The sequence below is a fragment of the Dioscorea cayenensis genome, unplaced genomic scaffold (assembly GCF_009730915.1).
Source record: "Dioscorea cayenensis subsp. rotundata cultivar TDr96_F1 unplaced genomic scaffold, TDr96_F1_v2_PseudoChromosome.rev07_lg8_w22 25.fasta BLBR01001023.1, whole genome shotgun sequence".
Classification (NCBI taxonomy): Eukaryota; Viridiplantae; Streptophyta; class Magnoliopsida; order Dioscoreales; family Dioscoreaceae; genus Dioscorea; species Dioscorea cayenensis.
The window spans coordinates 34,179-106,267 of NW_024087414.1; the positions used below are offsets into that span (position 1 = coordinate 34,179).

Sequence of the window (72,089 nt, forward strand, 5' to 3'; positions counted from 1 at the left end):
CATATAACTTTAGAAGGGTTGAAAATATGACTCTTGCCATAGAGGACCCAATGAATAAATATTATAGTACAATATTTTTATAGTTTTATAGGATGAATTTCTCAATTGGAACCAATCTTGATGAAAATAATAAAAAGTCTTTGAGAGTCAAAAATTAAGAATGTGATAGATATATAAAAAAGCGGTCCAGGTACTTGGGTTATTCCAGCCCTCTCTCTTTTGTACCATATATTGCATCATGTCCCTTGTCATTTTTTTTCTCCACATGCATGCCAATATATGTGGGTATGTATGATATTTCTTTTGAGATGCTTGTTTTTCTTAGTGATCATGGCCACACAATGAGTCCAAGGGTTCACATGTTTTGTTTGTTTCACTGTGCATTTATGTGAGTGTTGTTTCTTGAATTTCATGCGAGCAAAGTTGTGGACAAGGGACTACTTAAGTTGTGGTCAAGAAAAATTCACCGTAGAGAATATTTAAGTAAAGACAAACAGGTACTGAGCCATGAAAATTTATTTCGAGGATCAAACAATAAATTATTACAAATATATTTTTAAAAAATATATATTATTTATAAAAAAAAATAGGGCTAAACTATAGATTTTTATAAATATTGTCTTAAAAATATAAATTTTTTTATATTGTATATATTAATTTGCAAAAAAATCAAGGCCACCACGTACTTTTGCCATCTAGCTTCGTAGATGAAGACAATTTACGCAATTTAAGTAGCGCCTTGGGTTTTAAAATCTTTTAAAAAAGAGTTCACATCTTCCATTGACGTCTATGGGGTTATTAGATTAACGCTCACCTCTCTGCACTGCAGTTATCTTTTTTCTAAAACTTAATCCCACTCGCCTCTCTCAAACTCTCTCTTGTTATTTATCATTTATGGGCGTCCGTAGATGATGTTTAAGATTTAAAAAATATTAATAAGAAGATGAAAGGTATTGGGTTAATCTAAAAGATGTGCTTATAGATTTTCTTTTTTATATAAATCCTTATTGTTTTGACATCTACATTCATTTCTATTGTTTTTTTTCTCTAATATTATTGGAAGCATTTTTTTTCCTACACACTCATTCAATTTTTGGACCGGTGTAAATTTTGTAGTAAGATTTTTTCCTCTTTTACATACACGATATCAAAATTTTATAAGTCAAAGACAGTATATAATAAGTGTTTTTTTTTTTCTTTTTTTAAGTAGAAAACAATTCTTGCTCATGGATGAATTTGCATAGCTTATCCCTTAAACGAGGGCACTTGTCTCCTATTTGTAAAAGAAAAATAAAAATTGAGAAGCTTACTGTACTTGGCATTAAGTTGGTCAATTAGAAGGATGCCCTAACCATTAGGGCATATCACCTGTGCATGTAGCACTTGCCAGACTTGCGCTTATTGGAGCTATCTTGTGCTTCACTGTCAACTCTTTTATGTCTTTTGTTTGCAAATGAGGGTTTTTTTTTTTTATAAAATTTGCAAATGAGTTGTAAATTAATATCTATGTATTGTGATTTGTTATGTACTAATGTCATGAAAAACTTGTTATCTTCTGTGTGTGTATATATATATATATATATGAGAGCCTATCATCTAGGGATGTCCACAGTAATTTAAAGTTGTATCTAACAGATATGATCCATTTATGCACAGTGTCAGTGTAAATAATGCTACACAATGATTAACTCTATACAATATCTACATAAATAATAGCCGTTAGTTGATAATCCAACCGTTATCAACAACATCCCTAGTAAGTAGTGCATCAGCAAACGTCCCTAGATGACTTATATATATATATATATCCGAATGTGTGTATCAGATGAAGTACGGTATATTTTACCATTAGAGAAACTAAACATGTCTGCCAGAATATTTACCAAAATATAAAAATATGCAATATAAAGAAAATAAAAAAAATCGTATGATATTAGTAAAATTAATAATCTCCTGTTGATAGTAGATTAAATGCGTACTAAGTACTTCCATGTGGACTCATATTTTTATTGAAGTATTTACTTGAACAATAATGTCAAACAAGCAATCCTTTAATTTGGAAATATATATCTAAGATATCTCATATCATTGATTATATTGTCTTCCAAATATGGAGATGATATACTTCATCCATCCATGTGACATTTTGTGCTCAAATTCTTATCTCTTTGGTTTCATATGTAACTTGTCTAGATTTATCTAGCACATCCATGTCAACCGTAACATCACATTTCAATTTATGTTAAATGGTGTCATCATAAAGATATAAAATCAACAAATCTTATAACAGGTAAAAAAACATAAAAATAATAATAATAATAATAATAATAATAATAATAATAATACACATATATATAATAAGAGTTGAATTCAACCCTGAATTCTAATCATGCAATAGCAAGTTAGCAGAAAATAAATGCCTCAACATAATGAACTCCATTATGAGAAAAAAAAAAGTGTTTTAATTTGATTGCAACAACTATGAACTGATAAAATGATGCACAATGTCATATGTCAAAATCTGGCAATTTGAGTATTCTAATCCCTTGGCAAATTACAAAGAATAATGATACAGTAATACTAAGCAAATAACAAGATTTCAACAAGTTCAGAACACATGGATGATACAAGTAAGATTCAGGAGAGCTTTTGCTTATGTGTAAACCAGATGAGACGAGTTATCATACCTTTTTCTGAAAAATATACAAGAAATTTGATGATTCATATTTCTGAAGATCTGACTCGAGGCATGGATCATTACAAGGAAAATCCTTCAAATGCCGGAAAAGTCTTCATTCTGTGTAGTTTTGAACCATTCGGAATCTCTTCCTTCTCAAACCTATAAGGTGAATATAACAACATGTCAACCATCATTCTCAGATTGCATGGCATCATTCAAAATTCTCTTGGGTTTAATGAGTGCTGTAAAACTCTTTAATGAAGTGAGTTTATTACCAGGCCTTTCCTTCGGCAAAGTAATTCTTCCTTCCATTGATAATTTGTGCAAGACTGGAACTAAGCACGGGGGATAATGCAAATTTGTTTGCATACCATATGTAGGTTCCCAGAATAAAATTGTGGCTTCTGAGATGGGCAAATGTGGGTGATCAAAAGCAGCTTCAAGGAGAGATGCATGGACCCTAAGAAGACGAGAATCAAAGATGATATGTGGCCAGCTGTTCTGGAGAGTATCTAGTATCTGCTCCCAGAGACATTGAAGTGAAGGGATGATGCTTCCTTTGAGCATATGATCATGTGTTGAAGCACATAAAGACAACCACTGAAGCAATGGATCAGAAATTATCTGCAAAAATAACATATGATGGATTAGAACATATTTCATGAATTTAAGGGTAACAGATTTACTTGCAGCATCATTTGATGATAGTCCTTATGCTCATAAATGAATTACTAGCATCAGGAAGACTTTTCTTTAAACATCATAAACAGATAGGGCCATTTACCCCCATAAGTAGAATGATATCTTGCTTCAAGAAAACTCGGTTTACTAGAGTAGCCATAGCAGAAAAGATCCTGCAGCTCATAAGAAAGTAAGTAATCATTGTTAGAAATTTAATCCCTTATAATGGCTTGCTGAGTGTGAACTGGTGTAAATGATGAAGATTTTATATGGAAATTACCTGCTGAAAATCTTATGATCACTCCCTGCATTCACTTCGACAATTGTAAGAGCCAAGCCAAGTATTCTGCATGTTAGTTCCAACACAAACATTAATAAGTTGTTTGTGCAAGAGAAACTTCGAGTAAATTTTAGAAAGCTAAAATTATAATTTAAAAGACAGCCTTCTGAATAATACAAGGCACTCAACATTCTAGCTTTAAACTATCCTCACAAATACCTGGCGACAAACCCAAGAGTGTTCGCTATTGGACTACAACAGCCATCCTCTTTGCTGTCAGCTGTTGATTTCGGAAGCACACAATCCAAAAGCTGAACATGTTCCATTAGACAGATTGCAACTTCACCAAACAATTTGAAGATACAAATGTTCTCAGGTTTCTCCTTTAACAAATCAATGTTCTGCAAAATGCTGTCATTCTCATCAAGCAGACCATTTAATAGAGTAGAAAGGCCTTCCACAAAACTATTCCCATAAGAATGCCCACAATTTGAATAGCAATTCAAAGAATTAAAAAGAGATTTCCATGCTTCAATCACAAATTCCAATTCTAGATTTCCATGTGCTGAAGCCTCATCCAACAATGAAAAATTGGTACCCTCCTTCGAAGAAAAGCACACGAAAAATGGATAGCACAGCAACCAATATACAATTCTATGTCCTTTGTTATCACACTCAGTTTTTGAATTTAAATAAGCAACGATATCAATATTCTCCTCCAGGCCATTTGAGATGACTCTCCATACTGTCAACCAGCGTAATTGACATTGTGCAAGCGTTCCTATGTGCATATATAGAAAACAGATGGCAGCATGCAAATTTACAAAAGGTTCGTGTGAGAATATTAAATGGAGAGATCTCTGCATTGCAATTGAAATATCATCTGTTCTGGGCAGATTAAGGGCAGAATGAGTGGCCAAAGAGAGATGCAATAATGTGGTGTAAACCATTGGTGAAACCATATCCATGTAAGCAAAAATCCCAGATCCTAAACATTTTAAATATTTGATTTCCTCAAAAGACTGCAGGTCTTTGATATAATTAAAATCTAAAGCAATCTGATATAATGTTGAAGACAGTAACGAAGGATCTAACACATCTCTGATAGTTTCGACAAACTGTAGAGCGAAACTTAAAGTGTCATTGCAGCAACTGGCAATTTGCTTAGAAATCATATCTTCACAGACTTCCTTTGTGAACTTGAGTATAGTGTCAATGCAGAATTTCATTCTATCATTATGAGTGAATGCTGCACTAAATTCAACTTGAATACCCTGCAAAAGTGACCTGAATATCCTCAATGCGCTATTAAGAATTAAGACTCTATTTTCAGAAGACACACTCGTCATCAAACCTTGAATTACTACAGTGCCAACCATCTTCAGGTAGAATTCCAAGTTATTAATTTCCCAAGGCGACCAGCTGATAGAATGAACCTTTATTGATTCCTTACAATCAAAAGAGGATCCTGCAGAGATCATTTTATTTTCTGTAGCAAGTGAGGGCCTATCTGTGTCCAATTCCTTCTGCTGGTCCTTAGCTTTTGTCAAAATGAACTCATCAAGGAAATCAATACATGCGGTCCACAGGAAGATATTCTCAGGACCCCTAGACAATATCAATTCCAGAATAACCCAATATGCAGCGGTGGCAATTGCAGGATGATTAACTGACCAACCAAGTTTATGAAGAAGAAAGTGCCATGTCTTCAAGCAGGATAAGTGGACAGAAGTGTCACATTTCTTTGATACAATTCTTTTTAGGGGCATCATTATAACCTTTATATGTTTCAAGAGAACAGCAATTTGATGCTCACCAACCCTTTTGTCATATAAAGATGGCGCAGATTTAATCTGTTGAGCCACATTCCCTCCAGTGATTTCTGTCTTGACATCAAGTGTTGGAGAAGAGAAGAATAAATCAACCAAACTTTCCCAGGCCACCTACACACTATAAGCCATAGTCATCGTTTAATGCAACAGTAAATTGATACGTTTTAATGTGGAATATAATTTATATTTGTCCAATTGAAGAAAAGGTAACTTCATTACCAGTGACGCAATCTGAATTTGGGGATCTTGACAAGAAAACGTCATTTCAGGAACTTTCAGCAAGCTATTTATCAACTTTCTTTTATTCATTGTATCATAACCAAGTAAACAGACGTACCAACCCCATGCTCGAACGGCGAGGATCTTCTGGGCAGGAACATGCACCATTTCAATCATTTTCTGAAGTAAATTTTGGTCAAGATCCCTGGCAATTGCCTATTAAAAATAATGCAATGATGTTTAGTTCATCCATAGCCTGAAAGTTTAAGGAACAAAAATTAACACAGTGAGAAATGCAAAATAAGACAAATGAGTAAAATATTATAGAGATTCTTTGTAATGCCAAACTAGTGAACCATAAATACAGGTTACCTCTTTAAGCGAATCACTAAAACACAATTAAATGAGTACATCCTTATTAGGGGCCTACCATCTTGTTTAGTGCTAAGAAGACTACCCTTTCAGCCCTCCGGCGTTTCACCTTTCCAACCTTCCACCACTTCCATCTCTTAGCCTAACTTCTTGTCCCCTGACCATGGCAAGTGAGGGTAGAGCCCCTTCCCATATTCCACAAAAATATCATAGATAAATTGAAACCTTCTGTCCATGAAATTGTTTGTGCTGACTGGGATTTCGCTTTAAAACTCATGAAATAATGCAAACCTTCTTATTTGGTAAGTTTTTTGGCAAAGCCTTGCTGTTGGACCAAGTGAAACTCACCCTCACTGATCTTTGGAAGAACTATGGAGCATTCTCAGTTGCAGACATGCTAAATGGGTTTTACTTTATACGGTGCCAAGCCTCCAAAATGCTATGCAAACTTCTTTGGGAGCGGCCTTGGACTATAAGAGAAATGGTCCTCCAACTTGCACAAATTTCCAACCAACTTTTGAAAATCTAGATATGGTTGCTGCTTGAATCCAACTTTATTACCATCTGATCAAGTTTTGGAGTGGGGCGTTGCTTAAAGCTATTGGTGTGTGCTTGGACGATTCTTGAAGATTGATGACCACACTACTAATCTCACAAAGGCTAAATTTGCTAGAATGTGTGCAAATTGATTTGGCAAAATCTCTATATTGGGGATTGTGGATTGGCAATAAAAAAAAGATAGTTATGGTGGTTGTTCTTTACAAGACATTACAAGTATTTGGTTTCAATTATGGCCACATTTGGCACTAAACAACAAGCTATATTCATGAGCCCAACAGTCAATTGAATGGAAACACGAGCTATGGTGGTTAGATGCTCTATGGCCGGCACCTGGCAGTGCATGCCATGCAAATAGATGAGGCAAGGCAAGGAATCACCAGTTCATCCCTTACCGTCCATGTTTTGCCCCACCGCCTAAGCCAGAGAAGAAGCAAGTACCAACTAAAGACTTCAAGCCTTGGATGATGATTCACCATCATTAAGATCGAGGATGAGATTAAGGCCCGAGCACCATCCCTCAACACAGTGATGGTGCAGCAGATGGTGACACATGGCCTCTCCCATCACTTGTGTCTAGACGAGAAGCACCCACTGGTGTAGAACTTCTGACACATTGAGTGGGAGGATTGCAGTGAAGAAGAAAGGATGGTTTCTTTAGTGATCGAATCAAAACCATCCCAATGATCACAATCCTAGTGGCATATCACAATGTCGGACGATGATTGACAGGATGAGTATTACCCCTCAACATGAATTGATTGCCCCCATATTCTAAAAAGTCCACTCACCTTTTTCTCCAAGGAACGTGCGCTTTGTATAAGCGTGTACTTACCATCTTTCAAATCTTCTCCATTCTATTTGATTATGCAGTATAGGATTCATGCTTTAATGCAGAACCAAGGACTACATCGGGCAAGGCTTGTATCCCAGCAAGCTGCATTCGGAAATCAACTCAAGCTACCCAGTTTAGCAACTTCATTATGGGTTAATTGGTAGTGAAAAAAATGTGCATGTAATTAATATATATGGGCGTGATTTGCATGGGTGTGAGTGTGGGATATCTAGGCTGTTACTGGGTGTTCGAGAAACCATGTTAGTAGTGAAGGGGATAATGTTACACTAGAGAGTAGTAGCCTATAGTCAAGTGGCACATGTCGCAATGGAGCAGAGTCTGTTACTATATTGATGAATCAATGAAAATAGTGGGGGGCAATGAAATAATCTCCTAGCTTTTGTTTCCTCTCTCTCTTTCCTCTCTTTCCCAGTCTCCTTCTGGTTCTCTCTATCTCTCTCGAATTCTTCTAATTCACTCTCTCACCTCCTTACAAAACCCTAATGGCATGCATCATTTGGTGCTTTCATCGAAAGACGGCCACCCATGACGGAAGGCATGACGACGCACGCTCAATCATTGGAGAAGCAACTGATGGCAATAGGTGAACAGTTGGCCCGCCACGAATTGATTCTTTCCAAGCTTGACTCGTTTTGTGCAATGGTGCAGCAACACTCGTCTTTGATGCAACAACATTCCAATAGCTCGGGATGGTACAAAAATCCTTGTCCTCGTAGCAAGGCGTCATCACTGAAATAATAATTAAGCTCGCTAGAACTGAAAAGGCTCCGACATCTCCGTCCTTGCTTCCACTTCCATTGTCACCAACATCAGCTTCTCCACCTCAACTGCTCATGAGACCGCCCAACCCTTCGTAATCACTGGCGATAGCTCCAACTCAACTACCGAAGCTTAAGGTTTCTCTGTTCACTGAAGAGAATGTTCTCAGCTGGGTGTTCCAGATAGAACACTTCTTCAACTATCACCAGATTGTCAGAGATCAACAGCTACCGGTCACAACTTTCTACATGAATGGGCCTGCACTCCAATGGTATCATTGGATGCATTCAACGGCACAATTGACCACTTAAGAGGAGTTTGCTCGACAAGAAGAGCTGAGGTTTGGACCATCTTCTTTCGTGAACCATGAAGCCTAGCTATACAAGTTGAAATAGCGTTCAACGGTCGACGTTGATTTGGCCGAGTTTAAATGCTTCTTCATCAGGACATCTAGCTTGAATCAAGGTAATTGACACGGGGTTATCTTTCAGAATTCTAACCCGTGCGGCACTTGCTCGACGCAAGTCAGCCTTCACTCAATATCTCCCAAGGAAAAGCTAAGAAGAGAAGAAAGAACAAAGAGGAGACCGAATGTAAGAGAGAAAAAGGGGAAACTCTCTATTAGTTTGAAAGAGTGTTTTCCATCTATATTTTTCCCTTTTTTCCCTGAATCCTTTCAAGCAATTATGTCAAAAGATGCTGAAACCAGTTCTGATTCGGATGCTCCTGAAGTAGAGAGTCCAGTTGTTGCTTCAACATGAGATTTGCGGAACATCCAAGCGGCATATCGGTTGAATGGAAAGAATTATTTGAAGTGGTCACAACTGGTCCGCACATTCTTGCAAAGTAGAGGAAAATTGAGTCATCTATTAGGAAAGGGTCCTTCAAAAGAAAAATCCTAGATTTGAAGCATGGGATGAGCAAGATTCGATGATGATGTCATGGTTGTGGAGTTCAATGCTTCTAGAGATAAGTGATACTTGTATGTTTCTTGGTAGTGCTAAGGAGATTTGGGATGCCATTAAACAGACATATTCTAAAGTACATGACACTGCTCAAATTTACCAAATTAAAACAAAAAATTCAGCAACCAAGCAAGGGAATCAATCTGTCACAGAATACTCTAACTACTTGCAAGATTTATGGAAGGAGATGGATCATTATCAATGCATTCAAATGAGTTGTAGTCAGGATGCTGCAGTTCTTACACAATTCATACAAAAGGAGCGCATTTATAATTTTTTAGCCGACCTCAATGTAGACTTTGACACTGCGCGAGTGCAGATTTTGGGGAAGGGAGACTTGCCCTCATTGAATGAGACTATATCTATCATTCGGGCTGAAGAAGGCTGCAGAAGTGTTGTGCTTGAAGCTCAAATGGGAGATGGCTCTGCACTCATGACTAAAATGGCAGGACCTAAGGAGTCAAATCTATCACAGCCTACCAGATGTGTTAAAAACTGAGAAACCACCTTCAACAAGTACATGCTCACTAGCCTTTTCAAGTATATTTTCCTCTTCTTGTTTTGTTATTGCCTCATTCTTCAACAATGTGGGTAATTGATTCTGGAGCCACAGATCACATGACATGCTCTTCCAAAGATTTCACTTCTTATACTCCTTTTCTAGCCATAGGAAGATAACCATAGCTGATGGGTCTATTACCACTGTAGTAGGCCAAGGAGACATTCAGTTAAGCAATTCCATTATTCTTAAAATGTCCTTCATGTTCCAAAACTATTTGCAAACCTTATTTCTGTGCAAAAGCTTACTAAAGATTCTAATTGTCAAGTTATGTTTTCTCCTTCACATTGTGTGTTTCGGGAACAGGGCACGAAGAGGATGATTGGACTTGCTAGTGAGAGAGGTCTTTATTACCTGAAAAATCAAAGTGGAAAAGTTAGAGTTGAGAATTCCCGGCCTGCATCATTCCTTTCTGAGTCTGTCATGTCTAATAAAGATAAAGTTTGGCTTTATCATCATCATTTAGGTCACCCGTCTTTTAAGGTCCTTAAGTTAATGTTTCCTTCCATGTTTAAAGGGTTGGTAATTGAGTCTTTTCATTGCAATGCTTGTGAACTTGCAAAACACAAACGTGTTTCCTTTCCATTAAGCAATGCCAAAACCAATATTCCTTTACATCCCATTCATAGTGATATTTGGGGACCCTCTACAACTTCAAATATTTCTGGTGCTAGGTGGTTTGTAACTTTGTATCATTTATTGATGATTGTACCAGAGTAATGTGGATTTATCTTTTGAAATATAAATCAGAAGTCAACACTGTTTTCCCAAATTCTATAACATGATTAAAACTCAATTTGATGTGAAAATTAAGAGATTTCGTTCAGACAATGCCAAAGAATATTTTAATCAAATGCTTTCTCCATTCTTTGCTAAAGAAGGGATCATCCATGAATCCTCTTGTGTTAGCACACCTCAACAAAATAGTGTGGCAGAATGTAAAAATGGTCACCTTCTTGATACTACAAGAGCATTGTTGTTTCATTTTCCTCGACAATATTGGGGAGAAGCCATCTTAACCGCTGCCCATCTAATTAATAGGCTTCCAACAAGGGTTCTTGATTTCAAAAGTCCAATAGATGTTCTCATAAAAAAATTTTCAAACTTTAGTGCCTCCAAAAATCTTATTCCTAGAATCTTTGGAAGTGTTGCTTTTGTTAATGTTCACTCACAAAACATGGGAAAACTTGATCCATGAGCTCTTCGATGTGTTTTTGTTGGGTATTCTTCCACACAAAAAGGATATAAATGCTTTCATCCACCTACAAAAAAGTTTTTTGTTTCAGCTGATGTTACTTTTGTCGAAACAGTCTTTTTTTCAGCATTCCTATCTTCAGGGAGAGACCACAAGTAAAGATAGAACAATGGACTTATTCTCCCTTGACTTTCCTGGCCAACATAGCTTTCTTGATTTTCCTTGTCAACATATCTCAGCTGGAGATTGTCAAATTCCTATTTCTATTGAGCCAACTCCTGCTTAAGTTGAACCAGAGCCTGTTCATATTGAGTCCACACCTCTAAATGAGTCTCCTAGATCTAGTAGACTAATGAAGGATACGGGAAAATAAGACAATACTAAACCACTGCAAGTATATTCTAGGAAGAAAAAACCTCTTTCTCAATCTGTGCAAGTGCAATTTCCTGTTCAAGCTGCTGTTCAACCACCTGAATAAGTTCCAAGCTTGAAATCATCATACCTCCAACTGACCCTTCTTAACCTGTTGATGAACCTGACCAACCAAGTAATGTTGATCTACCCATTGCACTTTGAAAAGGAACTAAGACCTGCACAAAACATCCATTATGGTTGTTCATGACTTATCAAAACCTATCCTAAAGTCATAGGGCCTTCCTTAGCAATCTTCATGCAATTCCCATTCCGAGAAATCTATTTGAGGCAATAGGAGACAGGAAATGGAACGATGCCATGAAAGTGGAGATGGAGGCTCTAGAAAAAAAAACATTGGAGTTGGTTAAATTACCAAGAGGAAAGAAGTTAGTTGGATGTAGATGAGTTTTCACAGTGAAATACAAGTGTGATGGTTCTATAGAGAGATACAAGGCAAGGTTGGTTGCAAAAGGGTATACTCAAACCTACGACATTGATTACCTTGAAACTTTTGCTCCAGTTTCAAAGATGAGTACGATACAAGTTCTATTATCATTGGTTGCCAATTTTGGGTGGAATCTACAACAATTTGATGTAGAAAAATGCTTTTCTTCATAGTGATTTACAAGAAGAAATTTATATGGAGATCCCTCTTGGTTTTGAATCAAAAAAAGGAATAGTATGTAAATTGAAGAAAGCTCTATATGGACTTAAATAATCACCAAGGGCCTGGTTTGGAAGGTTTACTAAGGTAATGATTACCTTAGGATATAAGCAGAGTCTAGGAGACCATACTTTGTTTGTGAGACACTCAAAGTCAGGGGCAGTGACAACATTATTGGTATATGTCGATGATATTATAGTTATAGGCAATGACACAGAAGAGATGAATAATTTAAGAAGGTGCTTGCTAAAGGAATTTGACATCAAAGAGCTTGGGAGGTTAAAATACTTTCTAGGTATTGAAGTGGTGTATTCAAAGGAAGGAATTTTTATTTCGCAGCAAAAATATGTGTTAGACATATTAAAGGATGTAGGGAAGTTGGGTTGTAAGCCAACTAACACACCCATTGAGTTCAACCATGGATTATGTGATTTTCCAGATCATTCCATGGTAGATAAAGGTTCTTATCAAAGACTTATTGGGAAGCTAATTTATTTAGCACATACAAGACCAGATATTGCATTTGTGGTGAATGTTGTTAGCCAATTTATGCACAATCCTAAAGAAATGCATCTTGAGGTAGTGCACAAAATTTTTTAGTATTTGAAGGGAAATCCTGGGAGAGGGGTCTTGTTCAAGAAAGGACAGAGCTTGACTTTAGAAGCCTACACTAATGCAGATTTTGCAGGTTCATTAGTTGACAGGAGATCAACTTCAGGTTATTGTACATTCTTGGGTGGTAATCTTGTGACATGGAGTAAAAAACAAAATGTAGTAGCAAGATCAAGTGCAAAATCTGAATTCATATCAATGGCGAGCTTCTATGGTTAAAAATGGTTCTTGGTGATTTGAAGATAAAATGGAAGGTCCAATGAGATTATACTGCGACAACAAATCAGCAATAAGTATCGCTCATAACCCCGTGCAACATGATCGAACAAAGCATGTTGAAGTCAATCGACATTTCATCAAAGAGAAACTTGATAGTGGCCTAATCTGCACTCAATTTGTTTCAACAAAGGACTAGTTGGCATATATACTCACAAAGGGTTTGCCAATCACTGTGTTTGAAGAGATTGTTTGCAAGCTTGGAATAGAGGACATCCATTCACCAGCTTAAGGGGAGTGTAGAAGAATCCCTGATTTTTACGAATTTGTTGACTGCTTTTCAGAGATAAGACAGCCATAAATTTTGCTTGTTTTTCAGGCACAAACATTGTTATAGGGATATGATTCTTTTATATTGATGTACAGTTGCAAATCTGTCTCTTATGGGGTGCAATGTGCCTACAAGAGAAGTGCATTTTTCTTCCAAGAGATATGATTGAAAGTATCCTTTTCTCACAGCTAACTCAACATTCTTGTACTTGATTGCAATTAGTATGCGTCTTTTTGAAACTTCTTGTATTTGTGCAGTCTAAGTTTGGGCATCATCTTGAGATCTTAAACATTGAATGCTTGTTTCAATAAAGATTGCTTGCCCTAATGTCCTATGGTTTTCCCTAGATTAGTAGGATTTTCACATCAATTGTTGGCGATTTATTAGTTGGTTGGTTTTAGTTCATACTAAAGTTGCTAGTTATCTCTTCTTATCCAAGAAATGTTAGAAATTACAACTAACCAAATGGAGTTCCCTCAACTACCATGTCTTAGTGAAGACCTAATGTTGCTTAAGAACCCCACAATAAGAAGAAAGAGCAAGAAGCAAAAAGATGAAATGGTTTTCAGTTTGCGGGTTTTGAGATGAGTAATGGCTGCAAGGTTTTGCAACAACTAAGTGATGAAGACGATAAAGAATGAACAAAAGGCCGATAAAGATAAATTCTCTACCAACGGCTAGATTTCTATCTGTAGTATATATGATCCAACAGCTAGAAATATGATTGTTGGGATGCAAAAGGAAAAGAAAATCAAGATTATCAAGCCAAGCCTAACCCGTACACACAATGCCTGGCTAATCCTGTTGCATGCATGGTTGTTGGCAATAAGTGTTTAATTATGGCATGCATCAACATTAATGAAGGCAATTAAATGTGAGTTGGAAGATCCAAGCCCGCGATTAGGCTAGCTAAGCATTGCCCTAAGAACAACTTTGCCTTTTTGTGCGAGGCTTGCCGACCTAATTCAAGTCATTAGGGTATGTTGATCAAGGTTGGTATAGGATCCTTGCATAGCACGTCTTGGCAAGGATCATGTGAGCCCCACACTGGTCAAAGCATGGTCAACCATGCTTTGTTTTTTATTTTCCTCCCTACCTTCCCCTATCTCCACTGTAGAAGAGCATCCTTCTCTTGCCCCATGACCTAGCCGAACTTCACCCTCCACAACCATGCTCTCCCTCTCATTGGCCACACCGGAAGCCACTCCTTGGCATGGAGATGTCAGTAGGCCCAAGCATCAAAAAGGCCAAGGTTTTTTTCTTCTTCTTCTTCTTCTTCTTCTTCTTCTTCTTCATCTTGCTACAACCTTGGAAAAGCTTGGTTAGTTAGAGGTTGGAGAGAAAGCTCAAGAGTGGAGTGGCTTAATCTCTACAGCTAATTGATAAGCAAGCTCTCACCTTACTTTCAGCTAAATCCTTGTCCCTCATGCTTTGATGAGTTGCTTTGAGATGATTGTCTTGGTTATGGATCTAGTGTGGTTATAGAAATGCTAGAGTTTAGAACTCCTTGCTTGTCCAAGATCTTTTCCTTAGTTGTTATTTGGAATGTTTGTATTATTCTTAGCATGGTTGTTGCCAAAGTGATGCTAACATTTAGTCTTTGATCATGCATACAAGATGCATGTTGAACTACCCTTGGAGACTTTGTTGCTAGGCATGCCTTGACTTTTGATGATCATGCTAGGTTTTCTTCATTGGCTTGTCAAGACTAATTGCTTTAAGATTTTGTGAACCTTAGATGCATATGCCTAGATGTATATTCAAGCATGAGTGTATCACTTCCTTGCTATGACAATGTCTTTCCTAGCCTAATGGTTACCTTGCTTTGAGTAAGCTATGCTTGGGAGCCTCTCATTAGTTCATGCCATTGTTGGTGTAGTCAAATGCTTAGTTAATTTTAATTTGGCATTAAGCAATTAGAATTGGTTATGCTGTTGATAGGGTTCTGAAGGAGGATTGTTTTAGCCTTTGGGAGTGAGTTGGAGTGGAGCTATTGTAAGTAATCCATATATATATCTAAATATATTTCAGCTATATCTCTGGTTATATATGTATAAATTTCAATTTTGTGTATTTTGTTATTTATCCACTTGTGTATAATTGTTGGGTACTTGAATACATAGTTACCAGAAACGCGAATACAAGTGGCGAGACGGGTGCGAATACAAGAAACAATGCTTGTATTGTATCCGATACGGTAGGGGGTAGGCTTAGTTGGTACGATTAATTCGATTCAAGATATGATTGAAAATTACCTCCGAATCAGTTATATAAAAAACATACAAAATTATAGAATTTTAATATCAATTCGAAATAAAAAGATGTTCTTAGATTACTAAATAGATTCAAAAGTGCATAAGCATAACATTTAATAAGAAAAGAACATCATGATTAAAGTTATAAAAGTAAATAAGCAAACTTTAAAGAACTAGTTTTAATGCAATTTTAAACTATATATAGATTATAATTTTATGCAATAAAATTTTATATTAGATAATAATTTAAAAACTTATACTAGATTTAAAAATAGATAACAATTTTATCTATAATTTTTAAAACCTAATAAATTGTAGTATCATCTATAACTATTTAAAAAAAAAACTAGTTAGATAGATTTTATAAAATCTATGAGTAATTAATTTTGATATGCCCTTTTCATCATCTCAGATTGCGTACCCAATCAATCTGGAACGAAACAAACTCCGATTAGGAACGAGCAATCTAGATCAAAGATCGGTGGGGGCTTAGCGAATGTGGTAACTACGCTTGAACATACATCGGTTGATGTTTTGACATTTGAATCGTGCAAACTTGTGGGGTTAGTTGTCATCCCCAAATGAGAGTTTGAAAACCCAACCTTTGAGTGTGATGCATTATTAAGTTGTGATTTGGAGACCTTGCAAAGTGGATATATATGTGTGTAAGTTAGCATTATGAGCTAAGATTCTAAAATCAATTTTGATCATCACCATTATTATCTTTTTCATTCCTATTGGTTCTCATGGATTATGACTATATATATATACACACATAAAGAGTGTTACTATTGAAGCTTTTCAGGTGGGGTTGTAAGTTTTAACTGAATGCTTCACTATAGAATTTGTGAATTGATTGTCACCCAAACTACTTCGTCAGCACTCTTGTTTTATAAAGTACAAGTTAATTTTGTATTAAAACATCAACTAATTGTTATCCTCTTAAACAATTTCAAAAACATTGGTTTGATTTATTTACTTAATTATTTATTTTCTATTCTCAGTTCTTATTGCTTCTATGAATAGTATATATATCTATAAGAGGGTGTTGCCTGCAGCTGATATATATCCTATAGAATGTAAAGCATTTACTGAATATTTTAAAGAAGTTAGTGAATTAATGGTTGAGTAAACTAAATTCTGTAGCAATTGTTTAATTGTTTATACATCAGCAGCATGATTTAGCTAATTGGTTATTTGTCATGATTTTAATAAATTGGTTAATTGTTAACTATTTCAAAAGCATGGTTTTAGTTAATTGGTTTTTTGTTAAACTATTTCAAACGCATGTTTTCAGCAAATTGTTTATTTGTTAAATTTTTCACAAACATGATTTTAGTTAATTGTTTATTTGTTAAACACTTAAACTAATTTAAGTGAGTGTATGTCTAATGTTACACAACGGTATTAGCATTGATCTGCTGTACAGTTTCTATGATTTATTATTTATTTATTTAATTATTTCAAAAATTTTGGTTTAATGCCTTGAAAAGTTTGATCTTGCAAAACTCTTGTTATGATTAGATTAGTCTACAATTAAGCTATGTTCTAACCCAGTCAATAGAGGTCAATATTGACCATGTGAACATGAACTCTATAACTAAGACTATAGTTTTGCTCCGCGGCGATGGCGAAATAATAGCAGTTTTAAATTTCTGACTCTAGCCATAGAGGTAAAAGAAATGGAGTCTGTTATTTCTGACTCGGGCCACCAAGATAAAACAAATGGTTCTGACATTTTGGCCCGGGTGCCGTCAAGGTAAACCAAATGGTTGTAGTAAATTGGAGACACTAAAATGATTGCAAAGCCACTTTGCTTTGTTTCTGTATTTTGTTAAATGTTTATGGATGCCAGTATTGGATTTTCTTGATGTTTTGGATTTGAGATTCAGTTTTCTATACCTGGTACAGGTTTTGCAAAATGACGTTATTTTAAATTTCTAAACTCTGTTAATCCGTATTTTGTTTTTAGTGAATTACTTACTGGGTTTTTTGAAGCTCATCAAGTTCTTGATTCACTCTTTCAGATCAGGAGTAAGGTCTTGCAAGGGTCAACTTAGCCAGGTCGTCAAGTAGCACGTGTCCCTTTTTGGATGTGAGGGTCTTAACACTTTTTGTAGTTTGTCTTTGTATTAGACACTGGCTTGTAACAAAACCCTAAACTCCTAGTTGTCAAGACTTTTCCACTTCCCTTGCATTGTAAGTCTTTTCCACTTCTTCCTACAAATAATATCAAAGCTAGTGGTCTGGAACTATGGTGCGGGGCGATTCTGCAAATACACAGATGGGAATTGTGATAAAATCACTGGTTTTGGCCCAAGCTAAACTGGTTAAGTGCTAGGCGCTAACTAATTACCCTGGTGGATCTTGCATCCTCAACTAACTCAGTTGAGAAGCTCAACAACAACAATGATGACACACGGAGCACTTGAATAAGGTATTATTTGCTCGGGCAAGATTTGTGGAGTCTTGTTAGTAGTGCAAGAACTATCCCACCAACTGATGAGGAAGAGAGAAAAATGAAAGAGAAGAGTTATGGAGTGTGTTCTTCCACTATGTGAGTTTGTGAATTTGTGCTGAGCTAAGAAAGTCCAATTAATCTCTACAAACATGTTTATCTAAGTGTGCATGTGGACTAAACATCTTAAGGCAAGGATGCTTTGTTTGGCTTATGGGTGTACACATGGGCTTGGTCTAAAGCCCAGTTCCACTAATATTTTCATAGTTCAAAACTTCTATTTGATACATGAATACAATACAAAATTATGTATCATGAGCATCGACAAATTAGATGATTAGAAGTTGAAGGTTGACATGTAAGGAAAAAATCTAAGTACCTTTGAAAGAATTGGTGGAGGGGGATATAGAACAAACTTTATCTTTTGGAGACACCTCTCTGCAACATCTCTTTCCCTTTTATCATCACTCATGAGCCTTCGATAAATAGGTGGAATGCATATGCTTGCCCTATCTCTCATTTCTTCACAAATGCAAGATGAAAATTGCACCACAACCTAAATAAAGAAAATTTTCAAAGAAAGCTTAGAATTACAATAATACACCTAGCTACCAACCAAGAGACCAAACTCAACTAAAGAGAAAAAGATGTTGCAAGATAAAAAGGATAAAAAAAAATATCCACAAAAGATGACTTAGCACATTCAACCACAACATTTAACGAGATGGGATGAATATAGAGAAATTTGAACAATTCACAAACCTGCATTGCCTCAAAAGTTATGGATTGTGAACCAAAAGGGTTGTCAAGTGCATGAACTACAGCCATCAACAACAATTCCACACTTGCCCGCAAGAAATCAGAACCAAATTGTTGAATAGAAAGACACCAAACTGCCAAATTACAAATTGCCTGCAATATCTAACAATTTCAGTACAGGCAAACACTTGAAAAAAATCCAACTGAAACACATATTATCAAGTGTTTGACCTTCATATCAGTTGCCATAATCAGCTTGGACAATGACTCCAAAACCAACTTAGCATCTCCATCTACAAAAACAAAGAACCATTAACATCCATCAAGAACTCATAACCATACACAACGAATTCAGAGAAAAACCTCACAACCTGAGAATGCACCAACAATGGAGGGGTGATAGATCATGAAGCCAAGGCATTTGAGCGCCAGTGCGGCACTGAAACATCCAAATACGACGCGAGACATCAAAACCAATCAAATCCATAGAAAATCAAAGAAAAAGGCATTAGGGATTTACATCTCTTCATCGGAACGGTGAATGTCAGAGAGAAGGAGGGCGATGAGGGCCGGGGAGGAGATGGCGAGGGCCTTTATCGAAGATGCGTCATCGGCGGAGCGACGCTGAAGGTGGAGAAGCGTGGCGTAGGCTTGAGCACGATCTGAAAGGCCCTTGATTGCTTCGATTTCGCCGCAGATGGCTTCGTCGGCCGCCGCCATGGGAAAAAAGGAAGAGCTTCGCGCCAAATTTTGGGAGGAAGTGTGCAGGGAAAGCTTCGCAGGGTGCCCAAATTTTATTTGGATATTCTTATAATATTTGCGTTTGTGCAATTATACCCACAATTATTGGTATATTTGGTTATGCCATATATATCTACATACATATGCAAAAATATGTGTAATAAAGGGAATATATATATATATACATTGGGTCGGTTCTTTTTTACTTATCTATTTTATCTAAATCACACGAATTAAATAAAAAAAAAGTTAATAAAAGTTAGTAATCTAAAATTTATAAAACTAAAATTGTCTTAAAAATGTGTAGTTGAATATAATTTATTGGAAGTTATATAAATAACATATAAATGGTAAATTTGAAAAATATTTCATACTTCATAAATTTTTTTAAACAGATAAATAAAAACCTTTAAAATTGAGCAAATAAAAAGGATCATAAAAACCTCTAAAATAAGACAAGTAAAAAGAACCAGAGGAATATAAATGGAGTACACATCGACTATTTAGTCTAATATTACTATTTTCAAATATTTGATGATAGCCATTAAATCATTATTTAATAGCTATTATTTAAACAGAGAATTATATAGAATTAATTTGTTTAATATCATTTATGAAATAACTATAGCAATTGGATTTAAGGTAGCTATTAAATATAAATCCAACGGCACCAAAGAACATCTTTAAACTTGAAAATTAGGAGGGTCTCTCTTGAGGAGATGCCCTTGTATGAAGATTTTTTTTTAAAAAAAAAAAGATATGCAAATATGAAATTTTATAAGGACCTATAGGTAAATATAATTTGTATCTTCACTAGTCTCCATCTTTTTATTCCTTCCGTCCTTGATCATCTCGGATTCCTCCATTCTTCAACCCTAGTCTCAAATCCCCTTCGATCTTGCCACAAAGCGTAACCCTAACCCTAATCTCTGCCAATGGGGAACACGGAGAAGCTCATGAACCAGATCATGGAGCTGAAATTCACCTCCAAGAGTCTCCAGCGCCAGGCACGCAAGTGCGAGAAGGAGGAGAAGTCCGAGAAGCTCAAGGTGAAGAAGGCCATTGAGAAGGGCAACATGGACGGCGCTCGTATCTACGCCGAGAACTCCATCCGCAAGCGCAACGAGCAGATGAACTACCTCCGCCTTGCCTCCCGCCTGGACGCCGTCGTTGCTCGCCTTGATACTCAGGCCAAGATGCAGACGATTGGCAAGTCCATGGGCTCCATCGTCAAGGCCCTTGAGTCCTCCCTCGCCACCGGAAACCTCCAGAAGATGTCTGAGACCATGGATCAGTTTGAGCGCCAGTTCGTCAACATGGAGGTCCAGGCTGAGTTCATGGAGGGATCCATGGCCGGATCCACCAGCCTTTCCACTCCTGAGGGCGAGGTCAACAGCCTTATGCAGCAGGTTGCTGATGATTATGGCCTTGAGGTCACTGTTGGGTTGCCGCAGGCTGCTGCGCATGCTATTCCTGCTAAGGAGAAGGAGAAGGTCGATGAGGATGATCTCTCGCGCCGCCTCGCCGAGCTCAAGGCCCGGGGTTAGGCTTGCCTTGCCTTGCCTTGCATACCAAGTAAGATATCTCTCTCTTTCTCTTTCTCTTTCTGTAATTATTTATCATGCCAAGATGGAAACTTTGAGAAAGAAGAGTGATTAATGATTTAGACATGTGTGTGTTCCTCTCTGGTTTATATTGTGTGAATTGGAATTTCAGGCTTTGATTATATATTAATGAAATGGATTTATGCTTATCTAATGCTAATCTTGCTCCTGAAACTTTGTGTTTGAACTTTGTGGGTGGTTGAGAATTGTTTGTTTCATGGATGATTTGCTGTTAATTTTTTCCCCTGTTTTATGTGAAGTTTTGACATCTATGTTGTCTGTGTTTAGAATCTTGCTTGAGATATTGAGTTTTGTGTGTGATGGAATATGAGGAAGGCTGCTTGGCCTATTCTTATAGAAAAAACAATGCTGTATCACTGTTTTTCCTTGTTAACAAATCTTTTTGCATGGCTTCATTTGTGGTACATATATTTGCTTATAAAGTGCTGCTTTTGCTTTGCGGAATCTTGAATTGAGGTTTAGATGTGGCAGGCTATTCTTGTCTTTGCTTGTTCACGGCAATTGTTCTTGTTGATGTGTCTAGTTAACTGATTTGTGGTATTGATGGAAGGAGAGTAGATTGTGTTTACGTTGTTCTTTAATATTATTTTTTATTGCCGTGTATGTGTTTAGGTTGTTGCCTAGGACATTGAGTTTGCAAACTATACTCATGAAATCATGAAGAATATTGAGTTACGAAACTTTGCATGCAAACAAATATTCGGACACCTAAGTGAGTTGTTTCAATGTTGAAAAAAATTGAGGCAATTTGTAGTTAATTTGGTTATTTGAAATAGGATTTGAGAAATCAAAGGAATCCATTTGATTTAAAAACATATTAGTGAAATTCATACTATTATTCAACAAAAACAGGTAGCTTTTAGTTCATCCTCTCTTTTGAAAGTCATCCACAAGCCAGTTAAACAGAACAATTAAATATAACTTCTTCATCAAATATTTCAGTCAATTACTGTTAAAAATATTGGCAGACTAGAAACTAATTATTTTTAATAAAAACTAGTCTTTCTCTATTACATTGGCATGCAACCTGTTCTCACTGTCCAATGACCTTTTGGAATAGAAAGAAACATGTGATCATTCTATGTTACAAAAATGACATTTAATAAAGCCAACATACGTACAACTGCCAGGTGTACTGCAGATAAATTCAAGATCTTTAGAGCTTTTATATTACTTAAATAGTTTATCTTTTTAAAGAAGAGATTCATTTGTAATGTTCACCTTCGATTGCTGGAACATTTTTATTCAGAAACTCTCCTTAATTAGAGGGAAAGGATCTCCAAGTTTAGTAGCTAGCAAAAGAGATTTAATTAATGGCTCTATGGTTCATGTCTTTTTCTAAATTTTATATGAAAACTTAACATTTACAAATTTAAATTAATGAAGATGGCTACTAAACTGGCTGTCTTCATTAATTTTTGGGCATTACGAATGGAATGCAATGCATTTTTGCTGAAATTTGCTCTTTCTGAACTTCAGATGGTTTTAAATAAAATCTTTGGACCGCATACATCCTTCAGCTAGTTTAAATTGATGCTGTTTTCATTGTATTTAAACCTTTAAATCATCATAGTAAACATTTACAAATTTTTCTTTCCATCAGCAAACAAAGTGGATAAGTAGTTTCTAGAATTTTTGTACACTAGGATTACGGGCAACAGTTATCTTGTCATTCCTTTTATTTGCTTTGCTTAACAATAACATCTTTAGCATAAGTTAAATCCATGACATCTTTACCTTTCTGGTTGATTTTTATTCCCTGGACTTGTCCAAATTGTTGGAACTTTCAATAATATTGACAGATCTTATGCTTGCAACAAAAACAAGAATTAGATGGTATCCTACCAAATTCTCTGATTTGGAAAGAACCACGTTGATCATATCTCCATAAGCAAGCAAAGAGAAGTTGATGGTAGATCTGCAAATAAACAGTTTCCCATAAATAGTATGTTAGTTAGAACCCCTCTATTTAATTTGCACTTATGGCATTGTATATTTGTATCACATTCCTTTATCCATTTTTATGCCCATAAAAGCTTTTTTTCATTTAGGCAGGTGTTTGAATTACAATTAGATATAATCATATAATCATGAATTCTCTTGGCAAGAATTCTAAGCATCAGAAAAGAAGCTTTTTTTTTTTTCAAACAAAAATTGGTGATGTTTGGAATGCTTATGGGCCTGAAGACTACATTGGCATGACCGCATAAGGTTGGAAACTCTTTCGATAAGTTTAATGAGAGTCTTGTTTCATACATTAGTTAAGATGCGTGTTTTATCCCTGTCCAATATATTCCTGTCATCGCATGAACTTGGATCCCTTTACACCATGGAAAATATGGATTTCTAGCTCTTGATTATAATGTTCATGCTTGACCTAAATGGTTATTTCTCATATTATCTTTGATAAGAACAACTCCTATGTAGCTTGCTCTGCATCCAATCACCTTTTATTGTATCATTGTAGGTAGCATCTTCCAGTATGTTTTATGAAAAGCAAAACAATGAAATGTTGTCCTTATGTGATGTTTTTATTAGCTGCAAAAACTGGTTTACTGCCATGTCATGCTACCACAATCAGACAACTAAATTTGTTGGTACTTAGGAAAACTTACCATCATCTTTATGTGTGTTCTCCGGAAAATTTAGCTTGAGAATGATCTCACCATGTATTCATGCCTTGTGAATTTTTGGTTTAAAATTGGATTTGAACCTAAGAATCTTCTCCTGGGTAATTTGTTATGGGTGTTAAAATTTATCACCGGTATCCTGTGTAATTTGTTATGGGTGTTAAAATTTATCACCGGTATTATGACACCCTTACCGGTTCAACCAGGAAAACTGAGAACTGGTCCGCCTTCTGGTCTGGTTCGCCCTTTGTCGACAGGCCATGGACCTGTTCAACTGGGAAAACTGGCAATGTGCCGTCTTCTGGTCCAGTTCACCTTGAACTTGACCACAACCAGTGGTTCGGGCAACCTGGTCCCTGTCTGAATATATTATAATGAGGCATATTGTCAATAATAAATAAATTCAAATTCAATGGAGTACTTAATCTTGCCAGATAGACTCTGAAGTAAAAATTCTAACTTAACATAAAACACTCAGGCTTGGGTAGAGACCAATACGTTCTCACGCTTTGCAGGAAAATGGTAGAATTTTTCTGCATAGAACCAGTAAATATGTGTCACTTGGTAGTGGAGTGATGCATCATTTATAATCAAGTGGTATATATTCATTGATTAATAATAATTTAGAAAAAAAATTTTGACTTATTAAATTTCCTAGGGACGTAGGCAGCTCTCTCTCTCTCTCTTCATTTTACTTTATAACTTTGCATGACTCATGATTTGAATAAGTGCATGATTTGAATAATTATTTAGGGCATGTTTGGATAGGCCAGAATTATAGCATAATTTGTACAATGTCATAATTTAATATTTTCTGAGAATTATGTCATATTAGCTGTTTGGATATTTATTTTTGAGTATAAAATTATGACATAATATAAGTATTATAGTATAAAAAAATATTCCACTCTTAGTGAAAGTATTTTTTCATTGTAAAAAGTTTCTTTTTTTATCTAGCCATTAGCCACCGGTCCACCGGTGGTCTGGCTGGCCTCCGGTGACCGGTCACAGGTCCGACTGGCAGTCCAGCCGACTTTTGGTGACCGGTCACCGGTCCACCGGCGGTCTGACCACCGATCCACTGGTCTCCAGTGACACGGCGGCAATCCACTGGTGGTCTGGCGAGTCTCTGGCGACCGGCCACCAGTCCGATCGGCTGTTTGGCCAGCCTCCGGCGACCAGTCATCAGTCCACTGGTGGTCCAACCACCAGTCCACCGGCCTCTGATGACACACCGGCGATCCACTGGTGGTCTGGTAGGCCTCCGACAATCGGTTACTAGTCTACCGGTGGTCCAGTCGCCAATCGACCGATCTCTGTAATTTTTTTTATTTTGTTAACCAAATACGCATTTTGTAGGAATAAAATATGTTATAATTTCTGTAATAATCATTTGCATTTTCTGCATAATAAAATTATGCTATATTTTTTTATTTTGCAGCTAAACAAGCCTTAATGAAATTGTTGTTGTTATTACAATTTCCATCATTTCTTCTCTAATCAAACATGAATCTTTCAATTCATTTGGCTGTGACCCTTAATTGTTTATTTTATAGGCACTGTCATATAATATAATGAGTTTGCCCTTTTTTTTTTGTTGAAACTTATAGAAGATCATAATAATAATAAATGTTTGATGAGATAAAAATTTATAATTTTAATTATTTTTATTTGATTTTTTATTTATTTTTAAATATAAATAAATTAAAATATATAACAATAAAAAAATCAGAACTCTTTAACTTCATCATGACCATAGATTCAAATAGCGAGTTCAGTGGTAGTTTGCTTTGATGATGACAAATCAATTTGGTGTATTTTGCATTTTCTTTCTTCTACAAAGCAAAAAAATAAATCACTACATACAAAGATGTATATAACATTTTCAAAATAGTATAGTTTAGTGGTAAGGTACTTTGGTAGCGAATGAGCATGTGCTGCGCAAAACTTCATGCGTGCTTATTATAAAAGTATTGTTCATTTATTGTAAGCTTAGACCCAGTGCTATAAAGTACTGTTTATTCTCTGTACACTGGATTTTAATATATATCATTTTGGGTTTATATGACATGTCTTCATTATCTTATTTGTTAACTTATTCTACATAATAAATCTTTAAGAAATCATTAAGTCAATGTAACTAGTGCACTTTTATTTGTTTGTCTTTTTAATACCCCTTAAGTTAGGGCTGTTTGTCATGATTTGTTAAAATAATCAATTTAAAAAAATCAAAAGAAAATAAAATTAAATATGAAAATAAAAAATTAACTTTAATTGTTTATAACAAATAAGCTAAACCGTCGAAACAATATTGTTTTTTATTTCTATTTTTCATGTCATTTTCAATGACATTTTTTAATAAGGGGTAAAGATGACTTTTTCTTATAGGGGATAAATTGCACAAGTTATTTAATTGAACAAATCAGTTGTTTTCTGAAGTAAGTTCATTGCCAAATAATTAAATGCCACATTTCAAAACACACGGTCGCAAATGGTATTTATATTTCTAAAACAAATTAAAATTTTGAAACATGATTAAAATAACCCAATCGTAATTAATCATTCATTGATTCAAGTGAATAATGAGATATGTTTTTATTAAATATTAATAATGTAGGTTAAAACCAAAACACATGCATGAGACATGTAACAAGTACAGATAAAACTTAGAAAGTAATTAAAATAAATTTAAGATTCTTCCCCATTAAAGTATATAGTAATTTTTCGCATATTTAAATCATTTATTTTTAGCATTATAAATTTATGACACTCAAAATTTAGTTAATTGAGATTCTTGCTTCCTAACCAGACGTTACTAAATTCTCTTTTTACTATTATAATTAATTTTATTGTCATCAATTGTCCTTATTTTTATTTAAATATTTGAATTTAAATTTTTTTTAACAAAATAAGTAAGCCACTCCACACACTAATACTCATACTTTGAAAGAGAGTCAAATAATTTACCACTCAACTATTGTGCTGATAGTTATTTGTTAACAAAATTTAAAATTGTTGATCTGGACCACATATAATTTGACTGATTTATTAATAATATTATATTCTTTAAAATTTAAAAATTAATTATTCAAAATTTAGGAGTTTTAATCACTTTTAATAAAAATAGAGAAATTTTTTTCATTGAAATATGGCATCCCTTTAATCTTTTATTAGCTACATTATTTATTTATCATAGATTTATTAAAATCTAAAAAAAAAAAACAGAGTCAGATATAGGTGCTTACGTTATTTTTCAAGTAGATTACAGATCTGCACCATGATATCCATAATTTGACTTGTTCATTTAGGCCTTGTTTGGGTTGGTTTCTAAAAAAAGCACTTTTTTTAAGTTTAATAGAAGTGCTTCGGAAAAAAAGTGCTTTTCAGGAGTAAGTTAAGACTATTTTTTATATTTTTGTGTTTTGTATTAGCTTTCTGTAAAAACGAAGCTGTAAAAATAGTTTAAAAAAAGCAGTTTTCGAGTTCGCTCATGACTAGCATCCCGAAAAGCTTTTTCGACTTTTTCTACCTTCTTGACAAAAGCTCAATATCAAATCATTTTTGAACCCGGAAGTGCTTAACTTATAAAAAAGCACTTCTGGGTTTTCCAAAAGCTCATCCAAATAAGCCTTTAATATACTTTTTTAAATTAAAAAATTAAATTTAGGAGTTTTAGTCACTTAAAAAAAATAGAGAGAATTTGTTTTATTGAAATATGGCAACTCCTTAATCTTTTATTAGCTACATTATTTATTTATTTATTTATCATACATTTATTAAAATTTAAAAAAAGACAGAGTCAAGTATGGGTGCTTATGTTATTTTCCAAAGGTGTTATTCTCCTTGACTTTTGCGGGGCCCATCAAATCCCAAACTCTAATATCAATTTTTGTGGGACCCATTTCCTAAATATTTGTCGCGGGACCCACTCACAACTAAAGAAACATATACCATATGAATTTGATATATATATATATATATATATATATAAGCTAATATAAAATGGAGAAGTCAACAAGGGCCCTCGAAGTTTTCTTGGATCTCTCATGGTCTTAACTCCCTTTTTTTTTTTTTCCTATTTAATTTTTTTTTAATATTGTCAAAATAATGTCTAAACCATTTTATTATCAAAATAATCTCTAAAGTCAATTTATTTGTCAAAAGCCCTAAAACCATTTTATTTGTCAAATAATCTAAGACTATCATATCAATACACAGTCGGCACGTGGAGTATTGACTAGGCTATTAGGTTTTTTAAAAAAATTATTGATTTTTTTACGTTTTACTCCCTCATATCTTTTATAATTATTAAATAGTTTATTTGTGGGTTTTTTTACTCAATTTTTTTTAAAAAAATTGTTATTAAAATAGAAAATATTATTTAAAATTAAAATTATTATTATTAACTTGAGAATTATTAAAATTAAAATTATTTTAAATTATTTTATTAATATTTTGATTATTATTAGAATGGCAATTATTATTTTTTTTAAAAGGAGAATGGCAATTATTGAAAGTAGGAATTATTTAAAATTATTTTTATTATCATTAATAAAATATTATCCTTATAATGGGAATTATTTTGAATTATTTTATTGATGAAATCACTTCCGGATACTGATTTTGATCGAGTAGCGGTGCCGATGGGGTCATCTCGGTGACGGTAGCATCCCAACCGGCACTCATGCCACATCACTTGGCATCACATAAAACCCTCTCAGTCAAGTTTCACTGATCCCAGCAAAACCAGACGGCTAAGGGATGGGCGGACGCGCTTTGGATATGCACGCCATGTCCCGAGCGATGGGGAACGCCACACACACGACCCCCCCCAAGCACCCAACTGAGAGGGACACCGACGCCCCACCATGTCCCACTATAATGATAATATTTTACCAATAATAATAAAAATAATTTTAAATAATTTCTAGCCTCTAATAATAATCAAAATATTAATAAAATAATTTAAAAATAATTCACATTTTAATAATTCAACGGTTAATAATAATAATTCTAATTTCAAATATTTTTTTCTATTTTAATAACAATTTTTTAAAAAAAAATTAAGTAAAAAAAATCATAAATAAGCTATTTAATAATTATAAAAGAGATGATGGACTAAAATGTAAAAACCCCAATAAAATTTGTTTAGGGAAAAAAAACCAGCATGAAAAAAAAAACCCAGTCAGTACATAGGTGCTAATTGGACATTGAAAGTAGTGGAGGAGGTAATCTTGGTAGTGGAGGAGGTAATCTCGAGGGACGAAGTAATGGTAGGATTGATAGGACGAGGGTTAGTGGGGGAAGCACCTAGAATGTCAGGGATAGGATAGCTACGACTGGTGTGAGAACCAAGGGACCGTCCTCTACTTGCAAAGCTTCTACCACCACGTGGGCTACGGGAAACAGGGTCTCGGGATTTAGCAGCAATGGCACTCGAGTCGGCAGCTGGTCTCTAGGCCATGTGATCGACACGAGAAGTGCCGTCGTGACCTCAAGTCCGGCCACGCCGTCGAGAAACCAGTAACCATGGCTCTAATCCATCTCCAAAGAAGGCTGTTCCAATGTGGATAAATGGCCCAATGAGTGTTTAGAAGGGGGGGGGGGTCAGAGATGTCCATATGCTGTTCGTTATCATCGGCAACCTGGATTGAATCCTCCACTGGCTCTCGCATCGAGCGAGAGGGCAGTTGGATACCACCGTCACCCGTTGATTCAAAACAAGTGTAGGACTAGCTCCCATGACCCACCAGACCACAATTATAACAAAATGTAGGCAATTGTTCACACAAAACGATGATGAAAACATGATGAAGATCATCCCCTATGCAGAACCCCTGGCAAAGGGGATTAGAGAGATCGGTCTCAATGCAAACTCTAGCATACCTCAAATGGGCCAGAGTGGAAATGAACTCATCGATTTTGATAAGATTACCGAAGTTACCAATGATTGTCTCAAGAGTTTTGCCATCCCAGCACTCAACAGGAAAATTGTGGAATTGCACCCAAATCGCAACGGTGTTGAGCTAAGCAAAGGATGGCTTAAAGAAAGGCTTTCAGGGAGACAATTGCAATATAATTCCGTTAACAAACCATGGGCCCTCAAGAGGAAGGTGTTTCATTGCTAGTTCATAAGAGCATCTGATCAGGAGAAAGCCATTAGGTAAATCGGAAATAAAGATTTCGCTAAATTCATACCATTTCGATAAGAGAGTGGATTTGTGGGAGTTCGACTTTTCCTCTACTTCTCTTATGTTTTGTTTCTTGAGTTTAACTTGTGTGCTTAAGTTCTTTTGAATGTCCTATTATGTGTTTTCTTAAGTAATTTTAATGTGTGAGTGTGCCTTAGAGTGTCCCGAGTCATTAGAATAAAAAATGAGGTCAATCGAACACCAAATGAGCCGTTTAGAGCCATTTTACTATAGGCTGAGTGTGGTAAACATGGTCCATACGGGCTGGATAAACCCCGGGATAGAAATTCCAGAAACTTTGAACTAACTCATACGGGCTATAAGGGGGCCGTATGGGGGGCCGTATGGGACAAGTTTCTAGAGTTTTGAAGCCATTTTAGCCACTTTTTCTTCATTCTTTCTACACATGCACTTCCACAAACCCTTTTCTCCTCCACTTTTCTCCTCCTCTAGAACCTTCATTCCCACTGTTCTAACCTATCATCCTTGCTTTGAATTAAGAAGAAAACTCAAAGATTTCTCTTCATCTCTTGAGAATGAGCTTTCCTTAGGGTTTTTGAGAAGCTTTGAGGTAAGAATGTGCTTCACTTGATCTTCTTCTTCTCTCTTTCTTTTTTGTTGGATTTCTTTGATATTATGGGTCGAAAATCATGGGTTTTGTTTGGATTTAGAGAATAGAAGAACTATGGAGTTGTAAAACCTTGAATCCATTGAGATTTGAGAAAGATCTTTCATGTTCTAAATTATGGTTACTGTAGCACCGAACCAAGTTTGGTTTCTTTTGCTTTTCTTGTTAGTTTTGAGGGTTGTGAGAGTTTCATTCTTGTTAGATCTTCTTGTTAGAGTGCTTAGCAAACCCTAGAGGCACTCATTTTTCCATTTTGAGCATTGTCCTTCATTTTAATTGATCAAATCATGGGTGAAGTTTCATTGCTTGTTTTGGTTGTTTAAATGCGTCTAGGAGGCGAGGCTTCAATCAAGGGGAAAGAGCCGGTGGAGAAGTAACACCGGGGTGCTTTAGCTTGCCAAGTTTGTGAGTAGAATTTTATTTCATGGACTATATATCATGTATATTATCGAATATATATATATATATATATATATATATATATATATATTATTTCCTTTGCATGACAAGTTTTCCATCCATAAAACTCTTGACATGTTTTTCATGGGCTTTGGAAACCATGATGATTTATGATTTGACTTCATGATTTTACTACAGATCAGAAATATATATATATATATATATTGCTGTTGTGATTTGAAAACTACATGTTTTAGAAAATATGTTTGAATTGTGTATTTTTTTTTAAAGATTGATGTTCTTCCTAGGATGACCAAAAGCTTTGGGTAAAACAAATTGAATCTTACCATGATGATGGCATAATTGATTTGAGGTATATATATATATATATATATATATATATATATATATATATATATATATATATATATATATATATATATGTTTTCAATGAATACTCTTGTGTGATGTTCTTAATGAAAATGGTTTCATTGAATGATTATGAACATGTTATTGATTCTTGAAGTGAGATTGGCATTTGTGAACACTTGTGATCTATTGGTGAGATTTATGCTTCCCTATTGATGTATATATTGAGCCTACGAGCAAGAATGATATTTATTCGTTTTGATGGCTCTTATTAATGATTTGTGAACATTGTCCTGAATAAGGACCCTTATTATGTTGTGATAAATATTTGAATTTTATTATGCGAGAACCCGTGGGTCTTGAACATATCCATGGAAATGGTGGGCTACGGCCTTCATGTTCTTGACAGGGTGGTTTTGTTGGTGACAGAGGGAAACCCCAGTACTTACTGCAGTAAGGGTGTGGACGGTTTCCATGGGTAGACCTGTATAGAGGTGGCGTGGAATACTGTCAAACTGGTTATGCCATTCCAGGTGGGAGCGTAGAGCCCTGACTTGGATATAGTTGGGTTGTTTGGAGTCACCACATGAACTTCCCAGCAGCCAACGCCAAGATACGTGCATCTTGGTGGCTCCTGACCTAACTGCGGACACGGTTAGCGAGGGAGGGTTTTCGAGGCTAATTATGATACAATCGATTGTTTCAATGTTTGATTTATATCTTAACTATTTTGGACATTGAGTTACCAAACAAATGTATAAACTTGAATTTTTATACTGGTATGGATTTCATGATGGTTTTTATCGTTTTAAATCATGCATTTCATTGGTGCAAACTTAATGTCTTGTTTTGTTATTTAAAGTATATCAAATACTTTGAGGACCAAAAACATATGTGTGACATAGCATATATTTAATTCATAATGAATGAGATATAATTCCATGTTTAGCCACTCACTGAGTAACCTAGTTACTCATTCCCTCTTATTTTCCCTCCCAGGTGATAGCACAGCAACGGGATAGAAGCGTGAAGTGCTTGGCAGAGTAGTTTGTGTTTTCTTAAGCTGTGTATGATACTTAAATATTTTGGCATGTATTTGTTGGATGCACTAGGATGTTACCAACCCTAATATGTATCTTTCTTCTTAGATACTTTTACATATGTTGGTTAGATTTATGTTGTGTCTGAGAAGTATACTCTCTATGTGAATGGTTATTATCATTATCGTTATGAACTCAATGTTATGATTATCCATGTGTTATAACTTGTATGAAGTGATGGGTATGTGTAGGAATAATTGTGTAGGTTAGATTGTTAAAATGTTTCTTGTTGTGATAGTGGTTATGTACAAGGAAACAGGTTAGCCTTACGATGATCTAGGGTTGAAGTAGTGTTGTACCTCCCTTGGGTTATCGTGGCGGTATGTCATGTGTGGGACCCGTGGGACGGGGCGTGACAGGATTTCACTTGGTCGAATTGAGGGGGTTTTCCAAACAGTTTCCCATAAAAAGCATGCTGAAATTTCATACGGCCATGACCGAGAGCCTCAGCATCAAGCTTGATGAAGCTAGTGGTGGATGCCTGGAGCTTGTTCAAGAGTTGTTCATTATGGAGAGGGGACTTGTTGATTGTTTGAGTGAAAGACGAGGCTATTTGTGACCAGGACTTATTTCGAGGACCAGGAGGAGGGGTTTGGCCTCCACTTGCCATAGTAAAGGGGAAGGCCGGAAGGGGGATGGTGGAAGTTAGATTTATAGTAGCCATTAGATATAAATCCAATGGCACTGAAGAAAATTTTTTAGATTTGAAATTTAGTCCCTATTTAAAGGTGTCATGGTATAAATATGACTTTTATTAAAGAAATGTACGCAAATATGAATTTTTATAAGGGTCTATATGTAAATATGATTTGTATTTTCACTATTCTCAATCCTTTTCCAATCTGTCGTTGATTTTCTCAAATTCCATGTGTATGTCTAAAATAGTAAAATTATAGTCATTAGATTATTATTTAACATCTATTTTTTATTAAAAAAAAATTATGTAAGAATACTATATAAGAAATGATGGTAGCAGTTGGATTTATGATAGCCATTAAAGGCTGGTTTGGTAGACATGATAAGGGTCATAGGATATGATAGACTATCATATCCTATTATTTTTCTTTGTTTGGTGTGCCAATAGGATATAGTAATATTATCCTATTGACCCAATTTATCCCACCGGGGACATGATATTAAATTCTGTGTGGAGAGTCAGGATATAGACAGGTAGGATATAATAAAATTTTAAATTTACTTTTTTACCCTATTTTTGGTTTATTAAACTCATCTAGGGTTTGATTATATGCCTTCTTTTCATCTTTTGATGTTTGGGACAAAAAGCTTATTAATTTCACTAAGTAGGGTTTTTCGCATTCGAAGTGGTTGAAGAGTTTCTCCGTCGATCTTGTGCTTGAATAGAGGACTTTGTTTTTCATTAATGAGTTTATTACTCTAGCTTTTTACCATATTAATGACTTTGTGTATGATTTTCTCCAAAAGAAAAAAAAGGTATAAAGTATAATTTTTACAAATCGGTGATATTATGATCTATATATTTATGAGCATTAGGTTTTTTTAATAATTTAATAGAAACTCATAAAGATATCTATCAGTAAATCATTAACGAAAAAAATAAAAAAGAAACTCTATTTGGAAAAATAATATATAATTATATTTTAAAAGATAATTTTGTCTATCTACATATCATTCATATCATATCCTCCACTCCAAACGTTAAATAAGATAATAAATGCTATCCAATGCCTTATCCGGTGCACACTAAACATAGGATATGAGCTTATCATGCACATACCCTTTTCTACTTCTATCCAGTCCTCATATCATATCCGTCCATATTCTATCTTGTTTACCAAACGGGCCCTAAATGTAAATCCAATGGTAAAAGAACATCCCTAGACTTAATTTAAGAGCAGTGCCCCAGTAAAATTATGATTTGAATCTGCACTAGTCTCCCTCCTTTTTTCCTTTCGTCCCTGATCTTCTCTGGTTCAGTCCAGTCTTCAACCCTAGTCCCAAATCCCCTTCGATTTCTATCTTGCCCCAAAGCGTAACCCTAACCCTAATCTCTTCCAATGGGGAACACGGAGAAGCTCATGAACCAGATCATAGAGCTGAAACTCGCCTCCAAGAGTCTCCAGCGCCAGGCACACAAGTGCGAGAGGGAGAAGTCCGAGAAGCTCAAGGTGAAGAAGGCCATTGAGAAGGGCAACATGGACGGCGCTCGTATCTACGCCGAGAACTCCATCCGCAAGCGCAACGAGCAGATGAACTACCTCCGCCTTGCCTCTCGCCTGGACGCCGTCATTGCTCGCCTTACCACTCAGGCCAAGATGCAGACGATCGGTAAGTCCATGGGCTCCATCGTCAAGGCCCTTGAGTCCTCCCTCGCCACCAGCAACCTCCAGAAGATGTCTGAGACTATGGATCAGTTTGAACGCCAGTTCGTCAACATGGAGGTCCAGGCTGAGTTCATGGAGGGATCCATGGCCGGATCCACCAGCCTTTCCACTCCTGAGGGCGAGGTCAACAGCCTTATGCAGCAGGTTGCTGATGATTATGGCCTTGAGGTCACTGTTGGGTTGCCGCAGGCTGCTGCGCATGCTATTCCTGCCAAGGAGAAGGAGAAGGTTGATGAGGATGATCTCTCGCGCCGCCTCGCCGAGCTCAAGGCTCGGGGCTAGGCTTGCCTTGCCTTGCCTTGCATACCAAGTAAGATATCTCTCTCTTTCTCTTTCTCTTTCTGTAATTATTTATCATGCCAAGATGGAAACTTTGAGAAAGAAGAGTGATTAATGATTTAGACATGTGTGTGTTCCTCTCTGGTTTATATTGTGTGAATTGGAATTTCAGGCTTTGATTATATATTAATGAAATGGATTTATGCTTATCTAATGCTAATCTTGCTCCTGAAACTTTGTGTTTGAACTTTGTGGGTGGTTGAGAATTGTTTGTTTCATGGATGATTTGCTGTCAATTTTTTCCCCTGTTTTATGTGAAGTTTTGACATCTATGTTGTCTGTGTTTAGAATCTTGCTTGCGATATTGTGTGATGGAATATGGGGAAGGCTGCATGGCCTATGCTTATAGAAAAAACAATGCTGTATCACTGTTTTTCCTTGTTAACAAATCTTTTTGCATGGCTTCATTTGTGGTACATATATTTGCTTATAAAGTGCTGCTTTTTCTTTGCGGAATCTTGAATTGAGGTTTAGATGTGGCAGGCTATTCTTGTCTTTGCTTGTTCACGGCAATTGTTCTTGTTGATGTGTCTAGTTAACTGATTTGTGGTATTGATGGAAGGAGAGTAGATTGTGTTTACGTTGTTCTTTAATATTATTTTTTATTGCCGTGTATGTGTTTAGGTTGTTGCCTAGGACATTGAGTTTGCAAACTATACTCATGACATCATGAAGAATATTGAGTTACGAAACTTTGCATGCAAACAAATATTCGGACACCTAAGTGAGTTGTTTCAATGTTGAAAAAAATTGAGGCAATTTGTAGTCAATTTGGTTATTTGAAATAGGATTTGAGAAATCAAAGGAATCCATTTGATTTAAAAACATATTAGTGAAATTCATACTATTATTCAACAAAAACAGGTAGCTTTTAGTTCATCCTCTCTTTTGAAAGTCATCCACAAGCCAGTTAAACAGAACAATTAAATATAAGTTCTTCATCAAATATTTCAGTCAATTACTGTTAAAAATATTGGCAGACTAGAAACTAATTATTTTAATAAAACTAGTCTTTCTCTATTACATTGGCATGCAACCTGTTCTCACTGTCCAATGACCTTTTGGAATAGAAAGAAACATGTGATCATTCTATGTTACAAAAATGACATTTAATAAAGCCAACATACGTACAACTGCCAGGTGTACTGCAGATAAATTCAAGATCTTTAGAGGTTTATATTACTTAAATAATTTATCTTTTAAAGAAGAGATTCATTTGTAATGTTCACCTTCGATTGCTGGAACATTTTATTCAGAAACTCTCCTTAATTAGAGGGAAAGGATCTCCAAGTTTAGTAGCTAGCAAAAGAGATTTAATTAATGGCTCTATGGTTCATGTCTTTTTCTAAATTTTATATGAAAACTTAACATTTACAAATTTAAATTAATGAAGATGGCTACTAAACTGGCTGTCTTCAATAATTTTTTTGGGCATTACGAATGGAATGCAATGCATTTTTGCTGAAATTTGCTCTTTCTGAACTTCAGATGGTTTTAAATAAAATCTTTGGACCGCATACATCCTTCAGCTAGTTTAAATTGATGCTGTTTTCATTGTATTTAAACCTTTAAATCATCATAGTAAACATTTACAAATTTTTCTTTCCATCAGCAAACAAAGTGGATATGTAGTTTTTAGAATTTTTGTACACTAGGATTACGGGCAACAGTTATCTTGTCATTCCTTTTATTTGCTTTGCTTAACAATAACATCTTTAGCATAAGTTAAATCCATGACATCTTTACCTTTCTGGTTGATTTTTATTCCCTGGACTTGTCCAAATTGTTGGAACTTTCAATAATATTTACAGATCTTATGCTTGCAACAAAAACAGAACTTAGATGGTATCCTACCAAATTCTCTGATTTGGAAAGAACCACGTTGATCATATCTCCATAAGCAAGCAAAGAGAAGTTGATGGTAGATCTGCAAATAAACATTTTCCCATAAATAGTTTGTTAGTTAGAACCTCTCTATTTAATTTGCACTTATGGCATTGTATATTTGTATCACATTCTTTTATCCATTTTTATGCCCATAAAAGCTTTTTTTCATTTAGGCAGGTGATTGAATTACAATTAGATATAATCATGAATTCTTTTGGAAAGAAACAAATGTCGTTCATGAGACATAATTCTAAGCTTCAGAAAAGAAGCTATTTTTTTTAAAAAAAAACAAAAATTGGTGATGTTTGGAATGCTTATGGGCCTGAAGACTACATTGGCATGACCGCATATGGTTGGAAACTCTTTCGATAAGTTTAATGAGAGTATTATTTCATACATTAGTTAACATGTGTGTTTTATCCCTGTCCAATATATTCCTGTCACCACATGAACTTGGATCCCTTTACTCCATGGAAAATATGCATTTCTAGCTCTATGATTATTATGTTTATGCTTGACCTAAATGGTTATTTCTCATATTATCTTTGATAAGAACAACTCCTATGTAGCTTGCTCTGCATCCAATCACCTTTTATTTTATCATTTCAGGTAGGATCTTCCTGTATGTCTTATGAAAGCCAAAAAATAAAATGTTGTCCTTATGTAATGTTTTTATTCACAGTCAGACATAACTAAATTTGTTATGTTGGTACTTAGGAAAACTTACCATCATTTTTATGTCTGTTCTTTGGAAAATTTAGCATGAGAATGATCTCACCATGTATTCCTGCCTTGTGGATTTTTGGTTTAAATTTGGATTTGAACCTAAGAATCTTCTCCTGGGTAATTTGTTATGGGTGTTAAAATTTATCACAGGTGTTATGGCACCCGTACCGGTTCGACCAAGAAAACTGAGAACTGGTCCGCCTTCTGGTCCGGTTCGCCCTTTACCGACAGGCCATGAACCTGTTCAACTGGGAAAACTGGCAATCTGCCGTCTTCTGGTCCAGTTCACCTTGAACTTAACCACAACCAGTGGTCCGGGCAACCCGGTCCCCATCTGAATACATTATAATGAGGCATATTGTCAATGATGAACAAATTCGAATTCAGTGAGTACTTAATCTTTATCAGATATACTCTGAAGTAAAAATTCAGTGAGTACTTAATCTTTACCAGATATACTCTGAAGTAAAAATTCTAACTTAACATAAAACACTCAGGTTTGGGTAGAGACCAATACGTTCTCACGCTTTGCAGGAAAATGGTAGAATTTTTCTGCATAGAACCAGTAAATATGTATCACTTGGTAGTGGAGTGATGCATCATTTATAATCATGTGGTATATATTCATTGATTAATAATAATTTAGAAAAAAAAAAAATTTGACTTATTAAATTTCCTAGGGACGTAGGTGGCTTTCTCTCTCTCTCTCTCTCTCTCTCTCTCTCTCTCTCTCTCTCTTCATTTTACTTTATAACTTTGCATGACTCATGATTTGAGTAAGTGCATGAGTTGTGAATATGAGTTCTAGTGTACAAACTATGAACTATGAAAATGGAAAGTGGTTTGGTGAATAATATTAAAATTATTTAATGAAATTATTATTATTATTATTATTATTATTATAAGTTTTTGATGAGATAAAAAAATTTATAATTTTAATTTTTTTTATTTGATTTATTTATTTATTTTTAAATATAAATAAACAAATAAATTAAAATATATAACAATAAAAAAATCCGAACTCTTTAACCTCATCATGCCCATAGATTCAAATAGCGTGTTCAATGGTAATTTGCCTTGGTGATGATAAATCAGTTTGGTGTATTATGCATTTTCTTTCTTATACAAAGCAAAAAATAAAACGCTACATACAAAGATGGATATAACATTTTCAAAATATTATGGTTTAGTGAATGAGCATGTGCTGTTCAAAACTCCATGCGTGCTTATTGTAAAAAATACTGTTCGTTTATTGTAAGTTTAGACCCAGTACTATAAAGTACTGCTTATTCTTAGTACACTGAATTCTAATATATATCATCTTTTGGTTTACATGACAGGATCTCATTATTTTATTTGTTAATTAATCCATTCTACGTAATAAATCTTTAAGAGATCATTAAGTTAATGTAACTAGTGCACTTCCGTACTTATCTGTCCTTTTGATATCCCTTGTGTTGGAGCCATTTGTCATGATTTGTTGAAAAAACAATTTAAAAAAATCAAAAGAAAATAAAATCAAATATGAAAATAAAAAAATAACTTTAATTGTTTGTAACAAATAAATTAAACCGTCGAAACAATATTGTTTCTTATTTCTATTTTTCCATGTCATTCTCAATGACAATTTTTTATAAAAGGTAAAAATGACTTTTTTTATAAGGGTAAATTACTAAGTTCATTACCAAATAATTAAATGTCTGAAATAAGTTCATTGCCAAATAATTAAATGCCACATTTCAAAACACGGTCACAAATAATATTTATATTTCTAAAACAAATTAAAATTTTGACACATGATTAAAAAAATCTAATCGTAATTAGGGATGCAAGTGGGTGGTGCCGGGGAATGAGATCCCCATCCCCGCTTCCCATAGGGCGAGGATTTCCTGTCTCAAAATTTCTTGCAGCGGAAAAATTCCCCCCACTCATGAATCTCTATCCCACCAAAAAAAATTTCTAATTACACATTCATATATGAAATTAAAAAAATAAAAAAAAATAAAAAAAACTAAGTATTTGTGTTATTTTTAATATATATAATATATATTTAATTTAAAAATCGGGAATCTTTCTCCTCATGGGTATCCCCACCCGTCAAAGTGGATCCCCGTGGAAAACGGGATTTTTCATCCCACTTACATCCCTAATCATAATTAATCATCATTGACTCAAGTGAACAATGAGAGATGTTTTTATTAAATATTAATAATGTAGGTTAAAATCAAAACACATGCAGGAGACATGTAACAAGTACAGATAAAACTTAGAAAGAAATTAAAATAAATTTAAAGTTTCTTCCCCATTAAAGTATATAGTAATTTTTTGCATATTTAAATTATTTATTTTTAGAATTATAAATTTATGACACTCAAAATTTAGTTAATTGAGATTCTTGCTTCATAACCAGAGACGTTTCTAAATTCTCTTTTTACTATTATAATTAATTTTATTGTCATCAATTGTCCTTATTTTTATTAAAATATTTGAATTTGAATTTTTTTTAACAAAATAAATAAGTCACCCCATACTAATGCTCATTCATGCTTTGAAAGAAAGTCAAACGACTTACCACTCAACTATTGTGTTGATGATTATTTGTTAACAAGATTGAAAATTGTTGATCTGGACCAAAACACGTTAATAATATTATACTCTTTAAAATTAAAAAATTAAATTTTCAAAATTTAGAAGTTTTAATCACTTATAATAGAAAATAGAGAGAATTTTTTTCATTGAAATATGGCATCCCCTTAATCTTTTATTAGCTACATTATTTATTTATCATAGATTTATTAAAATCTTTTTTTAAAAAAAGCAAAGTCAAGTATAGGTGCTTATGTTATTTTTCAACAAGATTATGGATCTGCACCTAGATATGCATAATTTGACTTGCTCATTTAATAATATTATACTCTTTTAAATTAAAAAATTAATTATTTAAAATTTAGGAGTTTTAGTCACTTACAAAAAAAAATTAGAGAGAATTTGTTTTATTGAAATATGACATCTCCTTAATCTTTTATTAGCTACATTATTTATTAATTTATTTATCATATATTTATTAAAATTAGAGCAGAGTCAAGTATGGGTGCTCGTGCTTATGTTATTTTCCAAAGGTGTTATTCTCCTTGACTTTTGCGGGACCCATCAAATCCCAAACTTTGTGAGACCCTTTTCCTCAAAATTTGTCGCGGGACCCACTCACAACTAAAGAAACATATGCCACACGAATTATATATATATATATATGCTAATATAAAATGGAGAAAGTCAACAAAGGCCCTCGAAGTTTTCTTGGATCTCTCATCGTCTGAACTCCGGTTTTTTTTTTTCCTATTTAACCTTTTTTTTAATATTATCAAAAGTGAAAATTATCAAAAACATTCTCTAAATTTGTAATATGTACAAATTGTCCCTCTAAATTTGATTATCCATAAAAACCCCCTCCTTTTGAATGCAATGAATTTGAAACCCCTCAGGCATTTAATGCAGTTAGTTTTTGAATTTTTTGGACGAAATTATCCCTTGCATGGGAAGTTGTGGCAAGTGAGACATGGTTTGACCATAAAGCCCTTTGCTGCAATAATTTTTTCTCTTCAAGAGGAAGCAGTTTTTTTTCTTGGTTAATCCCCAGAGAATACTATTATTGACACTAGTTTCCTTTTTCTCTCTTCAGCTTTTTTTTTTCAAAAGTTGTCATTGCTTGGACATCTTCTATAGGATTGGGACCATTGCCTCGAAGGAAAACTCCAGCTCAATTCTTCGGTATTTCATTAGTTTGCGCTCCAAGGTATTGAGGCAAGGTGGACGCCGTTGAAGATGTTGTATTGTTTACCTTTTGTTTTGATATTCTGTGGGTTTCTTTCTGATTTGATTTGTAAAGTATTCTTTGTAAGATCTACGATTGTGTCCACACTCGTGGTAGTGAAGTGAAATTTTTAAATGGTTAGCGCCTACAAAACATTGTCAGATATGCAATGACAAAACTTCAAAATGATCTAATGAGGAAGGAAGGCCTACTAAACCTTCAGGTGGCCTTGAGGTGGAACGGATACGCTCGTAGAATCCGAATATCTACTAAAATCATTTCTGTTTAAACAAAAACTGGATAAATTTAAACAGAGACATAACATTTTAAACAGAAACTTGATAAATTTAAACGGAAACATTTCTGTTTAAACAAAAAACTGTATAATTTTAAAAGAAAACATGGACATGACAAGGATAGCTGAGAAAAAACATAAGTTTTAAGCGGAATTTGGGATAATTAATTAATAATTAACTTGTACAACTATGTTTTTATTTAAATATCATCGTTTCATTTAAATTTGCGTTTATTTATGGAAAGCGATTTTTCAAAAAAATAATCGAGGAAAAATGTACTGATAATATCGCGATAGTTTGTAGCGAAACGTATGTAACGAATATAAGTTGTCCTCTATGCTTAGTTGGCGACAATTTCTTTGCAAGATCTACTATTATATCCGCACTCGTGGTAGTGAAGTGAGTTTTTTAAATGGTTAGCGCCTACAAAACGTTGTCCGACATGCAATGATAAAACTTTAAATTGATCTAACGAGTAAGGAAGACCTACTAAACCTTCAGGTGGCCTTGAGGTGGAACGTTTACGCTCGTAGAATCCGAATATATACTAAATTCATTTCTATTTAAACGGAAACTGGATAAATTTAAACAGAGACATAACATTTTAAACAGAAACTTGATAAATTTAAACGGAAACATTTCTGTTTAAACAAAAAAACTGTATAATTTTAAACGGAAATATGGACATGACATGGTGAAAAGTCTTCCAAAGTTTGTTTTAGAAAAAAAAAATGTATAAAATGTTAGACTTGATGTGATTGGGCGGTTTTTTTCCTACCATTTTTAAGGGCAATGATGGAATTTCACAACATGGACCCAGTCTAAATGACCTACAAGGGGTAAAAAAGAAGTGAAATGATAAAGGAAGGGCTGTCTGGGGTATTAAAAACTTACAGGGGTTATTTGAGAAGTTTTAAACAATGTAGGGGGTAAATAGTAATTTTCCCTTATCAAAATGATGCATAAACCATTTTATTTATCAAAAATAGTCTCTAAAATCAAAACCATTTTATTTGTCAAATAGCCTAAGACCATCACATCAATACACAATCTGAGTATTGACTAGACTATGATTGGGTCTTTTAAAAAAATTATTTTTTTTTTTACATTTTACCCCTCTCATATCTTTTATAATTATTAAATAGCTTATTTGTTGGTTTTTATACCCAATTTTTTTTAAAAATTATTATTAAAATAGAAAATATTATTTGAAATTAAAATTATTATTATTATTAACTTGAGAATTATTAAAATTGAAATTATTTTAAATTATTTTATTAATATTTTGATTATTATTAGAGTGGCAATTATTGAAAATAGGAATTATTTAAAATTATTTTTTTTATTATTAGTAAAATATTAGCATTATAGTGGGAATTATTTTAAATTATTTTATTGATGAAATCGGTCCAGATAATGATTTTGATTGAAGCGCTCAGGTGATCGAGTGATCGAGTAGCGGTGCCGATGGTGGCATCCCAGCCGGCGCCCCCGCCACATCACTTGGCATCACAGATCCCGGCAAAACCAGATGGCGAAAGGATGGGCGGACATGCTTTGGCTATGCACACCATGTCCCGAGCGATGGGGAATGCCGCACACATGACCCCCTGCACACCCAACTGAGAGGAACACCGACATCCCACCATATCCCACTATATTGATAATATTTTATTAATAATAATAAAAATAATTTTAAATAATTTCTAGCCACTCTAATAATAATCAAAATATTAATAAAATAATTTAAAATTAATTCAAATTTTAATAATTCAACGGTTAATAATAATAATTCTAATTTCAAATAATTTTTTTTATTTTAATAACAATTTAAAAAAAAAATTGGGTTAAAAAAACTCTAAATAAGCGATTTAATAATTATAAAAGAGATGATGTACTAAAACGTAAAAAGCCAATAAAGTTTGTTTAGGAAAAAAACCCAACAGATCAGTCAGTACATATGTGCTAACTGGATATTGATGTGATGGCCATGTAACAATTTTATTTGTTAAAATGACCCTAGGGCCATTTTAACAATAATATTTGTTTTTTATGTGATTAGTGGGGCAAAATACCCTTTGACCTCTCAAGACTTCTCTCTCATTGTATAAACTCTCTAAACTTCTATATATATATATATATATATATATATATATATATATATATATATATATAGCATATATACAATCGTAAGTGTACAATCGGTATATATAGCATATATACAATCGTAAGTGTACAATCGGAGTGTATTCGTGATATAAGATTTAGACTATAAACCCACACCATAATAGTGAACTATTACTACCATTGTGTCTTTCAAAGCAGGGCCAAACAGCACTAGGCTATAAACACTCTAGCAATTCATATTTTTTGTTTTCTCTCTTCTTTTTTACTTTTCCTTTTAATTACAATATATTTTTTCTATCAATTTGATTTTAGTTTTAAGTTCTATATGAAAGTATTCAATTGGCTTGATTCAATTTAATTCCATTAGAATTGAGAAATGAAATGCTTGTTTCTAATCTCTGAATCTTCTTGTTTTTATGACCTTCATTATTTCTTAATTTTGTCATTCTAATTTCCTCAAACTATCATAATAATTAATTACCCATCTAATTATCTACATTGATGCTAAACCATTTTTTAAATTCGATAGACTTCATGCAAATTAGTTTGATATGTTTTCTTTGTCACCTAAATGAATTCCCATTGTTCGATATATGTTTATACATGAGTCAAGTGAGATCATGTAGTTTTATTCAATGAAAGAAATCCTTATATCATAACATATATTGGAAGGAAAAAAAACTTTTATTATTTTATGTATGAATTTTAGTTAGGAATTTAGCTTAATCTCAATCCAAACAATTCCTTTTGATTAATCTCATTCATTCAGGGTCTTACTCTTTTGTTTTTTGTTTTATTTTATAAAAACACCTCAAATAGTGTGAGTATAGAATTTTGAATTAGATAAAAATCAGAAATTAAGCATTGCATAAATTATATATATGTTATTTAAATAAAAATTTTATGCCATTTATTGAAGAAAAAATTCTTTTTATTTTATTTTATGGTTACATGCTAAATTTAGTTGTGTTTGTGTTTGATTTAGTATTAGTTTGTATTAATTACTAAACATAAAAATAAAAATATTACAAATTTGGAGCTTGATGCAGTAAAGTATTAAATAATTTTCAATACATTTCCATGGATTACTTATGCTTTCTTTTTATATATAAATTTTTAATAATAACAACAACAATAACCAAGGTTGTCAGACCCGGCTCGGGCATTGACCTGGCCAACCTAAGGGGTCAGGGGTCAATGGGTCCGACCAGGCCAAATCGAAATTGAATCGGTGTCACTAATAAAACATTTAAAAATATATTATAATAATAAATCTTTATAAAATATAAATATAATCTCTATTTTTAATATTTAAAAAACAAAATTAATTATATTTAATATTTAAACTTTTAATTTTATATAATTATATATTTTTTTAAAAATATAAAATATTAAAAAATGAAAAATAAAAATAAAAAAATCATAATGGTCTCGGGACTCACAGGTCCGAGACTTTCCCCTTTCTCTCTTTCAGTACTTCGTCTTCTTCCTCTCTTTCACTTTCATCTTCTTCCACCGGCTGCCTCTCTCTCCTCATTGTCTCTTTCCTTCTTCCTCCTACGAGTCTTCGACCTGCTCTCTCTCCCTTTCATCCTCCTCCGGCCGACAGTTCTCCACCACTCTCTCTCTCCCTTTGTCCCCCGCTTCATATCTGGGTCATCCGGTCCAGGTTAAATAGGCCGAGTTGCCCGGCTTTTAATCGGGTCATCCAGTTCTTAGCCGGGTTATTAATAGTTTGAGTCAAGGAGCATGACCGGACTAGCCTCATGGCTGGTTCCTGGTTTTTCCAATCGAACTAGCAGGGCCGGTCCGGGTTTGACTACCTTGATAATAACATAGGTCTATTCCAAGTGGTAAATGCTCGCATCGATTAAATAAAGAGTAATGCTATGCACACATAGTAAGCATCCCGAATTTCTCTCCATAATGAACTAGATGTTTGCTCTATCTCTCCTAATCAACATAAAAAAAAATTCAAAAATTCAAAAACAACATACTTTCCCATCCCCTTTACCATTCATTTGCACACCAACCCCTCCACTTCTGCAAACATTTCATCCCTCTTCACAGCTCCCGCCGACGCCAAAGAAACCCATTTTCCCATCCCCTTTACCCTTCATCTGCACACCAACTTTCTTTCCCATACCCTCCAGCATTCATTTGCACACCACCTTCTCAAGACTTTTGTCTTCACGCCATCTTCTCAAAATGAACTTATCGCCACTTCTCGTCTTCATCTTCACGCCACATTCCCAAGACAAACTCGTAGCTGCTTCCCGTCTTCATTCTCGTCTCCGTCTTCAAGCCACTTTCTCGAGACGATCTCATTACTCCGTCAATTCTCCATTCCCTCAACATTGAGTGTTTGTGAGGTAGTGGAAAAACTATGTTCTTTTTGTAATTGAGATTGTTATGTTTTAATTCTCATAATGTCATGATTTCATCTCTTCGTCAATCCACCATTTCTTCAACATTGAGTTTTGTGAGATAGTGAAAAAGCTATGTTCTTCTTGTGATTGAGATTGCTATGTTTTTAATTTTCATAATGTCATGATTCTTTTTAAACTCCATTAATTTTTAGATGGGACTAAACATGAGTTGAAATTAATTCATGACAAAGCATTTGTTTTATTTTATTTTTTTTTGTCTGAAGGTGGATCTCTTTTGCTTTGTTTTATCTTTTAATCACCCTGTATATGTGCTTATTTGCAATTTCAAAGAGCACTCGAGCATCGAAGAACATTATATATGGTTAAAAAAAAAGTGTATTTATAGCATGATCATTATCTTGTCTGTTTGTTCAATATCATGTTTATACACAAAATCATATATAATTGAAATATTTTTAATTTGTTATGACTTGTTGTGATGATATATTTAATATATGTTACCCCTATGGTATAGTTATTATTTGTCTATTAATATAGATTGGAATCAAGAATGATATGGCAGAATTGGAATTTGGGCCTTTTGCGCAGAACAAGAATGAGATAGAAGTTGGTTCCTCTGATTTAAAAATATTGAATAGAGAGAAGGAAAAAATAGCGCACTTGGAAGATTCAACATGTGAAAAGTTTATTCCAAAGGCAGGCATGATATTTAATTCTAAAGAAGAAATTTATAACCTCTATGTTGAATATGCTCAACAAAAAGGATTTGGCATTGTAAAAAGAAGTACAAGAGCGGGAGATGATGAGAAATTGAAATATAATACACTTTCATGTGTAAGAGGTGGCAAAAGAATATCCACTACAAAAAATTCTTTCAATTCAAGATTATCCACCAAAACTAATTGTCAAGCCAAAATTAATGTTATCGTTTGCAAAAAATTCTTTCAATCCAAAGCTATTGATGTCGTGTCTCAAGTCAAGAATATTCTATTGTTCGGTCAATTAAAGCTAAATTGAGTGTTGCTGAATGGGTTTTGCAGATTTTGATACTTGGAATGGAGTGTTGTTGAATGGGATGTTGTATGTTTTGTTAGCTGAAATGGAGTCTTGTGGAATGGGGTGTAATCTATGAGGTAGCTCTTGAATGTATATCTTACCATCAATATTTATCTTATCATATGTTTGCAGAAATGGAGTGTTGAATAGGGTGTTGTATGTTTTGTATGTTTGGTAATATTTTAAATGGAAAAGCCAAATATTTAACATAAACTTAAATAACTAAGCGCCAACTCAAGTTTATTATTTGGCATTCCTATTTATTATTTAATTCCAATGGAGAACAGGATTTTCATTCTCATGAATCAAGAACACGATTTTCATTCTCAACACATACATTAAGCATCTCAATGTTAACATAGAAAAAGGTCCATGAACTCATAAACAAAGAACAAGATCCCAACACTCTAACATTAACTACAAAAATAAAAATCAAATCTTTCCTTCCTCCATAAACTCATAAACACATAAACAAAGATGAAGATCATGAGTTTCAAAAGATTAAACATTAAAGAAGAGAAAAAGGAAAATAATATCAACAATTTGAAAGATAAAAATAAAATCTTTCTTTCCTTCATAAACTCATGAACCATCATCATCATCATCAACAACAACAGCATAACAAAAAACAACAATCCCATCCTTGAATGCTGCCTTCTCATCTCTTATACAGCCATGGAGCAATGACAGTCCAGTACATAGGACAACTATAATGGGATTGAAGCCGCAAATTAATACAAGCAACATGAAAACAATACTTACATTTCGCCAACAATCTCATTGCCTCATTGTCCTTGAACTTCGACAAGCAAACGGTGCAAGTGTTGTTATCTCCGTCACCTTCTTTCCCATACTTGCGAGCTAGAAATATAAGCTAAGATGATGATATGTCGATGTTGAGGAGGACCCCCGTCGGTGTGGCGAGGACCCAAGCACTTGCGTAGTAGCTCGGTGGATGGGGTTTCTTTGGCGTTGACAGGAGTTGTGAAGGGGGATGAAATGTTTGCAGAAGTGGAGCAGTTGGTGTGCATATGAAAGGTAAAGGGGATGGGAAAGCGAGTTGCTTTTTTAATTTTTTATAGAGAAATTATTCAAATCATCCCTCCAACTTTATCGCTTGATAAAAAAATCTCTGGACTATTTCGTATCTCCAAAAAATTCTTCCTTTTTTTACACCAATTTATAGCTCATTTTTTTTAGTACTTTTGTCAAGAATGCCCTCAGAGATTTTAAACAAAAACACAAAATAATAAACAACAAACTAAGATATTAAACACTAACAGCAAATATTAAACAAAAATGTTATATTTTAAATGAAAACTTTTGTAGTTATACGTAAACACACAATGTTAAATAAAAACTATAATTAATAAATTGGAAGTACATTTAGTAAGCAGGGTAAAATTGGATTTTTAAATAAAATAAACTGATGCAGGGACTGAAAAATAAATAAACTAAAAAAAGAGGGACTGCAGAGGAAATTGAAATGTTAGAGGGACTGCATGGGATATTTGAAAAGTTGCAAAAACTAATAAATATTTTTCCTTTTTTTTTATATTGACTAGGAAGGAGCAGATGCCTAGCTTATTCGAGAGAGAAATTCAAGATGCTTACTGCATGCGTATAATGTTACTCTTAAATAAAGGCTCTCAATTTTCTATCGAGATTAATCTACCGCCCATGGGTTCCAAATAATTTAATGGTCAAAGACCAATTATTATTATTATTATTATTATTGTATATAAAAATTTTATCTTTGTAGTGCATAGACTCAATTTTTAGTGATTTCATCTATTTTTTGATTTCGGTCTTTTTTCTTAACATATTATACTCTTTTTTAAATGGATTGCATGCATAAGTACGTACATATACATTGTATAAAACTAAAATTATTTATTCAAAAAATGATAGTACAGAGATTTGCTAAAAAAATTATCTAGACTAGATTTAATGGATTGAATTATAATAATTATTTAATGTGCAATGTATCTCATTAATTGGTACATAACATGTGTCTCATGATGCAAAAGTCTTTCCTAATGATAAAAAAAGTCATTCTTCCTAATGATAAAAAACTATTTAATATGTGCAAGGCAGCTCATTGTTACATGACATGTTTGTAATAATTAAATCCATTTATCTCTAATTTAGCCATAAAAATAAAGTAATATATTTTTTTATTAATTTAAAGTTGAATTTAAATATTATAATTGTCTATTTTTGTGAGATTTTTTCCCATATACCCTTAATATACTATTAATTATCTAGCTACTTGTCCTTTAAAAAAAAAATTAGTTGTAGATATACCACGAAAACCAGGAAAAATTTTATAAATGGTAATCATAATAAAATAGCACATTTTTGTTAATCATATAATATATATTTTTTATCTTTTGAGTTTAAGTTAGATTTTTTTATAATATGTTTTTGTTTTGTTGAGATGATATATGTTATATATAACCTAACTATTTTTTATTTTAATAAAATAATTTGTCTTTTTATGTTGTACCTTGATAAAGTACAAAAAAATCTTAAAAATTGTATTGTATTTAATTTTTTTTTTTTTTATGTAGTTCTATCGCAAATCAAACAAGTAATAAAAAAACGTTGTACTGTGTTATACTTTAAATCTTTGGAAATAAAACCTATCTTAGTTAATATATATATATATATATATATATATAATTTGGAATTATGTAATTATGAATTTCAATGAGGTTAATTAGTTATAAATGGAAAATAAACTTACCATTTTGCCCTTCCACAAACATTTGACCTGGGCTGTTTGGGGCCCACCAACTTTGTTTACTAATTTTATATCTATTTTTTTTTTCATTTTTTTATTGTGTTTATTTTTATTTTTTTATTTTTCCATAGTTCTCTCCCTGCCGAATGCCGATGCTTCTTGCATCGCCATTCCTGAAATTTCTTGTGAGATTCAAGCTTAATCTTGGTTAGAAGGCTCGGATTGGATCGGGGAAGGCGGTGGGACTGATGGCGAGCGATGCGGAGGTGGAGAATGGGCGTGAAGTCTCCGCCAATGGCCTCTCCATGAAGACATCTGACGTTGAGGCCAAGCTGGATCAGGGAAACATTGCAGAGGCTGAGTCTGTGCTCCGAGAGGGCCTTTCTCTCAATTCCGAGGTTTAAACTTTGTTTTCCTTCTGTAAAGTTTTGATCTTTGGTTGTTGATTGATTTTCATGGTTTGGAGTGCTGGTTCTTTGTGTGAACAGTTGAAAAGCTTTGATCTTTGTGTGTGTGTGTGTGTGTGTGTGTGTTTTTTTTTAATTATTATTAGGGTTGGAGGGAATGGATTGAAATCTTGGAGTCCTGTCAATTGGAAAAAAAATGTTTTGATATGATGCAGTCTAATGTTATTATTGTCAATTTTTGATTGCATGATCTGTTGATGTGATTTTCATGAACTATATTGTGAGTAGGACGATGAATCTGTGTTCCAGGATTGCCTTTCTCTCTCGATTCTGAGGTTTTAAAATTTGTTTTCTTTTGGTAAATTTTTGATCTTTTTGTGTACCTTTTTTTTTTGGATTTTTATGATTAGGCCTGTTGGTTCTTGTTTGAAAAGTGAAAAAAAAGTTCTGATTTTTGTTTGTTTATTTAAAAATAGTTTGATAGAACCTAGTAGAAGATTGTTGTGAATTTTGTTTTCATATTATGTTGATGAGATTTTCATGAACTATATTGTGAATAAGAGGCTGAGTCTGTGATCTGAGATTGGCTTTCTCTCAATTCTGAGGTTTGAAGTTTGTTTTCTTTCAATGAAGTTTTGATCATTTTGTATAATTTGTATGTGCGAAAGAATGGTTTTGATCTTTGTTTTTTATACTTAGAGCGGAAGGAAGTGGATTGAAAACTTGAAAGTCATAGAAATATGTTTTGATATAATCCAGTTTTAAGATTATTGCGAATTTTGTTTACATGCTATGTTGATGAGATTTTCAAGGTTGAGTCTGTGCTGCGAGATTGCATTTCTTTCAATTCTGACGTCGATAGTTTGTTTTCTTTGGGTAAAGTTTTTGATGGGTTGTTGATTTATTTTCACAAACTATATTAAATGAAGTGAAAATGAAGGATTTTTTTAAGTTCGATCTCTAGAAGAATTATCTGTTTGAAATCTTGGAATTCTGTTTGCAGAAAAAATGGTTTGATATTACATGTTATGTGATGAGGTTTCATCAATGGTATTGCAAGCGAAGCGAAATTGAAGGGTTCCTTAAGTTCCTATCAACAAGATTCATCCATTATGATCTTTTCATTTTTTTTTCAATTAGTTACTTAATTAGGTGTGCTTACCATCATTGGAGTACTAGATTGAGTAAATTGTTCTCCGTTTACGTGGTTTTGCATGGATGGGCCTTTGAATAATTTCTCCTTTTATTTAACCTGTGTCAGTGAATGAATTTTTGATGTTTTGACTAAAGTTTTAAAGGATCTTTCATGAAAAACATGGTTCTATTAACAATGTTGATCTACTTTGATCTTCATGGCTTCTCTCAACTGCCTTTTTTTTTTTTCTTCACTTAGCTACCTAATTAAGTTTTCTTTCTTTCAATTTGGTACTAGATTTGCTGTACTTACCATCATTGAAAGAATAGACTGAGTAAATTGTACTTGGTTTTCGTCATTTTTATGGAGAGGCCTTTGAATAATTTTGTATTTCCATCTCACCTGTGTCAGTGAGTGAATTTGTGATGTTTTGAGTAAAATTTTGTAGGATTTGCATGAAAAATATTATGAGTAGAGTAAAACGGAAGGTTTCTCTAAGTTTTATGAACAATAGTCATTTGCTTTGATTTGCATGCCTTGTTGCATCTGCCTGCTTAATTTGGTGTACATGACATCATTGGAGGAGTAGATTGGATTAAATGTTCTGCATTAGTATTCGTAAGCATGCTTGTTTTAATGCCTCTTTCTTATGACAGGAGTTGTTTTCACTGTGCTTTGCTTCGGACATATTACTGACTTCCCATTTATATCTCTATTCATGTTCAAAACTGTTTGTTCTACACAGCATAAACAGCTACTTCATCAGGGTTTTAATATGGAGTATGACATTACCAAACATTAAATTTTTTGTAGAGGTTCTATTAGAATTTATAAATATCACTGTCACTTTGGAAGGCAAATCACATCAACTTTCTTATTTTTGGTTGTTAAATTAACAGAGAATTAATATGTAATTTAAATTCCTGGTAGTTGGATATATTCCACCCAAATTTATCATATGATAATCCTTAAAAGCTCACTATTAAAAGGCACTATTTTCTTTGTTACGGTGCTTATGCAAATGCATAAACAATTGTTGCATATCGTATTCAGGAAGCAAGAGCCCTTCTAGGAAGGTTGGAATACCAGAGAGGAAACATAGAAGCCGCTCTTCGGGTATTTGAAGGCATAGACCTACAAGCAGCCTTACAACGTTTGCAGCCAACTTTATCTGAAAAGACTCCTTCCAGGAGGAGGCGCTCACGCACTGAATCAATTCATTCGGTCTCTCATAGTTCTGTTACTCTTGTTCTTGAAGCACAATACTTGAAGTCATTGTCGCTTCAGAAACTTGGCAAAGCCAATGGTATGAAATCCTTAAATTATGTCTCTTTATATATTATTTACCCCTTTTCTGCATCATATATACATATATTGAAAGCTATTTTATTGTTGCAGAGGCTGCCCAAGAGTGTGTTGGTGTTCTTGATGCTGTGGAAAAGATATTCCAGAATGGCATACCGGATACACTGGTGGACAGTAAGTTACGAGAAACAGTTAATAAAGTTGCAGAGATTCTTCCAGAACTCTGGAAGCAAACCGGTAAATATCAGGAAGTGTTGGCTGCTTACAGGCGTGCTCTTCTTGGTCCATGGAACCTTGATTGTGATTTTCAGGCTAGGATACAAAAAAGATTTGCATTGTTTTTGTTATTTAGTGGTGTTGAATACGATCCACCGAAACTGGCTGCACAAGTCGAAGGCTCATATGTGCCAAAGAACAATTTGGAAGAGGCTATTCTGCTTTTGATGATATTGATGAGGAAGTCACTTGTTGACAAATCCCAATGGGACCCTTCGGTGATGGAACTCCTGACTTTTGCACTCTCTATAGGTGGCCAAACATCTATGTTAGGTCGACAGTTTGAAGAACTTTCGCCAGGAATGTACCCGCGTTATGATCGATGGAACAATATGGCACTTTGCTACACTGGAGCAGGACAGAAAACTGCTGCATTGAGTTTATTGAGGAAGTCTTTGAGCAAGCATGAAAATCCTGATGATATTCTTGCGTTGTTATTGGCTTCCAAAATTTGCAGCGAGGATCAGTCTCTTGCTTCTGAGGGAATAGAATATGCTCGCAGGGCTTTAGCAAATGCGCAAGTGTCTGAAAAACATCTGAAGGGTGCAGGCCTCCGTTTCTTAGGCATTTGTTTGGGAAAGCAAGCTAAAGTTGTTTCATCTGATCAGGAAAGATCTCATTTTCAGTCTGAAGCTTTGGAGGTACTAAATGAGGCAATTTCTATTGAGTGTGACAACCCGGATTTGCTGTTTGACTTAGGTCTCCAATATGCTGAGAATGGCAACTTAAATGGTGCCCTTAGATGTTCAAAGCAATTCATCGATGCAACAGGTGGATCGGTGCTAAAAGGTTGGAGATTGCTTGTTTTGGTGTTGTCAGCTCAGCAGCGGTATTCAGAGGCCGAGGTTATTCTTGATGCTGCGTTAGATGAGACTGCAAAGTTGGAACAAGGGCCATTACTAAGACTAAAGGCAAAACTGAAAGTAGCTCGATCTTTACCCATGGATGCAGTGGACACATATCGACTCTTGTTTGCTCTCATTCAAGCTCAAAAGAAGTCTGGAAATACCGGCAATATTCCTCAGGTTTGGCAAATTATTCTGCCTCTGAGCTCTAGCTACAAAATTTATTACAAGAACATCTTTGCATGGCAATGTTTAAATTATGCGAACTAAATAGGCGGAAGTAAACTCTATCAACCATTTAGAGACACTTATAAGTTTAATGTTTATACAATCGCATTGTAAACCACCCAAATGTGTGCATACTCTTATTCGAATCTCAATCGCAAACTCAATATAGAAATTACTGGTATGTGGAAAATATTTCCATATTCCTACTTTCTTATTGAATTCATAGTATGTCAAAAGGCGACAAGATTGATCTCATTTTCATAAAATCCTTCATGATCATGTGGTGTCATCACCAAACGTTGTATTTTCCCTCAAAAATGCTTCTTTCTCCTTTTCATTTTACGCTCGGTCTGAGAGTTGGTGTTTTCTCTTTTGAAATGTGAAGTGTTATTAATGGAGGAAGCTTGCTAAGGCTTGGCATATTATGTGCACCTTGAGGGAAAAATGAAGCCTGAATCACATTCAAACTTGGTTAGTTTTACGATAAATATTATGGTAAAAGTTCTCTTATTTACTTACATAACTTCTTTTGGTTATTCCTATAGGTCGAGGATGAGAAGGTCAGTGAGTACGAAGTCTGGAAAGGTCTTGCAAATTTATATTCTAGCCTTTCCCATTGGCGAGACGTCGAAATATGTCTGGAGAAGGCCAAGGCCTTGCAGCCGAATTCTGCTGCTCTACTCCACATGGAAGGTACTTTCGTACTCTTTATATGTTTTCTTCTCATCGAATCATGCCAGATAAATATAAGTTCACAGAGTGTCAAGCTCATTCTTGGTTATGTCAACAGTGATATGTATCTTGTTATTTGGCTTCCTTCATGAACTACATTGTCTGAATACTGCTAAACATGGATTGTGCTCACTTTGCCGTATGATCTACCAGGAATAATGCATGAAGCTCGCGGTGATACCTCGCAAGCTTTGTCTACTTTTAGTGACGCGGTCTTAGTTGACCCCAGTCACGTGCCGTCGAAGGTATCGATGGGTGTTTTGCTATGGAGAACGGGTTCGAAATCTCTCTCTGCTGCCAGAGCATTTCTTTCTGATGCTTTGAGGCTCGAAAGAACCAATCGTCTCGCTTGGTATTATCTCGGAATGGTTCATAAAGACGAAGGGAGGCTATTGGACGCCACCGACTGTTTCCAAGCAGCATCCATGTTAGAAGAATCAGATCCAATAGAATCCTTCAGCTCAATTTCATGAGCATCAAATGACCAAAAACATTTTTTTTTTCTGAATTTTTGGAACTAGAGATAGAATTCCATTTATTTTTTATATGAAAGTAAATCATCGAGCCGGGGGTCATGCCGAAATATTATGTTATTGTTGTAAACATCAAGATGTATTGATATTCAATTATTGCGATAATGCCAGTTATATATGTATGTATGTATGTATGTATGACGTATGTATATAAATGTATCACATGCCATAATAAGAGTAACATTGCATATGTGATTAAAAATATTCCATGAGGACTTTTTGGACAGTTTTTAATCATTGCTGATGTTCAATTATTGTGATGATATATATCGCATGTCATTGAAGTAATATGATATGTGTGATTGATATGATTGTTAGGAAAATATCATAGTTTTGGATCATTGGTGATGAATAATGCTTTACGGGTTTTTCAATTTTGTTTCTATTTATTCAAAGATTCAGTACGGCCCCTGTGTTTATTAGAAAGTATTCATTATCATCCCTTTGGTTTAGCTTACATAAATCATGGCAAATATATAATTTTAATAATTTTTTTTAATTGGTTATGTCAAAAAAATTGAGCTGGTAATCATTTCGCAAAAAAGGGAATTATTATTTTGAGAAAAAAAATTATTTTGAAGAATAAAAATAAAAAACACGTGCGGCTCTTAGAAAAAAATAAATAAATAAATAAATAAATATATATACTGTTTGTAAAAGACACTGAGGAAAAGGCTTTTAAGCTTCAGTGTAGAAGACTTATGAAGTTCCTCTAATTAATCTTTCCAATTTTATTATTTATAACTTTAGTATGAATTTTTTATTCTATACATTTTTTCTTTTTCTGTATATCTATAGATATGTATATATAAAACTAGGTAATTATAATTGGACCAGACCATTGAACCGGACAAAATTAAGATTCAAGGGTCAAGAGGTTCGACCGTTATTGAACCGGGTTGAACCAAAATTTTAAAAAATATATAAAAATATATAATATAACATATTAAATAATAATTTAAATTTTAAATTAAATACATAAAACATATGTAACAAAACAAATCTAACAACATTTATCTCATATTTAAAATAAAAGACTTATAAGATGTAAGTAAAATTCATGAATATTAAATCAAATAAACCTCATAAAATGATTCCAACATTAAAATTACAAGCACACAAGGCAAAAAAAAAAAAAAAAACAAAGTTTTCTAACATATAAATTAAATCTATATAAATGATCAAACTTAATAAACCACATAACCAACTTCTTCCAATATTGATACATTCAAATTAAATACACACAAAATAGGTTTTACTTTTTGGCTTTTAATTTTAATAAAAAAAAGAATATAAAAATAGGCGGTTCAACCATGTGAAGCATGCCCGGTTCATCTGATTTACGATTCAACCGCTCGGTTCACACTATTTAACACCGATTTTCAGCTGTGGTGGTTCTTTGGGTGGAATCGGACCGTCTATATACCTAGGTCCAGTTCAACTTGGTCGAACCATCCAGTTCAACCTAGTTCTGACCACATAGATATAAATGTGTATACGATAAATTATTCTCATCTCAACATGACTTTACTTTTGATTATTATTTCCAATTTTTTCCTTAATTTACTTTACACATAGTTTAATTTTATATTAGTGCTAATACTATATAGCTAATAATTATTTATCAAACTAGTTTATATATATATATATATAAACATTCATATCAACCTAGGGGACGATGGAGAGGTCGTTGGGGATGCCGTTCAACTTACTCGGGATATAGAGGTCATCCTGGGTGAAGTAACGGTTAGGGTGGAAGCTTGCTTGAAGAGTTAGAGAGTAGAGAGCATGAATAAAAGAGAGAGAGAGAGAGAGAGAGGATTATTCACAAAGAGGTTTTCTTTATTGCATTAAGAGGGATGAGAGGGATTTCCCTTATAATGGGAGAAGTTATGCCCTCATCTTACAAACTAAGGGGTCTTATATAGGCTCCAAAACTTAACCCTTAAGTCATACTATTTATGACAAGACACTTACTAAACTATCATGTAGTAAACATGACACTTACCAAACTTACCTATTCCTAACAAGACACTTACCAAACCCACTTATTACAAGCATGTCATTCAACAGTAAAACTACTGTTGCTACAGTTGCAAATCTATTTTACACACTAAAAAAACAAACACCGACTCCAACAAATCCCTCTTAAATGCAATAAAGAAACCTCTTTGTGAATAATCCTCTCTCTCTCTCTCTTTTATTCATGCTCTCTACCCTCTAACTCTTCAAGCAAGCTTCCGCCATAACCGTTACTTCACCCAGGATGACCCCGACATCCCGAGTAAGTTGAACGGCATCCCCAACGACCTCTCCATCGTCCCTAGGCTGGCGTGACGACGGCTTTGGAGGTTCCAGTGGTATCAGAGCTACAGTAACTTTCTTCAACAACAACCTCAAGGTAATATTTACCATGCAGGGGTAAAACTCTTAACGGGGTCCCCAACATGTACATAATAAGTTTTATCTTGGTAGTATGACTTTTATTTGATTCATGAACCTTATCTAAAAATCTAAAAAGAAAATGAGTTTTATACAGATCTTTTGAAAAAAATATTTTGAGCTTAAAAAATGAATCTTTTACATGAAAAGAGTTAATCTAACTAATATGAGGAGTAAGACAAACTGAAGAACACCAAAAAGTACCCGTCTGAAGAACAGGAGGTCCGTTTAGGGGAAAAAGAGTGTAGAGGTAAGTCTGAACTCTGAAAGTTGGAAAGGATGAACTCTCACATATTAAAAGATAATCATTTGAATTGCAAAAAATTACTCTTCTAAGTAATTATGCAAAGTGGAACACTCAGGCTTTGGAAACTTGAGACTCTACAAGGGTGGCCTAATACTGCAGACAGGGAAAGGTTAGTACACTCTAAGACGGTAAGGTTGAACGAGCCGACAGAGAATGTCCATGGTGAAAGGAAGATAATTTTTCAAAAACCCATAAAAATAAAAAAAAAACCAACAAAAACCAAAAACAAGTTTTTACTTTCAATAATTATGGATCAAATATAGTTATTTGTCAAATTTAACTTCTATCATATTACATGTTGTGGATCTTGTTGTTGCATAAGAATTTCTTAAATACTCTTATATACTGCAAAGTAGTAACTTTTATTTACTGCAAAGTAAAAGTAGATTATATTTTCTGCAAATTTTATTTCAGTTTCAATATCATAAAACATAAAAACAAAATAAATCAAATTTTATTTTACTGCAACAAAAACAAAATATCAAACCAACAATATCAACAAATATATCAAAAAGAAATCCTAAATCATCAAATTAAATCAAACTAATGAAAAATCAATTAAAAATAAAATCAAAACAAATATTAAAACATAAATGAATCAAATTATTAAAGAAACAATAGAGAAAATAATTAAAATACAAGTAATATGTATTACAATAATAATAATATCCTAATAAACAGCATAATAATATTAAGAAATTTTAATATCTTAAAATGAAAAATCAAATAAAAAATATTCATAAAGAGATAAAAATAATAATTAGAGTATTAACTGTATTAAAGATAGCAATACAAACCATTAAAGAAATAATAGAAGAAATAATATTACCAGAATCATAAAAATAAAAAATGGATGCAAAAATGGATTTAATTATCAAGAAATTAAATAATTTAGAAACACAATTATTAAAATTAGAAACTATCTTATGTAATCAAGTAAAAAATATTCAATTAGGAACAAACAAAAGATTAGAAAACCAATAACGCCATTTAAAATCTGGACTAAAGAAGAATTATTAAAACCACCAGAATATAGGTTAAAATTCCCAAGAAATGAAACATCTACTTGAAACAACAGAATACTATAAAAAAAATAAGATATTATCCTTTAGAAGAACTAAATCAAAATAACTTAAAAGATAAAATAAAATATCAAAAATATATATAGCTTAATAAAGTAGAAGAATATCTAGCAGAAAAATTAAGAATTACAAATGGATCAGAAGAAGAAAAAAATAATTAAAAAATTGGAAAATTAAATTATTACAGGAATTTGATAATATAGAAATCCAATATGTCTAGAGAAAATCAAGAAAATTCAGAAAACAAAACTATAGTAAAAAATATAGATAACATTAGAAGATTCTCTATCATAAATCATTTAAAATATACAAATCATATTAATAAACATCATAAAAGACAAGAAGTAACTTACACAATTGAAGAACAACAAAATAAAGCAAGAAATAGGAATATAAAACTAATCCCAGGAGAAGAATTGTATAAATTTGGAATATTTGAAACAAAAACAAAAATATATGAACATTATGATGAAATAGAAATATGTTGTACAAGTGATGATAAACAAATTATATTAGATTTAATAATAGAAGAATCATATAATAAACTTGTTTCATCATGCTATACATTAATCCAATTAGGCCTGCTAATGTTAGGGGTAATAAGATTACATAGAAAAGGATTAGGCACAAGAATTTTAGTAAGCTTAGTAGATATAAGGCAAATTAAAAATATGACAAAAGCAACTATAGAATCCATGGAATTAAATATGAATTGTGATCATCCAGAAATAATTTATATGACCCCAGACTTTTTAGTTCCTCTAGAAACATTTTATAAATATATAAAATTAGTAATAAATTCAAAAGGCTTCACCATGATCTCAAATGTAGCAAATTTAATAATTACAAAAACATTCACATGACAATTGACAAACAGTTGTAGAATTAACTATATTCTAACACCTAAAAAAGCAAAATCATTTCTAGAAAACCAAGGACTAAAAGGAATAGAAGAAAACTTTTGTCCATCAGAAGTATTTGAAGAAAGTAAATGGAACATTCAACCTATGGATATCCCAACAACATCAAATAGACCAAGTAATGCAGAATTCTATGAAAATATCAATGGTAGTACAAGCATAAGAATGTTAAATTATAAGCATAAAGACATAAAAATAGAAGAACTTCAAGAATAAAATGGATTTAATATATACAACAGATCCAAAACTAATTGAAAAACAATTAAAACCATTAAGAAAATATTTAGAAAATATAAATATAACTGTAACAGATCAAATAAAACAAAGAAGAGCAGTTTGGTTAATATGTGTTAAAGATTATATAACAATGAAACAATTTTATCAAATAAGCTAAGAAATACTAATAGAAACTAAGACAGTAAAATATGATAATAAAGGAAATTGGATATGGAATATAAAATATATACCAAGAAAAGAATTATATCCATTAGAACATCAACAATGAACAATCAGATTAAATAAATGGAAAAAATCCTTAGAAGAATAATTTAAATCTATTGGAAGTTGTTATACATGAAAGATTTAATAGATTCAACAGACATAGCCTTCATAGAACTTTAATAAGTAACTCAATCAAATATACAATAAAGATAACAAAAGTCTAAAAGAAGAAATAAAAGTAAGACAATGTATGTGGTTAAAAGGAGTTAAAAGATATATAATTTTAAGAGGTCAAATTCATTATCAAGCAGAATCATTAATAGAAGTAAAAATTAAATCAAAAGAAAAAGATGAAAATGGTAAACCTATTTGAAAACCAACAAAAATAAAATACAAAGATTTTCACCAAGATGAATATTTAAAAGATCAACATAGATTATAGAATTGCAGATCAAGATTTAAAAATGAATATGATTCCATAAATATTTGTTATGATTAAAAAAATGAGTAAATAAACTTATAATCTAGATATAAATCCTAAATATCTATTAGAACAATATAACCAAGTTGAAAATTTTAAAAAATGTGAACATAAATTTGAACCATTTAAAGTAAATTATAAAACAAGATGTGATAAATGCTATAAATTCCACATAACAAGACATAGAGTAACATGCATAAAATGTGAATTATCATTATGTAGAAAATGTGTATTAGACTTATGCAATTTTACTTTTGAAGAACAAAAAATAGAAAAGCCAAACAATAAATTCAGACAAGATAAAGAAATAATTGAACAATTATCAAAAAGAATAAAAAATCTTGAAGAAGAAGAAGAAGAAGAAGTCGATAATTTAAAAGAAAAATTACAAAATAAGAAAGAACAAAGTAAAGGAAAAGGTATAATTATTCAAGAACAAGAGGAAGGAAATATTTTAGATAAATCATTAGAAATATATGATGACTAAGAAAAGAAAAATAGATAAAGAAAATACTATAGAATAAAAAAAATGATTAAGGAATTGAAAGAATTCAAAGACAAGATAATATTGAAATACCACATAACCCATTCTAGAAGTAAAATTATAGATTCATTACAAAATACTATAGATTTAATTACAAAAAGAAAAAGAAGACTTAATGGAGAAAATAATGAAATAAGAGAGAAAAAATTAACAATGTCACAAAAAATTACAAAAATAGAAAAATAAATAGAAGAAATACAAGATAATATAAAACAATGGGAAACTAATAACTATCTAAAACAACAAGAAACAATAGACTTCCCATTCTTACAACAAGAATTTAATCTATGTTCATCTCCCTCTTTGAATTTAGGAATAGAAGTCTCACAACAAACTGAATCTCCATTGTTCTTATCTCTTTGGAAAACATGTAACTAAAATATGTAATTACCCCATAGTTTGTCCATTCGCATTAGAGAAAACTGTGACTGCAAAACCAGCAGGTTCATTTGCGTTTTCTTTAATCGTGGGAACTATGTAACCAAGTCCCTAAAAAGAAACATAAACAGACAAAGGTTTGTTCATCTAAATAATAAGAGCTGTGGCTACAAAACTAGTAGGTCCATACACGACTCTTGTTATGGTGAAAACCTAGTTATCTTTATACCCCAAACACATGCAAAAAGCATGAAAATTTATTTAGACTAACAAGTTTATTTCTTGCAGAAATGGCATGTAAAAATTTCTATAATCAATCGTCCTCCCTTGAACCCCAGTTAAATCTTCCTATATTCCCACCAAACTCCACTCTAAAATTTAGAACAAAAGCCAACCTAAACCTGTCACAACAAGTTATTCTTGACAATCTTTGGGCCAATAAACATGACCCAAAAATCCTCATCTCTCTATTCCACTCCTTAGCAAAATATTTTCACCAAATAAATGAAAAAAAATCAAAACTCCACCTCATTTACCATTACCAGAAACACCCAATATAAAATTCTCTTTGAAACCTCAAACACTTGACTACATGATAGAACAAGAAAAGAAAATCAAAACATTAGAAGTTGAAATATCCAAAAAGAATGAAGAAGTCATTATGATCAAGGCTCAACTTCAACAAATTACAAAAGAAGCTGATGAAATAAAGAAAATTATGATTTAAGAAAGAAAACAAAGAACAGAGAAATTTGAAGTATTTCCGAAACCAATAGAAGAAGTAAAACAACTCATTTTCAAGAAAGTGATGGCATCTTAATATGACTAGTTTATCTCTGAGCAAGAAGTATTTAGACAACTTACAAAAGAAAAAATTCTTCCAGCAGGACTTGCAATAGCCGGAAATGTTCTCAGAGAGCTAGCCCATGAAGATACTAAATGTCATTGTGAAGAAGGTTTTACTGTGGTCAAATGTTCCTTAGATATGGCACAATGGCATGACTAAGAAATTAATGGCGTCCAGATAAAAGCCATCAATCTTTTTAAACATGGATATCTGTCCAGAATTATGCTGACAAGACCAGAGCAAGCAAATTTTCTAAATGACTATTGGCAGCTGATACATCTTCTACACAAATTGATGGGTATGTAAATCTAGAATTAAATTCAATCCCTCTTTGTTATGATGAAGGTTATCTCGATGAAGCAAGGCATCATACCAAGATCACTCTTCTTCCCCATCATAAGCCTGAACAAGAAAGGGTAACTCCTATCAGACTTGAAGATATGATCATTCCAGGAGATATCAAAAGACAAATGAAGCTATGGCGAGCATGTACAATCTCCACTGATTGGAAAAGAACTTGCCCCACAATCACTGACAACTAGAGATGTCAAATGGTGCTGGAAACAAAAATCATAAAGGTATATGTCGACCAGTACATGTTTCCCATGTATTGTCCTTTTCCAAATCTTATTTCACAAATGCCATCTACTGAACTACATATAAAACAAGTTTGCTCATGGGAAAGAGAATATCGCTTTGGAGATTATTTAAGACTAAGTATCCCAGCATATATACTGATGCTACCAACTCTAGACGGATCTCCAGAAGGCTTGGATGACATTGCTGAACAAAATTTAGCTAACATGATGGAAGACTAGGAAATCTCCCCTGTTTCAGATCTTTTACAGACTCCAACATCTTCATGGACTGAAACAGTGTTGTTTGTTTTTATTATGTAAAGGAGTTGGTTTTTTTTTTAGTGTGTAAAATAGGTTTGCAACTGTAGCAAAGGTAGTTTTACTGTTGAATGACATGCTTGTAATAAGTGGGTTTGGTAAGTGTCTTGTTAGGAATAGGTAAGTTTGGTAAGTATCATGTTTACTACATGATAGTTTGGTAAGTGTCTTGTCATAAATAGTATGACTTAAGGGTTAAGTCTTGGAGCCTATATAAGGCCCCTTAGTTTGTAAGATGAGGGCATCACTTCCCCCATCATAAGGGAAATCCCTCTCATCCCTCTTAATGCAATAAAGAAAACCACTTTGTGAATAATCCTCTCTCTTTTATTCATGCTTTCTACTCTTTAACTCTTCAAGCAAGCTTCCGCCCTAACCGTTATTTCACCCAGGATGACCCCGGCATCCCGAGTAAGTTGAACGCCATCCCCAACGACCTCTCCATCGTCCCCTAGGCTGGCATGACGTTGTGGCTTCTCTATAAAATGGTGTAGAATAGTATCCTTAGGATATATGCTTTATATGGTTCCATGGAGGTTGTGAGATTTACATTCTCAGAATGTTTGGATACTTAGGGTGTGTTTGGTACCCTGGATATCCCAGGATAGCGATGGGATATCCAGGGCTACAGCCCCATCCGAGTGTTTGGTTTCCCGGATGGGGCTGGATGGGGATGGCCCCCATCCCTGAAAACGGGATGAGTGGTGGGACGCCGCTCATCCCGTGATTTATCCCATTCGTCATCCCTCTCCCATCCATCTCCATCGAGATATACTCACCGACTCTCAAATCTCTCTCGGGCGGAGACGGCAACGAACGAGGGTTCTTCTCTCAGATCCAGCGCAGCCTCGTTGGTCTCAACCATCTTGAGCGGCGGCGGTAGTGAGCGGTTCTCTCAGGATCCAGCGAAGCACAGCTCCCACAGCGAACGGTTCTCTCAGGATCTAGCGCAGCGCAACCTCGTTGGTCTCAACCATCTCGAACGGCGACGATATCGAACGGTTCTCTCAGGATCCAGCGCAACGAACAGGTATTCTCCTCTTCCTTCTTTTTTCATTTCAAAAAATAAAAAATAAAATAAGAAAATCTAATCTTGTTTATTTTTAATTGGAAAATATGTTTATCTTTTCAACTAGTTTTGCCCAATTATCTAATTTTTTTTAATTGGATCTCATCCCAAACTCTTGTTCATTGCTTTGCATTCAAATTTTGGTTGATGTTGTGGATCATTATCTGTTTCTAAATTAAAATTTGGATTTTTTTGTTAGCAAAATTATCTTAATAAGAGTTTATATTGTCTTTGTCTGGATTATTGAATTTCTTAATAAACAATATAATAATAAAATAAATAAATAAAAATCTAAATTTTAGATCATGTAAACAAGGATTGATTGTAGAGAGAAAGAACCCAAGTTTGTAGAAACAGTAACAAGTTAATGAACATTAATTTAATTTTATTCATTCTCATCTGAAAAAAAATGAAAATTATTTATTTCAGAAAGAACTCACATTTGTTTGTAGAAACAGATAAACTTGTCTTTTAATTAAAGGAGATATTTTAATATATATTTTCAATAGTGCACACTAGGCAGGCTTCTATTAAATTGGCGATGGTTTCAATTTTTTCTCTAATACACACTGTATGCTTAACAGATATTCTTAGGATGTTAGCACATCATCAAAAACTTCATCAAAAGACAAGATTCCTAAGAGTTTTTATATTCAGCCTAGTGTTTAGGATAAATTAAACCAAATCATTAGAATTACTATTATTAATTCAACTTTACATGGACACCTATGTGATAAGGCAAAGAGCAAATACATTCAATAATATGATATCCTAGGTAGAACAAATGAAAGATATAACTAGGAGTGCAGTTTCATGAAAAGACTGGAAAGAGGTGACCAAAGGTGGAGCAGAAGTACCTGGTTATTGACTACGAAAAAACTCATCATTCTTATCTTTGCCTGCCATTTGTTGTTTCTTTAATTTCTTTCTCTTTTGCTTTTATATATATATATACAACATGCATGAAAGGATATTGATGGGTCCTGGGACAAATAATAGAGAGAAAGAATGGGCGTTGAAGTAGCTAGCCATGCATGACTAGTCCCTATCTTTGATCTTTACTTTAAAGCCATGTTGCAGGCTTATATACATATCAATCAGTGCTCATCTTTATGCCTGCATGTTACTATTGCAATGCCTGACTTCAATGTTGAGGGCCATGCCTTCTTATATTGTGTAGGCTGTGTTAATGACCTAGCTTTATGTTGCTAACTGATCAATAATGGAAGTTAATTATTGGGTTTAGAGAAGGGCTCCATCTTGTTGTGGGACATTGTTGTGGATCACACAATATAAGAAAGCACCACAGAGCACTGTAAAGGCTGCAGATTGACATTCTTTTGACATGAGAGGGAGGCAACTCATGTTATACTAAAAAATGTGAATAGAAAGTTGCTGAGCAATTCTACGAAATAGGATGATAAATAAACAGTGAAATATGTAATGAGACATTTTAAGACGTTCTTTATATACTAAAAATATGACGAAATAATCTTGCAACTATGGTTGAAGATTGAAAACTTTTTTCTTCAATGTATTGAGTAGATGGTTGTTGATTAGACTTTACCAATTAACAATCCTTTTCCAGAATGCCAGAATACATTCCAATTGCTATAGCAGATGCGCAAACAATAGATCACCTTATGTTATATTCCCTAGCTCAAAGGTGATGCACCAGCATTCTGCTTATCTTGAAAGTCATGTCTGAATATGTCATTTTCTCTCTTTATTCCTTTTTATATGTTTCACTAATCTCTCTGCTTTCATTTAGCATGTGGAGCTACTTGTGATCAAATAATGTCATTTTTCTTTCTGTAGATTAGCTTCTCTACAACTAACTGATATCTTTGCATTCACATCTTATTAGCTAGTGTTTGTAGTGCTACGCTTTGTAGGTCTGATTGGGAAAAAAAATCACTTTCTAAGAGTATGCAATCAGATGGGTTACACACACACACTCTCTCTCTCTCTCTCACACACACACACACACACACACACACACACTCTCTCTCTCTCACTCACACACACACACACACAAACACGCATACGAGAAATAAGATGAAAAGATTATTTTTTCCCTTAAACCAATTTGCCAAAATGTAATGACCATTGAACATTTATTTTTCTTTGCACTTCAATTGTTGATTATTTTTTATTTGTCAATTAGGTGATTTTTCATGGAAAGGAATAAAAGAAAAACCACACGGAAATTACGAGAGGTCGCATCAATTGCAGCTACACTTATGGGAATTATAGTGACATATATAAGTAAGCGTAGATTATGCCGTGCACCAAATTCCCGTAGAGGCTTGGATAGAGAGCATTATCTTGACCGACTAATAAATGGTGATGACACAACATGTATTAACATGGTTAGAATGAATAAATTCACTTTCTTTAGCTTGTGCTCATTACTACGATCTCGTGGACTGCTCAAAGATTCAATAAATGTCAATGTGGAAGAACAATTACTGATGTTCTTGCATATTGTTGGTCACAACCAACGAAATAGAGTCATTGGACACAATTTTCTTAGGTCTGGCGAAACTGTTAGTAGATATTTTAATCTTGTCCTACACGCCATTGGACAATTACAGAAAGAGTTTATCGGACCTCCATCAAGTACTTTATCGACCTACATTGCACAAAGTTCAAGATTCTTTCCATACTTTAAGGTACATAATTGTATTTACATCTTTACCAAAAATATAGAACGATCGTATTTTAAGAATGACTCAACAAACTTACATGTTCTTAGGATTGTATTGGGGCCCTTGATGGCACACATATACATGCGAGTGTTTCAGTAGACATGGTTGCATCTTTTCGCAGTAGAAAGGGTTTTCCAACACAAAATGTGCTCGCCGCAGTAGACTTTGATCTTAACTTCACGTATGTGCTTGCTGGTTGGGAAGGGTCTGCACATGACTCGATGGTCTTGCGTGATGCTTTAGAAAGACCCAATGGTCTTAAAGTCCCACAAGGTATATGTTGTTATTTATTGATTAATATACAAAACATAAATTATTATTATAGTATATAGCATAATCCTATATCATTTTGTTGTTAAGGAAAATATTTCCTCGTCGACGCAGGATATGCTACAAGACCTGGATTTATAGCACCTTTTAGAGGTGTTAGATATCACTTAAAGGAATTCGGGTCACGTATTCCTAAAAACCCTAAAGAGTTGTTTAACCATAGGCATTCGTCAGCGCGGACTTCAGTTGAACGTGCATTTGGGTCTTTGAAAAGTCGGTTTAAAATTCTCACATCGAGACCCTTCTTTCCATATAGTACCCAAGTTGACATAGTGATTGCATGTTGCATTCTTCACAACATTATTATTAGACAGGGTGGTGATAGATTAATACCCTCCGAGGAGGAATGGGAACAAGAGATAAGAGTTTATACTTCGAGGAGAGGGCAACGTGAAGATGTTAGAGAGTGGTTGGACAAAAAGGATCAAATAATGCATGATATGTGGAACAATAGATAAACATATTTATGGAGGATATGCTATGTTATTTTTTTATGTTTATCTGTATTTTTGTTTACCATACATTGTAGTTTGATGTTGAATTGCTTTTCTTTTCATATGTTGTGAAATCTTATGTTGTTGCTTGATGTTGAATAATTGATATAGTTGCTATGAATGAATTATTAAGACTAAGTATTCTATATTTTCATTGCTATATTAATTTTTTGTATATGAATGTGTGTTTACAATGTAACAGAAACAAATGGAAGCTGGTAGTCATTCATCAAGCAGTAGGAAGAATGTAAGTAATATGCGATGGAGACTGAGTGAGAGCAAGTTTTCTTGCAATTTATGGCAACACAAGTGGAAAATGGTCTAAAGTATGATAAGACATTCAAACCACAAGCAATTCATGAAGCCATACGTGCTTTGAGAGAGAATTTTGGTAAAGACTGTACCGAGTCTAACATACATAACCATCTCAGAACATTAAAGCGCAAATGGGCTATAATTAGAAGACTTCGAGAGATGAGTGGTGTGGGTTGGGATGAAGAAAACAAGAAAATAATTATGGATGAAGAGGAATGCATGACATATCTGATGGTATGCTTTTTATGTCTTATAATTTTGTAGTCACTAGTTACACTTTGTTTATATTTCTCTAACATTAATGATAATTTTTTATTGTTTTGTTAACAGAGTCATCCAAATGAAAAACCATATATAAATAAACCCATTGAAGACTACGATTTGCTTGAAGTTGTTTGTGGCAATGATCATGCAACAGGGTGTTTTGCTCGAGATAGTATTGAGACACCTCCGACTGATGATAGTGTACCAAACTTTTCGCAAGACAATTTTAATATTGGATTGACACCAGAGGATCTTGGACATGAACAATATGACAATAACTACGGGTTTCAGACACCTTCACCGACACCAAATAGCTCACAAGCGCGTACCTCTCAAGAAGCACAAACAAAAAAGAAAGGTAAAAAAAGAGATGCTAGTGCTGATTCTGGCTTGGCACAAACTGTTGGTTCAAAAATGGATAGGCTTGCACTTGCAATTAAGGAGCATAACCTAGTCACTCTTACCACCAAGCTAAGTGAAGCATGCATGAAGCTTACTGAAGTTGGTTACTCAACAAGTGATGTGGCCAAAGTTTATTCATATTATGCAGATAGTGAGACCAGGACATTCAAATTCTTGGGCGCGCCAGATATTCTCCGCCAGTACATGGCAGAGGAACTTGTAGGACCACCAGGACAAAATTATTAGTTTGGGATGTGTTTTACTTGTGTTTATTTATATTATGCATGTGTTTTGCTTGAGGGTTGCTCGCTTGTATTTTTTAGTTTTGAACTACGACACTATGTCTACAATATTTTTTATAATTTGGTTGTAAATTTTATAGCTTAACTTATGATGTTGGATTTGTTTTAATGTATAATGCTATCAGGTTAGATCTCTATTTTGAGGTTTATTGAATTGTTGTAATGTTAATGTTTTCATTGTCTTAAGCCATAATCATTTTGTCATTAGGTACATTACACTATCATTTTTCTAATGACTACATTTTAAATGTTTATTTCAATATTTTAAATTAATTAAATTCAATTCAAAAAATCAAGTTAAATAATAAATTACTATGTTTTTCATTAATATTCCTTTTAACACTATTAAATTGCTATGTTATTCATTAATAATCCTTTTAAAAATATTTCATGCTAAATAAATAAAAAATTAATCTATTAATATCCGTTATTTAAATCAAATACTTACTTAAAATATTTAAAAAATAAATTTCTTTAATCATCCACTATAATTGAATTTAATTAAACAATTTAAAAAATTTTAAAAAATTATTAATTAAATAAAGGGGTAACTTCACCCCCTCATGGATAAGGTTATCATACCACTCCCATATCCACCCAACCAAACATTAAAAAATGGATATCCAAAACTTTACATATCCTTATCTCTCTAACCAAACACCAAACAATCTCTATCCTTATTATTAAATCCATCCAACCAAACACTTATACATGGATATTTCATCCATGGATATCCCTCATCCATGGAATAAAATATCCCACTATCCAAACACACCCTTAATGGATTTTGCAATGGTATACTATTCCAAAATGTGGAACTTATGCTGTCTATTTGGTTTGATATATGGAATATAAAACATTATGTTTTATATATAAAAGTTTATTCTCCATGGTTAAGACATCGATGATCTATGATCTTTTTCATGTGTCTTGATGGTGACATGCTATGTGTGATTCATTGCAATGGAGGTCCTCATAGCTAGCATGTAGAGGCAGTGTGGTTGACTATTATATTACCCATATCAGGAGGTGCGTAGAGAACCTGAATGTGACCAAACTTGACTAAGACCCTCAGAGTCACTACATGAGGCTCCAAAGGCCAACTCTAAGGAGGGCTGCCTAGTTTTATTATAAATATCAAAATAACCTTGGCGCGTTCAATACCCTAATTGTGATGACAACAAGAGGGAACACTCTTTGAGACTAGCCTGAAAGTTTTTGTGAGCTTCACACTATGATGATATAAATCTACAGTTTACATGCGAATTATGTGGGGATATTTTTTTATAAATTTAAATGTTCTTTTTAGTTGCATTTCTGTCCTTGTTGAATTATGTGCTTTGTTTACTCATTGAGTAATCATATTACTCATCACTCTATTTTCTGTCTTTTTCCTCATGTTGAGTAGTGCATGCTGTGAATTTTTTGTTGCGCAGTTCATCCAGCTTTTTGTTGTATATGTATGTGGATTGTATCTTGTATATATAAGACTTATTGTATAGACTTGACCCATTGGGTTGTATCTGATGAGTTACATAATGTGTAGATTGCATGTTTGTATCTTTGTTCTTAAGTTCAGAGTGAATTTGTTGGGTTATGTTTTCAGTATCTGTAAATCCAGGTTTGCTTAAGCCTTGCCGCGACTTGGGTGTGGGTGACGGTTATCCCTTCCTAAGTCGTTGCGGTGGTTCCTACGTGCCTGACCGTGGGTCGAGACATGACATGTTTTTCCATGCATTTAAAATTCTTTTATAAAAAGTGGGCACGTCCTTTAGGGGGTTCTCTAGATTTGAAATCTGTGGATACCTTATAATAGCGGCTAGATTTGCATCTAATGATTACTGTTAATTTAAAAAAAAAACAGAAACTATACTTCTCCCGAGTCCTTTTACTTGTGTTTTCCTTGATTCTTTTTACTTGTCCATTTCAAAAACATATGAAGCATTAAATATTATTTTTCTAAATTCACTTTTTATATTTATTAATATACTTCTACAACTTCTTATAAATTTATTCAATCACACATTTTATTAAATAATATTTTAAATACATATAATATTGTATATGTAATTTTTTATAAATTTTATATTACCAACTAATTTTAATCTATTTTTTTATAAAAAAATAAAAATAAAAAAATATAGGTATAATACTCTAGTTGGTCCCTCTACTTTTCTCTCTCTTCTTCTCTTTTGGCCCCTCTACTCAGAAATGCTCCCGACTAGTCCCTCTATTTTTGACAATGTGTCCACTTAGTTAAAAATGCTCCCAACCAGTCCCTCTACTTTTAGAAATGTGTCCACTTAGTCCTTCT

At 33.7% G+C, this 72,089-nt stretch overlaps 4 protein-coding genes and 1 long non-coding RNA gene across 5 annotated transcripts; 4 read left to right on the forward strand and 1 right to left on the reverse strand.

Annotated features, from left to right (window-relative positions):
- Window positions 1-2,462: 2,462 nt before the first annotated feature.
- Window positions 2,463-19,427, reverse strand: LOC120255482. Its single transcript, XM_039263300.1, has 11 exons — window positions 19,186-19,427; window positions 19,037-19,104; window positions 18,897-18,958; window positions 18,669-18,818; window positions 18,286-18,462; window positions 5,693-5,908; window positions 3,861-5,584; window positions 3,642-3,707; window positions 3,465-3,534; window positions 2,956-3,304; window positions 2,463-2,839 (listed from the first exon to the last, which is right to left on the reverse strand). The coding sequence occupies exons 1-11, from the start codon at window positions 19,383-19,385 to the stop codon at window positions 2,793-2,795; spliced, it is 3,129 nt and encodes a 1,042-aa protein (XP_039119234.1). The 5' UTR covers window positions 19,386-19,427; the 3' UTR covers window positions 2,463-2,792.
- Window positions 19,428-20,227: 800 nt separating this feature from the next.
- LOC120255475 (ESCRT-related protein CHMP1B) lies at window positions 20,228-21,164 on the forward strand. The gene has a single exon (XM_039263294.1). The coding sequence runs from the start codon at window positions 20,342-20,344 to the stop codon at window positions 20,951-20,953; it is 612 nt and encodes a 203-aa protein (XP_039119228.1). The 5' UTR covers window positions 20,228-20,341; the 3' UTR covers window positions 20,954-21,164.
- Window positions 21,165-30,235: 9,071 nt separating this feature from the next.
- On the forward strand, window positions 30,236-32,488 carry LOC120255483. Its single transcript, XR_005535023.1, has 3 exons — window positions 30,236-30,423; window positions 30,814-30,885; window positions 32,248-32,488. It is a non-coding gene; the product is annotated as an uncharacterized LOC120255483 (long non-coding RNA).
- Window positions 32,489-34,249: 1,761 nt separating this feature from the next.
- LOC120255477 (ESCRT-related protein CHMP1B-like) lies at window positions 34,250-35,204 on the forward strand. Its single transcript, XM_039263295.1, has one exon. It carries the CDS (start codon window positions 34,385-34,387, stop codon window positions 34,991-34,993), a length of 609 nt encoding a protein of 202 aa, XP_039119229.1. The 5' UTR covers window positions 34,250-34,384; the 3' UTR covers window positions 34,994-35,204.
- A 15,007-nt stretch (window positions 35,205-50,211) lies between these two features.
- On the forward strand, window positions 50,212-55,754 carry LOC120255484 (protein NPG1-like). The gene is made up of 5 exons (XM_039263301.1): window positions 50,212-50,487; window positions 52,685-52,937; window positions 53,030-54,237; window positions 54,831-54,978; window positions 55,171-55,754. The coding sequence occupies exons 1-5, from the start codon at window positions 50,338-50,340 to the stop codon at window positions 55,488-55,490; spliced, it is 2,079 nt and encodes a 692-aa protein (XP_039119235.1). The 5' UTR covers window positions 50,212-50,337; the 3' UTR covers window positions 55,491-55,754.
- Window positions 55,755-72,089: the final 16,335 nt, after the last annotated feature.

Coding starts and splice junctions, on each gene's coding strand:
- LOC120255484 (XM_039263301.1), top strand. CDS start 50,338: ATGGCGAGCGATGCGGAGGTGGAGAATGGGCGTGAAGTCTCCGCCAAT. Junction 54,238..54,830: donor ATACCGGCAATATTCCTCAG/GTTTGGCAAATT, acceptor TTATTCCTATAG/GTCGAGGATGAGAAGGTCAG. Junction 54,979..55,170: donor TGCTCTACTCCACATGGAAG/GTACTTTCGTAC, acceptor ATGATCTACCAG/GAATAATGCATGAAGCTCGC.
- LOC120255482 (XM_039263300.1), bottom strand. CDS start 19,385: ATGGCGGCGGCCGACGAAGCCATCTGCGGCGAAATCGAAGCAATCAAG. Junction 19,105..19,185: donor CACCGTTCCGATGAAGAGAT/GTAAATCCCTAA, acceptor TGGATGTTTCAG/TGCCGCACTGGCGCTCAAAT. Junction 18,959..19,036: donor CATTGTTGGTGCATTCTCAG/GTTGTGAGGTTT, acceptor TTGTTTTTGTAG/ATGGAGATGCTAAGTTGGTT.
- LOC120255475 (XM_039263294.1), top strand. CDS start 20,342: ATGGGGAACACGGAGAAGCTCATGAACCAGATCATGGAGCTGAAATTC.
- LOC120255477 (XM_039263295.1), top strand. CDS start 34,385: ATGGGGAACACGGAGAAGCTCATGAACCAGATCATAGAGCTGAAACTC.